Below are 60,948 nucleotides of genomic sequence, written 5' to 3'. Positions count from 1 at the left end.
TGCTATGCCTACTATAGCATCCAGAGCTGACTTTCATTTAAGGAGAGGACTGCATTTGAAAGATGACACTTCAAATGTTTATGTTTAAAAAAAAATTAAAAAAAAAACATTCTGTGGTCTCTCCGCAAAAATGGAGAAATGAGCATGGTTTAATAGTTCATGCGGGGTTAAAGAGGGGTTTAAGAGTTTATGATGTTGCTATAGCGATACAGGTTTCTCAAGGTTTTTTTTTTTACTCGAGTGCCTGAATGACCCATGATTAATTGCAGTAATTACAATAAAGGAAGCCTTAATTTTCCACCACACAGCATGCCAAGGTTTCGATAAAGATTTCACTAAAAGATTTCAAGACAGAGAGAAGTTCAAAAATATAGATTTTAATCACTGCAAACTAGACAGCAACATGAAAACATAATTGGTGCATCCATTGGGAGGCCAATTTTAACAGTGAGTGAGATTTTATTGCACAGACAAGACCATGTTTGAAACATGACATGAAGCCCAATAGCAAAGCATACAACAGCTCTACAGGACCTCCCTCCTTGGCTCAGGAAGATCAGTCAAACCTTGAAGCTCTCGGAGACCCTGAAACAAAGAAAATGTAAATTATGTGTGATTTTCTTTTGAAGTGTCAAAAGGATAGCCAATTTTGTCCATAATTATTTGTTTAAATGGATCATTTTGTTCTGCTTTAGACATTTTGTTTTAGAGTAAAAAGGAAGAAAAATATTATATTTAGCTTAGGCTTGAAAACCTACCTCTAGTACCATGCGAATATTGGCCTTGATTTTGGCAGAATCTTTCGTTAGTACCTCTGAATATCTGAAAATGCATTACATCATTCATTATGTGACATTCATTATAAATATGCAAAGATAGGTGTAAAGATAAGGTGTGCTGAGTTTCTGTGTTCCTGAATTCATGCTGGTTCACACGCTTGTTCATAAAATGTCCTGATCCACATAAATGTCAGCTAAATCCATTTAAGGCATTGGTGAGGATTCAGGCCAGACATAAGGGGGCAATTGCTCTGTCGCTAGTTTGGAGTTTAACACGGTTTTAAACTGGAGTTGGAGTTGGGCGTTGGAGTTTAAAACCGTGTTAAACTCCAAACTAGCGACAGAGCAATTGCCAAGTTCATTCAGACCAGCAGACATGACAGCTTTTTGTTTGGGACTCCAACTTTAAACATCAAAACAATTAGGTGGGCAGTTTTAAGATTCTGTATTGCTTCTTAACAAGAGCAGTTAAACAACTGCAGACCTTTCCCCCCGTTATACCACACCAAAGTGAAACCAAATCTCAGCGTCTGTATTATCAGTTAGATACAGTTTTCTTTTTACAGATATTGCTATTGCAATTTAATTTGCGATATAATTTTGGAAAATCAAGCTTCAGCTCAACATTCCAAATGTCACTATAAGTCACTTTAAGCCACTTCTGAGTGGTGAGCATGCCAAGTGGAAGCAAAGCACTCCTGTTACAGTAGGTGAGATTCACTGTCTGTGAAGGAGGACGACATGAATGGAAATATCATAGATGTGATCAGACACACAATTGGGACAGAGTTGCAAGCTGCACTTAATGGCAGCCTTTGCCATTAGCCAATTGCACTGATTAAAATGGCAAATTTAATTGAAAATGTATTAATTGTGCACTCTATAAAGCCTCTTCCCCAGTGACGCTAAATATACATATTTAACAGGCTTTTTTCCCCATGAAAATCCATAATATGGACAAGGCTCTGGGTGATTTGGTGTGGAAAGATCCAGCCAAATCGCACCAATGGGAAAGACTATCAAGAAACAAAATATGAAAAACTATTTCAAAAGCAAATTTTGTTTGTTAAAAACTACATTTGTATTAATCAGTAATGTGACTTTTTTAGTTTTAAGAAAGTAGGAAAGTACGGCCCTGTGGTGTTTTTTCATGATTCAAATGATGTAGGCCTAGTCATGATTTCATAAGCTGTAATATTGGACCTGCTGCATTTACTGTAGGCTTTTGGGCCTACTCTGTTTGCTGTATGCGTTTCTGGGCCTATTGTGTTTGCAGTGAGCTCTTCATTTACTATCTTGAGCAGAACAGACCGTCAGGACAGTCAGAGAAATGGGGTGTGGGAGAGCACTCTGTTTACCAGGAGAAGACATCTCCTTTTGTTCAATGGTCAAGGGAGAGGTGAGGGTATCAGCTGGTGGGGACATAGCAAGGACAGGCGCCAGGTGGACACTGCCGGTTATGAAGTAAACAAGATAAGAACCCTTCTTATCCCCAAATTGGAAAGAACCAGAAAAACAAGGTTAACACAGTATGCATATATAATTACGGTATGCATGATAGAAAGGTGATTTCCACCAATACACTTGACCTTGCTTGATGCTGATTGGTTAAAGGGTGTTTTTGGGAATGGCGCGAGAGGGGCACTTCTCAGGGCCAAGGGGTATAAAAGATAGGCCGCAGCCATCCACAGGTAGATCACATCGAGGGCGTCAGCTGACGACATCTCTCCCTCTCCCTATTGCCTGAAAGTTGGTCTGAACAAAGTTTGGGCTGTACTATCACTGCAATACGGTGAATAAAGATCAACAGTCTTCAAAGATTCCTGTCTGCATTGTCTCCTTCGAACGCTTTGTTCCAGAGTGCTAATTAGTACATAGTTAAGTGTTAATCATTAATTGGATTTGGAAAGTGGACGATTTCCGACAGCCCTTCATTCGAAAGCAGTGAGAACATTTATCAAATATGTGGACCAGCTGAAATGACAAAAAAGCACTTCTGAACGCAATTCTCATGGTCACTATGTACAAATTGGGGATATCACGATACAACTTTGCGCCTGTTTGAACTGAAGAAACAAATGGAGAGGGCCGATGGTATGCCATGTCACGTGTCAGGAATACTGCAAGCTCAAGGTCAACAACTCCTTTATGCAATTTTGGCCCACGGTACTGTACCTTACTTTGAAAGCCTAGTCAATCAAGATGTATATTGAACAAGACCTACATAATGATTTAATCAGTAATCCACTGATTTCTGCAATGTGTAGCAACCATAGACTGCATAAAATATGTAACAATATGGGGGAGTGGAAATGAGTGAATAGACATTTCATTTATCACAGAATGATACTCTCTCCTTGTAGGCACTGGTGAGTAAGAAAAATAGTATTGAGTTGTCTGCTTCTTGTGTATTAGATACTCACGCTGTGAGCTGACTTGTCTTCTTCTCAATAAAGTTCAGGGCTTCTGCATGTGTGAACTCCACAAAAAATCCGTATCCCACAGCCACAAATATTTTTGAGGCATCGGGCCTACAAACAGTAAATGTAACCTTAGGCATAATCGTGACAAGAGACTACTTCACTATGAGACAATTAGGTGAGACACCTTTACACTTACACATGGGCTTGGACATAGAAATTGCATCCAAGATCTACCTCTGTCTTAAGATCACTACTTCCAGAGTCCTACACAGAAAATGAGCAATGTTGACAAGGACATTTGCAAGCTTTCAAAATGGACTTAATCCTGCTCAGTGTGTCTCTGTGCATGGTAAATTGAAATTGTACCTTTATGGTTTCAATTGTATTTTTTAGCTGCAGATACTGTGCAATCTTTTCATACACGTCATCTCTTTGCTCCAACACTTTCCTGTCAAAACGGAGACTTCAGATTAGTAGACGTGCAGGGAAAAAAACAACGTATGTCAGAAAACTTTTAAGGCGATGTGCATGAGACTCGCACACACTTACTGCAAATCCCTTTTCAACACCTCGTTGAGAAATGTTTCATACTGCAGCACCTTCTCGTCAATGTTTTTCGTCCCAGTTGTCATCCTGTATGTCTAGCGTCCACATAAGGCCTCAGCTATGATTACAAGAAATCTGTGATAAATCTGCGAGATCAACATCTAATGTTACATGACAATATACAAGAGACACTACTTTGTGCTAAGTAAGGTAAGATGAAAACTAGGAACAGCAATCGCTCTTCCATGCATGCATATTGTACGAAATTATTACATGCAAAATGTTTAACCATACACATTACCGTATCAGAGCTTTGAAGCGGCTTTACATAGGTAATGTTAGAATTTACACATTAGCTTCAACTGAAACAACTCTGTCAGTTGCTTATGAAGTGATGTTACAGTAAAACCGTGCCTAAAACACATGCATTTCCTCCCGCTTGGATTTGTGGGAAATAATTTCCAATGTAAAAGTCTCTGCATTCTAGGTTTACAGTCATAGTTTTTCCTAAAATGTACAGGGTGTGCATGACTCTGAAATTCTAAGATGCCACATGAAGCTGTTTGCTTTTGATTTTATTATATATATATTTAAAACGATCCGTTTTAAATTACTCCTAGGTGCGTTATTTGGTTTTAAACTTTTATTTTGAAATTGAGTGGACCTACACATGTGGTATTTTTTACGATACAAACTTTTTTGTGAACATAATAAACACTAAATGTATATACACATCAACAAACCTTTATATATACCACATACATTTTCCAATAAGTAACTCGGATTCTGATCGGAATAAAATGCACAACATCGATGTATGTCAAAGGTCATTGAGGACCACCTCTTCCTGGTTGGCTGCGGCGGTGCTGCATTGCTAACTTCGGCACAGCCTGCAGGGATGGCTAGCGTGGCGCTGGCTTGTAAGATTAATATGTCCTTGGAATCGTTATTTGTTTGACTTTTTGTCTTCATGACTACTACTTTGTTGCTAGCCTCCGCTGAGCCTAAATATCCACATTTGCCATAAATTACACTAAACAAGTATTATCCGTGAGCTTCCTACAACGGTAACTTAGGGAACTAGTGCTCGAACGCTACCTAGCTTGCTGGCTAACAAGCAGGCGAACGCCAGTGAAACTCAAAATGTCTGGACCAGAGTTGCTTTTGGATTCCAGTATCCGTCTTTGGGTAGTTTTACCAATTGTCTTTATTACTTTTTTCGTTGGAGTGATCCGTCATTATGTCACACAACTTTTGCACAGTGACAAGAAAGTGGATCTTGAACAAGTGTCTGACAGGTGAGAGAACAGTTCTTTCTCTGTAAGTTTGTGGTAGAGTTCTGGCATACTTCTATTTTGTTGTTTTATTGTATTAGTTGTAACGTTGTACGGCTTTCTTTGAACCCGTCTGTCTTTACAGTCAAGTGTTAATGAGGAGCCGAATACTGAGAGAGAATGGGAGGTACATACCCAAACAGGTAATGACAAACAAGCAGCATATCGACTTTATTCTTTTAGGCACAGACCTTTTCTTATGTCAGTCCATCGCAAAGATAATTCCCCTCATTTACTGTTGTGCTGGTGAAAATAACGTTATTTGTCTTGCAGTCATTTGCTATGCGAAAGCATTACTTCAATGATACAGAAACTGGGTTTTTCAAGAAAGTCAAGAGAAAGGTTGTTCCTAAAAACCCCATGACGGGTGAGGCGCATGTCCTTTACTATGTCTGTACATAATAGTAGATTACTGATCACTCCCTCCAAACCATGACTGTATCCAAACTCACATATTGTCATTGCATGTATTTGTATTTCAGATCCCAGTATGGTGACAGACATGATGAAAGGAAACTTGACAAATGTTCTTCCGATGATCGTGATTGGTGGATGGATAAACTGGGCCTTTTCCGGCTTCGTCACAAGTATTGAGAAATACATTTTTTTTAATCAATTTTTGTCTCCATTCAGTCTGTTTTCAGACAGTTGTGGGTACAAGTGCAAGTTGGGAAGCTATGATAAAAAATATTCAAGAATTGAAGAGCTAGACTTGTGCAGATGTGCATGATTCAGATTTATCTTTTTCTCTAGATCTATCATTTACTCTGCTCAAAAATGAAATCCCTCTTCCTGCACATAGCATAGTCTCATAACAATTCTTGTTACTTTTTCCCAAGCCAAAGTCCCCTTTCCCTTGACCCTGCGGTTCAAACCAATGCTTCAAAGAGGAATTGAGCTGCTGTCACTTGATGCTTCTTGGTAAGCTCTGAAGGCCTTCTGCTCATATCGTTACTTGTGATTCAGAGTAGATTTTGGCTGTATACCTGAGTCGTGAGTGTTTCAATGGAACATGGATTAAGAATATGAAGCAGCATCATTAATCCTTAACTTTTATGGTTGTTTTGCCATAAATCACACACAGACATTGTGTAGGCCACAGACAATGAATTTCATCTTCATTCCACTCTGAAATGCACATTCTGTTGGTTTGGACAGGGTGAGCTCTGCTTCTTGGTACTTCCTCAATGTTTTTGGGTTGCGCAGCATGTACAGTCTCATCCTTGGACAGGACAATGGTAAGCTGGACTCTTATCCCACACACACCCTCAACATTCCTTCAGAAGTGTTATAGACTTGTATCAGATTATGGGTTAAAAGACGTAATATTCTGCAGTTTGCAAGCATAGCAATACACCAGTTCTAAGATCTTAGGATTTTATCATGCAGCCCATCCACAGAACATTTCATTGCTTTGATTTATATTTGTCAATTAGTTAATAAACCTTTATTAATATTGGTTCATATTGAAGTCAAATGAGATGCCAAACAGATTTTTAAGTTATATATTTGTGTATATTCTAAATGTTAGCTGTGCTAAATTTCACCTGTGTTTTGTGTGTGACTTTTAACAAGCTGCTGATCAGTCAAGGATCATGCAGGACCAGATGACTGGAGCTGCTATGGCAATGCCTCCTGACCCAAATAAGGCCTTCAAGGTACACCCAGTGCTTATACATTGTATTTATACATAGCCTTTGTAGTGAAATCCTGAGGTACCTATAAGCAACAAATAAAATCCCCTATGTAATGTAAATATGTATCCTCACTTGACTTCTGCACTCTAATCCTCTGGTAGTTCTGCACTTGTGTCCTCTTGTGGTGTTTGTAGTATGTGTTGTTATAGTAAGCTCTCATTTGAAATGTAGCTTTAGTGCTAGTTCTCACTTGGAAATCACTTTGGATACAAGCAAGTTGAAAACAATTGATCTTTTCAGAAGTATTCAATGGTATGTTACAGTTAGCTGTATGTGTTGTCATATTTTTAAATAATTGAGGCCACAATGCAGTGTTTCCCACAGATTAGGCGGGGGGGTGCAGGGGGTTGCACCCATATTTTTCATTGCATTGCCTTTTTATCGCTCTCCTTTCATATAATGTCAATTATTTTTTTTACCAATATGTGAAGCTTGTCTTTATTTGAAACACACACATTATGTAATTATTTACATTATATAGGCCTATACTGACATTTTTGATATTCATAACAGCAAATGCAGTTTATATTATTATACTATTCATTATTATACTAACTCCACTTCTTAAATTCAGCTGTCTGGTTGAAGCCTCAAAACATTGTAAACATAGCAGGCTAAGCTTATCATACTCTACTGGTTGGACTGTTCAGTTTCCCCACATGTGTTTAAGTTTCAAGGTAAGCTAATACTTTTTCTCCTTGGGACAGGCCCTTTTAAGTCTTGGAGTTGAAAAACATTGTTGGTCAGTCAACTTGAATGCAAGAGTTTTAATCAAATGTCTTTAGCATACTAATGATGCTAACCGAATATAACAGTAATTTAGCTAGTCGTCTTCTGTGCGTCAATGCGTCCTTCATTGTGAATGTTTTATTTGGATTAAATGTGCATGTGGAGGGCGGCTGTCCATTGAGCGCGCACGAGAGCGGGCCAAGGAGAATGAGTTTACTTCTACTGTTTGGTAATTAAGTTGCACGCATAGACTACAAAAGTTGCGGGAGAACTTAATGCTTCTACCCGAGCAGCGTCAGGTGCATCAGCGCGACCACCGACCACGCTTCCAGGGATGATCTCGTTGGTTTTCATGGAGACAGACAGCCGCGGTGTGCACGGAGGGTAGGGGCTGTGCGCGTGTGTGTGTATGAGAGACAGACGCGCGAGTGACAGAGAGGGGCGAGTGACCGTGAGGGAGCGCAGGGAATGGAAATTCAGCTTTACGAATGCTGCGTGTTTTTCAATAGCGTTTCAAAATAAGAATGAATAAATAAATAAATAAAAGAATAACGAAACGCAATATGTGGCGGCCGGTGCTGAATCTGTGGCGCACCGCCACAAATGTGTCTATGTGTGGGAAACACTGCACAATACTCTCCACTGTTGTCTTGCCTGTAAAACTCAAGAACCATTGGTCTAGAATGTGGCCTTTTTAATGAGTGTAGGAAGCAGTTCCTGAAATATTTAGAAAGTAAACGAGAAGAACTAATTAGGATTGCAACGTCATGTGTCAGTGACAAGGAAAAGGAATAAATTATTAACAGGTTGCAGTCTGTCACCTTCCTCAACACACAAGTCGAGTCGAGTGGGAGAAGCACCATGAGATCAGTGTGTTAATGAAGAGCAAATTAAATGTTATTTAATAGTGAATTGAGTGTTTTTGTCTTTGGTGCTGCTATAGAGTGAATGGGAGGCTCTGGAGATCGTTGAGCACAAGTGGGCCCTGGAGAACGTGGAGGAAGAGCTGATGGCTCAAGACCTTAACTTCCGAGGCCTCTTCAGTCAGGAGCTCAAACGTCCTGTCTTCTGAAGATAGCTTCCCGAGTGTCCTTCGGTACTTGGAATGAGACTGGTCAGTTGGTTGGTCAGTTGCTTTATGTGAACATGTGGCCCAGATGGACGTCTGAACGTTCACTGAAAATGTCTTAAAGTATGGGATGATTATGGAGAGGAAAGAAACAAAACGATGGCGAGGAGGGATATTTAACATCCAACGGTGCAGCAAAAACACACCAGCCGTTTATATTCATACATAACACAACCTAGTTTTTCATAACATTCATTAAAAATAATTCCAAAGGGGTCGGTCGTCCCATGCTCTTTTGAGTATTTTATATTCTATGTTATATTTGTTAAGAGAAATCAGAGAGTTTGTCATGAATCCGTATTGTTCAAAGCTTTTTCCACTTGAATGTCTGGCTTTTGCACCTTTTTAAATTCAGTGCCAAATGATCCACTTCTCTGCTGTAGTTGAATATACCTGAATCGAGTGTCCCCATTCTACTCATTACTACTGAAAGTTGAAAAATTGTCAGATTGTTTTACATATTTAATAAAAAAAATACCTGTGGACATATAAACACATTGTTTCATCCAGTGGTTTCATTATGATAAATATTTATGGTTTAGGTAGGATACCGTCCAAGAAGAAACGGTCTACATTCAAATTCAGGATAAAAATTCTACACATCACATGATCTTTTAAATAGCATTTTTTATTTACAGTTCATTGATTTTGTACAGTATGAAGTATAATGGCTCCCCATTACATGAAAAAAGAACTGTGGAAATGCATTCATATTATGCCCAGTGGAAAAAAAATAATAACAGTGCACATTTGTGCACCTCACCCGTAGAAAAAAAGAAAAATAAGTGTGCACAGTCTGGACAAATGTCCATTTATTACACTGAGTTACTTGTGAAGTTATTGAAAAACTGGTTTATTCTCTTCGTTTTATTCTGTGGTCCAGACCAATAGTTAAATCAACTGCAGTTTAACACATACAATAAATTGCTCTTTTAAAGGACAAAACATTTCCAAAAAAATTAAATCATTTTTAAAATCAGAGCAACTGAAAATGCCTAAACCTGAGTCATTCTCCAATACATCTTGGTAGGTTTTCACTAGCTTTTGAACCTGTCAGTGGTCACTCTAACGTTTGTTATAAAACTATGAATTTATAATCAGCCTTATTTCATACTTATTTGCCCATGAAGTAAAGGCAGTCACACTGCACTAAACATAATAAAGTAGTCCATAAAATGAGTCAAGAGTCCACCAATGAAGAAGTTCTAGTGGAAAGAGTCCTGAATAAATCATCAAAATGCAAAACTTCTGCTGGCGTTCTCTCTCAAATTATTTTACGGCTACCCTCGAGTAGGGACTGTTCCATCCTATCCCAAAGTACAAATGGAAGACAAGCAAGTGAAAAATTCAGCTGAAGCCTCTTTTGATTATACAGCAGTGAACACTGAGTTTGACAGCATAAAAAAATAATTCTGTTGGCTGTTAAGAGAGTATATAAAACAGTATCTATAACACAGCTCCATGTGATGTGCTCACACGTGCAGCAGAATATACTCCTAGTCAGTGTGTCTACATTTAAAATATCCTAATACTTTAAGTGGAAGGTAGTGGAGGCACCACCACAGTCAACGTGAAGGCAAAAGCAACGCGACACCCGCAGACGTCCTCTCTAATTTACAGCAGTTTTCCAGACTGTGCTATACAAAGAACAGTGCAGATTTTGTTGTTTTTGCAATTACTTATCCAAGCCACTGATTGACTGTGTACATCCTGTACGAAAAACAAGTGAAATTTCAAGCAATTAAGTGTGAAGTACCTTTGAGCATTGAACACTTAGCCATATATATGTGAAGGAGATAGCAGTTTTAACACATAGGAGAAAGTGGATGTCAAACCACAGCCTGCTTGCCACCATAGGTATCGGGTGTGCCAAGTTGGTAACCCTCAGAATTGCCACAACAATAAATGATCAGCACGCTACCCATGACCTGGCCAAACAGTCCACTCATATTCATAACAGGGCACTTAAAATTAAATCCAAAATTCCAGAAAAAGGAAAGCATCATGAGTCCCATCACTGGATGGTAAAATAATATACCAAAAGCAACAAATGGACAAAGTGTAAAATCTCCCTCAAGCCTATTAATCATCATTTATTTATATCAAAAGAAGCGTATACAATATAATAATATTTTCAATCTATAAACAAAATAAAAGTAAAGATCACCAGTCCCCTGCATCTGATCCAGATGATCAAAGATAATACAATACAAAAATACTGTACAGATGCAATTTTTAAAAATCAACAGATCAAGAGCTCTATCCAGAAAGCACTTAGCTGAAATATTCTCGTTGCTCAAAGGAATATAGAAATTGCACAAGTGTTTGGGGCAAAACAGAAAAGAGTAAAATTTAAATGCTTTGTCGTTGCATCTATTGCAAAAGATAAATACAAACTCTTCCTTAGAAATATGAATCTGTGTCCTGCAACAGAGGTTTACTTTCTAAAAGAACAAGTGGAAGATCTGTTTTAAAAGCATTCTGATACCACTGGGAAAGCACCAGGAAACATACTTATGAAAGAAAAACAAACAAACACAAAGTCCCACCAGTGTCCCTCATAATTAATCTTAAAATGATCAATAAATAATCTATCACAAGATTCAAAGCTAACTGTTCAACCACATCTGTCTTTACATAAAATACGCCTCAGCAACAAGTATGTGGTCTTTCAGCTTGCCTTGCAGGATCACTTATTGCAACTCGTCAGCCACATCTGTTCATGCAGTCCCTGATATGATGGAGGGAAGGGGAAACGGAATGCGGTTCTGAGATAACTGATACTTGTTTGACAGACAAAAAAAAACAAAAAAAAGAGAGAATCCTTTCCTGTTCAGCCACTGATCACTGTTCTAAGATGTCACCTTTTCAGATCGTGTGAGCTGTAGCGTACTCTACAAAGCCAACTGCTGGTGTAAGTGGTGAGGGGTGGCAGGAACTGAGTCAGACACAGTGGAATAAAATTGGCTGCCCTCTTAATGCTTCTCCTGCCTAGTCATTTGCAGTAGCTACATTCACCATTTGAATGAATGGGAAAAGAAAAAATCAACAACAAAAAAAAAAATCAACAACATGTGGCAACAACCCACACATTCTGAGCGTAAGGGATGTTTGCAACAGATAATAAAGCAGAAAAACACAGACATATTCGCCCTCCGCTTCTGAATCTGCCTACACCCGTCTGCCCGCTTCCCTACAAAACCACCACGCACCATTCTCTCATCTGCTATGGTCGCCCCCGGTCGCTTCCCCATTCTTAGTCATCCCCTCCCTCCCTCCCTCCCTCCCTCCCTCCCTTCCACCCTTCCACCCTTCCACCTCCTCTCCTTGGCCTGAGATTTTAGCCTCTTCCTCTGCTTTCATGTTCGCAAAGAGGTAGAAGGTTCAAGTTTTTGTTTTTGTTGTTTTTTTTTCTGAAAAACGAAAAATCCAGACACACCCAAAAGAGGATGGTAGGAAAACAAAATGATCAAACGAAATAAGACCGGGAAAAAAAGAAAAAAGAAGTCAAGAGAGACAGCTTCAGTCAGTATCCATGTTGACACAGGAAGTAGCAGCAGCCAGGCCGTCGTGGTCGGAGGAAGTGAAGTCGTTGGCGGGCTTCACCGAGGCAGCGCAACCATCTGCGGGGGCAGGCAGGGTGGGTTTACGGATCTTGTCTTGGCGCTGGTAGAACAGAACGTAGGCAGCATTGGTCTGCAGAGACAAAGAGAGCGAGATGTTTTTTTTCCTTCTTTACTTCGTTGATCAAATTGGAATGGTCAGTGAATGAACTCTGAATCACTTACACACAAAGTTCAGAAAAGTTTACCCAAAGCACACACAGAGTAGGCTTGCTTGTGCAATGACTGAGTCATTGTTAGGAAGAAACTGTAGAGCATTACAATTAGTTTTCCGCACGTACCACTATTTGATCCTCCCTTGCATAGGTCACCTTGCTGTCATCAAAGTAATACCACTGCCCATTGTCTTTGTTCCGGGCATAACTGGTATCTGAGAGGAGAAAAAGAGATGCTGACTTTGGCTCTAGATCATAAAGAATTTCACATGAGTACTTTAATAATTCATAAAGGTTATCCAGTCATGTGACAGAGGTCACGTTTGCGTTGTGAAAAGCTACATGTGGAGTTGCATGGAACTGAACAGTGTTGAACAGAGTTAAAAACGGTTTTATCTGATATGTATGTGTATAAGCAAAAACATAGAGAGGAAGGGCTGGTGCTCACAGTGTCCATCCCTCAGGCCTCCGTAGTGGTTCGACACGGCCATGAGGTCGTAGCGGCTGGGAGGCTCCCCATTGGCCCCGGGCTTTCGCAAGAGGTAGCCGGAGAAGTCCAGTTCTCTGTGACCAAAGAGAGAGTCGAGAGAGAAAGAGCCATAAAATGAACAAACAGCGAAGAGGGGGGGATCTCATGTCACTGCCACAGCAGGACCCCTCGGCAGATGACCATCAGCCTGTCATCAGCCCCACAGGCTCTGTCACATCTCCAGCTGGGCATTCATCACCAAGCCAGAGGAGGCAGGCGGCAGAGTCTCTCACAGCCATTTGACATTTGACCATTGCATAAGCCATGTTTTGATACTGTAACTGATCTCAACAATTATATCATTTTATGAATCATAAATTAAACACTTTTACGTTTCCATAAACTGGTGCTTGTAAGCCTCATTTATCACCCTTAATAGGCCATATATTATTAACTAGATGTACTACACACACACACATTCGATTTACTACATTTCTGTTTTCATAATAATAACTGCACAGCATGCAATGGGAGGATGGGCTCTCTCACCGCAGGGGAAACTCCACTATTGTGTCCAGCTTCTCACGGGAGTACTTTGTGTAGGAAAAGCGCTTGAGGTGGATGATCAGGACCTCTGGTAGAGACCACAGGTCAAGCTTCTTGGTGGCCAGCTGGTGCTTCTTACACACTGGACAGTACCTGCACACACACACACACACCACAGAGACGGAACACACTGATGTTATGGACGGTGTCATGGTGAATGTTCTGTCCAGATTACACCAAAGGCCCTCAGAAATCAGTTGATGCCTATACACCTTTGATAACATAATAAAACTCAATGGTACATTTTATGAAATTACTTGTTTTTCCCCCAGTTTTACTTCACAACTCTAGTTCTAAAACATTTTTTTCCCTTAAATCTTTTTCTATTTAGTGTCTACTACTGAATTACATTTCAGTAATTGTGTTGTAGCTGAGTATTAATTTAACATCAGCCATGATGGGTTTCATTGATTTCAAAAGCCACAATTATGTATCCAACGGTACAAATCTGCTTCAGACCGCTATAATTATTTCTGCTAAATGACTCCATTATAATTCATCCATGAAACTACAGTAATGGCTGTGGATGATGATGATGAATGTGTTAGCGAGGAGTCTGTGTGTTTTCAACAGGCCATCTCAATGCCCATGTCTGCATTTTAATAACATGAGCAGTTAATAATTAGAATGCTTGAGGTCTTTTGTGTGTGTGTTTTTAACGTGCGGTGATGAATCACCCTAAGGTTAGAGAAAGAGAGAGGGGGATGGCGGAGGCGAAGGAGGGGTAATTCATTACCAGGGATTCTCCTCCTCCAGGGTCTCCACGGTGGTGAAGAGTTCGATGCATTCCTGCAGCTGCACAGTAGTTTGCTGATGGGGGACTTCCATGCTGGCGTGTTTCACGTATTTCTGTTGGTCACACAAACAGACAAAATGACTTCAACTCTACAAATATATGCATTGCTGTGTTTGTAAGTGCGAGCCGAGTTGGAATTCTTCATACCTATATAGCCACCCACATTCAGGCAAAATCAACCATCACGCGCACATACTGTATATTATGCTGAAAAACTGTCCAGGTCATTTAGAAGATAGAAGATAGAAGATAGAAGAAGAGTCCTCCACAGACTATTCAGGCCCCCCACAGTGGCTCAGCTCTTCTGAGCTTAAACCTGCTGCATTCGCCGAAGTCACCATTGTACTCTCAGAGTTAATCTCCACCTACTTGAGAGGCCAACTCCCTCACTGTAGTGACTGAGCCATACTTGAGACATCACTAAGACAAAAATACAAACATGGGAAAGATGGTGTGTGTGTGTGTGTGTGTGTGTGTGTGTGTGTGTGTGTGTGTGTGTGTGTGTGTGTGCGTGTGTGTGTGTGTCACCCCACACATGCCTACCTCAGCCTCGTTGTCGTCATAGTACTTCTTCTTCATGTCAGGGTCCCAGTCGATGGCCACGTAAGGCTGAGCTGCAGATGGCATCAGAGGAAACCAACTTCAGATTACAAGACCACACTCATAAACACACCATATGTATGGGGACTTCTGAATTCTGACACCATCTTATCTGTGTGGATGTTGCGTATGACTAAGTTTGTGTGTGAGCATTAGATTCACAACTGTTGCAATACTGGCCATGCACTCGGCTAAGAAAGGTTGCGTCGAAGAGACTGTGTCAACAGATGTGTTTGGGAGATTGCAAGAGTACGTGTTTGGAGACGGAAACCACCTATGCAAGTGTGTGTGTGTGTGTGTGTGTGTGTGTGTGTGTGTGTGTGTGTGTGTGTGTGTGTGTGGTAAAGGAGGTCACTCACAGCTGAAGGAGAAGGCGCTGCCCCCCTCGCCCATCCCTCTCTCCGTGGTGCCGTTGGAGTTGACCGCCTGGATGGTGAAGAGCGGTCTCCGCCTCTTCCTGCCCTGCCCATTCCTCCCGCTCCCCGCCGGCCGTTTCCCCGACGACGCACCGGCTGTAGCCGTCGAATCCCCGCCCTTCCCGTCGTCTTCCTCCCCCTGTTCCTCGTCCTCCTCGTCCTGGTCCTCCGCCTTCCCAGAGGCCTCGGCGGTGGCCACGTCCGACTGGGTGGCTGTGTCGGCGCTGCTGCTGCCGGCCGACTGGCCCTCCTCCGAGCTGCTGCCCCTCTCCGGGTCGCTGGCCGCGTCCTCCGAGCTGGGCTCTGATTGGCCGTTGTTCTGTCCGTCAGCCTGGCCCGCTGATGGCGTCATCTTAGTGGTGGATTCGTCCTCCTCGCCAGCTTGCTTGGATGGTCCCGCCTTTTCACAGTCATCATCTCCTTTGTCTGGTTGAGTTTTTAGAGTAAGAGACAGACAAATAAACAGAATAGAACAAACAGGTTAAATGAGAAATCTGGCCAATCACATGGAAGCTCATAGACATGCCCTCAGAGTGTAGCACTGTAGCTGCCTGGCTGCTTTAGCTGTTGGAGATAGCAACTCAAGCTAGTTCAAACCGATTGTTTAAAGGGTTTTTTTCAGTACATGTGTCCTCGAAAAATAGAGATCTCCTTTTAGTATGTATAAACAACATAACACTGTCTTTCTGCACAGAGGCTATTTTGACAAAGAAACACTCACCGATGCCCAGTCCATTGGTCTGGGTCTTGTACAACTCTTCCTCCTCCTCATCCTCCTCTTCGCCACCTTCATCATCAGCCTCCTCTTCCTCAACCTCATCCGAGGGATCCGGGGTGTGAACGTAGCGCCTACAACCGCACAAGCAATCACACCCAAAAACATTAAAGGATATTTAGCATAACTGACAACCTGAACTTGAAAAGGAAGATACAGTACAGATACAGATGTTAAACACACTAAGAGTTAAGTTAAAATTTCAAGTTTAAGCTAAGTGTTCACTGTGGCACAGAGGGGCACAGTAGTGTGAGAGCACTGCCAACTAACCAGGTGTACAACTACATCATATTTCGGGAAATGAACCTGACGCCCTTAAGGTCACAGATACAGTTACGCATCAGCTTTATTTCCGACCTGGCACAAGAACCATATCAAAGTTGCCACAGCCGTCTCAGTGTCACTACTGTAGCTAAAAGAGGAGCAGCCTTCGTAGCACATCACTCCATGGCCCATTCTCAACCGCTCTCCTCCAGGCTCGTTCCCACTGATCTATAACTAGCACTGGATAGACTATCCCATTGTTGCCGCCCCATCATTCTTCATCTACATCAGTGGGGACGAGGCCCGAGGAAGGAAGGGAGAATATATTAAAAGACAAATGAGAGGCACTCTGTAGATGCCTCTCATTCAGCGTTTATACGTCCTCCATCGCTCCTCGGGCCTCGATCCTCACTGATGTACATAAAGAATGTTGGGGCGGCAACAATGGGATAGTCTATCCCTTCTTCTATCTTTCTTTATGTAGATCAGCGAGGATCAAGGCCCGAGGAGCGAAGGAGGACATATAAACACTGAATGAGAGGCACCCCATGAGTCTCCATGACTCCATGGTCTGTGTGTGCGGGACTCACGCCAGGCGCTGCAGGAACAGGTAGTAGAGGGCGTCGCGGGTGCACTGCTCGCGGGGCACGGCCATCAGGAGCGGGTGGCCGAACAGCGACGTGCCGTAGCTGCTGCCCGAGCCGTAGTCCCGGTAGTGGGGGCGCTCCCGCAGGTACACGGCCAGCACCACCTCCTCCCCGTCATCCTCCACCGCCCCGCTGCTCAGCTCATACCTGACGGAGAGGAGACAACCAGGTGAGCATTCTACGCACCTTTATCAATACTTTGCATTCAGCATACATTACCCTCAGATCAGAAACACTACACAACAGTACAGCACATTGTAGTACATTACAATAATGTACAGTGCATCACTTGAGAACACCTCTAGCAAAAACTAGCATTAAGAGCCAATTTCCTCATTATGACAGCAGGTGGCGCTGTTCATACACAGCACAGGTACTCAAGACTGCAGAATGACAGAGTGGCCAGAGCTGTATAGTGCACACTGCACAACAGGCATGTGACAGTCACTGCTGATTATCACACGTCTATCCATGGGTTTCATCAGGTCCCTTTCCACAGGTGCTTTAATCAAGCACCATGCAGTCTGCATTGATAATCAAGGTGCTTGATTTTATACACCTGTAGAAAGGGACCTGATGAAACCCATGAATACTGAAATCCTGGCCAGGATCCATGTAATGGACTTGATTGTAACAGACCATTTAGACTTCAGATAGAGGATTTGATCTGAATTCCTTTGCTCAGTCACATTAAACATGCCTTAAAATGACATATCTGTTGCCCTGATTTTTGCCAAAGCAATCTTTGAACGTTCTGCTCTTTTGCAATGATGGAATTGATTTCTGTTTGTACATCTTTGTGCTGTAGCACTGCCAGCATTTGCTTTAATTTGCAATGAGTGGGAGCTACGGTTAATATTAACGGTGGTTGGTTAACAGGAAGCTTACACAAATATATCATCTCGGTCCAGAATGCAGCTCAGAGACTCGTCAGAGTGGTAAATTTTATAGAAGCGGTGGTTGAACACGTCTGCCACAACCATCTGAGGGCGGAAAAGGAACCAAATGAACACAAGGTAATCACACACACAGACACATTACACGCACACATTTTCACAACATACACTTTCTACAATGAAAGTACATTCACATCTCTACAAATGTTTCATATTTCACAAATTAGGATTAATAGTTAATATTTAATTAATTATCTGCATCAGCATTCACTTAGAAAAAAAGAGGGTCTCAAAGGTATGATTTACCTGATTGGCTGGCACATCTGTTGCCTGGGCTAGGGCGATGCACAAGTCAATCACCTTACCAGCTTTAGGCACAACCACTCGATGCTAGACAGATCAAAATAAAGAATATTAAAAAATGTATATATATATACATTACATATATATATATATATGAGGAAAGGGGGAACATAACTAGGCTACAATCAATGTTTCCCAGGGCTGGGTAGTGTGTACCTGAACCGGCTTGGCACCTGGGTCAAGCGAGACGAAGAACACCTCCATCACTCTCTCCTTGCTGACCGGCAAGGGGACGCTCAGGTAGCAGAAGGGGTCAAAGGTCACCGAGACCTTGTGGCATTCTGGACAAACCAGCGTTGACTTGAACAGCCCATGGAAGGTGTCAACAATCACAGAGTCGTTTCGTCGCCTATGGTTACGCCACGCTTCCTCTGCTACTTCCTACAGAAAGAAAATGCCTCGTCACAGATTCTGATTCTAGGCCCACAAACCATACCCTTAAAATGTCACCGGTCCACCTTTTTCCGATTTTATGGATTCACTTAAAGCGTAAATCGGTATTGCAGCGCTGCACAAATCTACACAACGCTGGAAGAAGTAGAAACAAGCTCACTGATTTGACGCTACCGGAACACGAAGCCAGGCAATTCCTTCTGATACATGTCTTGTTATAACCTCTCAGTACACCAGGGGTCCCCAAACAGTCTTGCCCAAGGGCCAAATTATGTCAAGCATACCAAACCAAGGGCCAAAGCATCCAGGATTTAACACGCATACACCCACAAACATTTAATAATTTTCTAAATAATCACTCTGACCAAAAACATTTTCATTTACTGCACTTCTGAAAGCAAATTGGCAACATTCTGACAACTACTTCATGTGGCACGAGCAAGCAAATTAGTTTAATTAGGCTATATTGCTTTCAATTGGAATAGCCTGAACATGAAGCTGGTAGTTTGCTGTGGTGTGCAACGCAATGAGGTGTTTATAGAAGAAATTTAGTTGGATCTCTCGTTTCTATTTTCTTTCTGTCACTTGCGCTGCTATTTTGAAATAGTAAAAACGCATATTTAACGAATTCAATGTAGACAAGAGAGTATTCAATACCTCACAACAGTTGCTCGCTCGGATGCAGTGAGAATTCCCTGTAATACACTGGCATTCTTGTCTACATGGCTGACACACGCATGTTGGCACAGGCACATGCCACTCACTTGGCTCTTGTGGGCCAGATGTGGCCCACGGGCTGTTATTTAAGGAACTCTGCTACCAACACTATGGTTTGTCTGCAGAGACCCTCACCACACTACCACAAGAGTGTAATTATTTTTAGCATTGCAAGTGGTACAAAATAGTGCTTGTTTTTTTACATGCTTTCTTGCCCCCTTTAATTTCACTAAAAGTCCACGCTCTAGCTCCATACTCTAGCTCTATACTCTTACCACTTAATGTCATTTTGCTCTCAATCAAGAGTTTGAACTTGTTACAGTAAATAGACCCTATGTTGTTTTTACTCTGGACATATGCTTTAAAACAGATGTAGCTGACTTGCAAAGAGGTCAAGTGGTTTGTTAACTTGTCACACTCAACACAAACTCTCCATTTTAAATATCTTTGAAATATCCACGACACGGCAAAAGAAAAACCTTCAAAACTATGTCAGTCTCTACAAAACTAGAAAATCTGGGTTTATGGCACTAATTAGGCCAAAGTAATTACTATGCACCTGCGCGCCAACTTCCTACACGAGTTGAACACATTTGACTCAATAAATCCTGTGAGCACCTGGCATAAGACCCAGACCTGACCATCAGTCACGCCTGCTCCACCACAGCCTCTCTAATTAGCATCTGCACAAACCCCAGGCTGTCTGTCACCAGCCCACTGTGGGCGTACCCCACTCTGGTACTCATAACTCATGTCCATCTGAGCCTTAGACACGTGGACCATGACAACAGGGTGTGCGTGCCACAGATTTGACAGAAGGTGCAGCACGGGATCCTGGGCCTTATATAGCACAACTCAACACTTGCATCAGATTTTGGGCCAGTCACCTGCCATCACCCCCTTCACCACCCAAGCAGCCTGTCTCCACCTTGTCATTCATCTTGACTGCACGGACTCTCCCCTGGGGCCAACTGTTATTACGGAAAGTCAATACATAACAACGCCAGAGGGCTTTTCTGGCTACAACAGCAACAATGGATAGAAATGTGTGCTCTAGCCTGAGGCATGACGGACCATGAAAATAAGCCTGGAAAACTAGATCTCAGCCCTCCATCCAAACATTCCTTTCCATGTGTCCTTTCTTTCCTTCTCCTTTGCGTTCAAGGGAATCAGAGGCCATAAAGGGACCTTGGTATCCTAATCGCGATTTTATAGTCATATTACTCTCCTCGCATAAAGTAAGAGGGTTAAATAAGGATTTGTTTTATATTTTGAGCCGTCAGCCGTCGTTACCTGGTCAGGTCGGCCTTCGGCGTCCCTCAGCTCGATGTACTCCTTGTTCTTGACGCGGTTGAGGTCCTCGTGGAGGCCATCTAGCAGGAAGGATAGCAACTCCTGAGAGTCGTGCTGCTGGTAGCCCAGGAACTGCGAGGCAAAGTGGCCCACCTTCGTCTGCACACACGCGTACACACACACACACACACACACGGTTTAGGCAGTGTCCTCAGAATTATTACTGAGTCACATTTACATAATACAGTTTATGGACTATTTATTAGCGTTGCACTGGTTTGCATACAATATGAGATTAAGCTAGATGGCTGTCCTTAGCCAGTGCACCTGCTTTAATGAGCTGTGGGAAATAACCTTTTAATGTGCTGCTGGGAAAGACCTCATTAAGATAACATGTTTCAGATCAGAAGCTGAGTTGGCTCAGCTGACAGACACACAGACAGGTTGACAGACACACACAGTCAGACACTCATAGGCCAAGACAGCATAAGGCAAAGTCATAAACATGCTCTGATTTATTTGCTTGCTCATCTGTTTCGAAAGGTGTGGTTTACAAGCTTACGGATCCAGTAAAACAGAAATAATCTCTGTCACATCACCAATGGGCGCTGCCATTGGTCACCAAAGCTTGGGATGTCTCATAAGAAGACAAAAGGCAAACCCTCAAACTACAAGGCAGACATTTCAATTTGAGTGTGAGTATGACTAGCAATTTAAAACATGCAGATTGGATTTATTCACCCAATATGCAGGAATGGGACTATTCCACTTTGAGAGATTATACCTTCTGCACAAGATATGTTGATCAGCCAAACAGTGCAATCTGCTGCACAAGATATGTTGATCAGGCAAACAGTGCAATCAAGTTAAACATCTCTTATCATCTGTTTCCTGTAAGCAAACATATCCTTGTTTGTGACTGCCCCAGGGCCTAGGGCTAGACTGTCTCACTGCATTGTGTGAACCAATACATTTAAACTGAGATAGAACTGATTTGTTGCGAATTGTGCTCGTCCATAATCCCTGACATAATTCAAGCTTGGCCTTTTAGACAGCACATCACAGCGATAACTTCTCAAATGAGAATGTTATGATGTTTTATTAGCCTTCGGATGATGCAGTACTACTCATAGTCATCATCCCAGGCAAACGCAAATGAAACCGGACAAGCACACTGGAGCCTTTACTTGGCTTTCAGGCTATGACTGCAGGCAGGTGCTGTCATGTATGGTAGCTTCAATGCTAAAAATAGCATCCTCCTTATTTATCATTAGAGCACACACTGAATGAAGGGACTGGTGAACGGATGCCAATGTGGTTTTCACGACATTTGACCTTTGACACTCTTACCTTGAAGACACGCGGAACCACAGAGTAGTGCCTGCCAGTCCACATCTGTTTGATGACGTCAGCGTAGGCCTCGGCGATCTCTCCCTTCATGCCCAGGGGGTTGGTGAAGTTGAGCTCCTCGAGGTATGCGTTGCGGAGGAAGTACTCGGTCAATTGCGGTGTGTTACTAAGACACTAGGAAAGTAAACAGCAATATTCAGTAAGAACCAAATCATGAATTTGCATATCCAAAACTCTGCAAAGTAGTCCGCCTGGGCTTACACCAACTCTAATATTAGCAAACACACTTCCTGAAGGCATTATACAGGAATTAGTACAACCGGAAAACATACTATACTACAAGTTAATGGTTCACTGCACTTTAAAGCATAGAGGCAATATTCCCATGAGAGACACAGTCCAGTTCTAACCTGCAGTGCAGAGTTCATGAAGCAGGTGTTCCCCAGGTTGGTCAGGCCGCACACCCCGGGTTGCCCCCTGTACGAGTCCTGCTCCTCCGCTGAGTTCCTCCTGCAGAGTTAGGACCCAACATCACCCCCAGAACCTCTTTCATCAGAGTTAGGACCCAACATCACCCCCAGAACCTCTTTCATCAGAGTTAGGACCCAACATCACCACCAGAACCTCTTTCATCAGAGTTAGGACCCAACATCACCCCCAGAACCTCTTTCATCAGAGTTAGGACCCAACATCACCCCCAGAACCTCTTTCATCAGCTCAGAATCTCCCTTACGTCTACAATCCCACTCTCTATAAATAACGAACGATTCCGGTTCTGGATTCTGGATCTTTGACACACAATGGTGTCAAATGACAGACCCAGACTTTGCTACTGCCCGCAGACAAAAAACACCCGCTTCAAAACAGAAAGCACAACAACAGAGAGAGGGCAGCCTGCCCTGAGGCTTCTGTTGTTCACTGGGGAACTCACATTATCTGAGGCCTGGAGCTCGGCCAGGTCCCGTCCGCATTTCTCATCTCCATGATCACCGTCTGCAACACAGGCAGAGCAAGTCTCAGCACAGCATAGCACAGCACAGCGCAGCACACAACCCAGCTCAGAGCAGGAGGCCTCCGGTGAGGAAACGACCCTGGACAGACATGTCTGGACTGGACTTATTGAATGCAACTGTAGTTGTGTGGAGCACTTGAACAGGAGTACGTGCTGGAAAGTTATGTGTGTGCTAGGGGCAGGGTGGGGTCAGCAGTCAGTCAGACTACAGATGGCAGTGATGCATCCGAGACTGTGATTTAAGTGGTTGTGAGAGTGCATATAACTCTGTACACACAGACATCTACACATAGATTGATGGTTTATGAATATGTTATCTGAGTGAGAGCATGTGATACTGGCCTGTGTGTGTGTGTGTGTGTGTAGGCGCAACTATTCACCATCCCAGAGCTGAGGCAGGAGTCAAGGACGGACACGTAAATGTTTCGCAGGCGCTCACAGCTGGTGTCGGAGCTCTTCATCCAGAGCCGTGTCTCAGCGCTCTCGCCAACGTCAAACTGCTTCCTCATCATCTTCTCAATGGTCTCTGTGGGGCCCCAAAATCAAATTTAGCTGCATTATTACATTCACATTTAACCTCCGACTTCATTATTATAGCCTGTTCATTTTAAGGGTATGACACTGCATTTAAATCAGGTCAGATGAACCTTTTTACATAACCGACGGTCGGACGGACACACACACACACACACACACACACACACACACACACACGTTGTGTTACAACATGTATCAACTAATTTTTCCAAAAGGCAACACAGTTTTCTTTATCTTCGGTGCAGAACGAATTAGAAGAGTTGGTACTTCTGTGCATCAAATGGAGTAGTCAGCATGAGTACAAGACTGCTTCCTTTATCTTCCTAAGAGTATTTTCTCGACTGTTCTGCTGCAGACATCCCTTATGATAGATACACATATGTTCATGCTATAATAACACGCAAATGGCAATAGCAGAGGAACAAAGTGGGCACCACTCACGTATGGTGTCTACTCTGCTGAACTTCGCAGTCGCAACATTGTCCATGTTGCTGTGTAGGCAGAGGAAGACCTCCACAGGGTAGACCTCAACTTTCACAGTGCTGGGTAGGTCCACAACCTGTAAAGTACCAGCCAGATTCTTCACAATATACTCATTTAAAAAAACAGCAGCAGCAAGAAAAAACAACAACAACAACAAATTCTTCTATAAACTCCCCACATCTGCACACAGCCACACGGTGACATAACCGACACTACTTGTCTCACCGAGTTTATCTGTATCAGTCAGCACAGTTAAGCTAGTTACCTTCCGCTCTAATGCAGGCTGATCATCCACCAGGCCATACCAGGCCAACAACTTGCGCCAAGCCTCTGCTGGGATCAACACAAAGTCCTCGTTCTCCACCAGGCGCTCCTTTAGGTGGTATGAATCCAAATCTGGGGGGATTAAAATAGCTTGATCAATCCACCGAGGTGCTACTTCCATCACGGTGAACACCATTTTCTCTGCACCTCTCTCTGTTGTGATGTCTCGAATGCGGTCTGAAATGGCAGCTATGAAAAAAAGCTGTCATCGACGGGGATTTAAACAACCCAGTTATAGAGACAAATAAATGTTTTTTTGGGGGGGAAATCATGCTGTCTACTACTACTGTTAATACTATCTAATATACCATTTTATCATGAATTCCATACAGTAAAGACATTGTTACTTCCCAGAATATCAACATTCAAGATTACTTTCCATACAATAGGAGTCTGAACAAACAGAAGCTTACCCTCAAAGAGCTCTGTGTTATCAATCTGTCCAGGAAAGGACGAAGAGTTCTGATCCCCAGTTTTTACATACTCTTTCCACTGCTCAAACCATCTCCTCTCCACTAAATACCTACATGGAAACAAACACAGTTAAACCATTGCATTCAGCTACATCTCTCTCACACACACTATCAACAACAGCAGCAGCAGCAGCAAAGGAGGTAAGGGGGTTATAGTCCTGCTATGTGTGATGCGTTTATTTTTTCGAGGCCTTGAACTCAAGATGTGACAATGCCAATGGTACCATCTCGGTCTTAGCAGTTGTGATGTCAAACAAAAGCAGAAATAATGTTTTGAAACGCTAATTATGAAAATGGTAGTGTATATTACGAGAAAATTGGGAAAGAGTGTGTTCAACTTCAAATGCATTTTTTGCTGTTGACAATTTATTTCTGGTAGGCGAACCGGTTACAGCGCTTAAGCGAAAGGAAAACTAGACAGGAATTTCTGTAGGTCATCGTGGAAAAAAACGAAAGTAACAAGAGTAGCTGGCCAACTGGAAAGTGAAACTTAAGAGATGAATATAAATCAAGTTAAAATAATGTATTATTTACAGGTACAAAGCCAATATGCTAGGTTAACTTTAATCATTATGATACTGTAGTTGATTCTTTATGTCTCTGTCGATGTAAATGTGTACAGCACACCTGCTATTCTTTCTGGCGCAGCCAATGGCCAATTCTATTTACATTAGCTACCATTAGCTAGATAACGTTAGCATTTTAACAGTTGCAATTGTATGTCAAATTAGTACAGAATGTGTTTTAAAACGTCCGCCCAAACAATGTCACAGGTGAGAAGGGCTAATGGCTATTGCTGTCATCTCTTAGAGAACACCAGACACATTTCACCTTACGACGTAATGTATTGCTCAAATAGCTATTTAGCCAACAGCTAGCTAAATAGCTAGCTAGCCAGCACAAAAAGTCACCAAACGTCACCAGCTTATTTCAGAAACCCATCATATTAGCGACCAGCTAACGACACGTTGGATCACTGAGTGTCCGCGCAGTAGCTAGGAAGAAGGTATCAGGGCTTCTTCAACTTATACGCGTCTTACAAAAACCTTGAAAGGCCAATTAAGAGTAAGTTACACCAACATTAATTGGCAGCTGTCCGAGAAGGTAAAACAGATTTTTCACTTGTTATTAAGCGCCAGTGTTCGCTCTATGTGGGTGTCAGTCAAGAGGGCGGTAAGAGCCTACCAACTATCCCCAGCTCGGAGTTCATGATTCTGTACAATGGTCTCGATCTCTCGCCGTTGGGTCTCTAGTCCAGGAGGTTCTGTTGCCGAAGCAGAAGTGATAGCAGCCATGATAATTCATAAATATCAGTAAAGCTCTGAATACATCCACCGCATACAAACCCCGGAATAGTAAGTATTTGCAGGAAGTAGGAAGTGGTTTAACGGTGACGACTTCCTTGCCAGCGAAAGGGCGTGTTTGATTTCCATATATGGGTGTGGGCAACAAGGGTGTACCATGGGTGTAGGTCCAGCTATGGTCCAGCTACCTTTACATTTAAGGGCACTGTTTTCTCAGTTATTATACCTGTTGGCCACCAAACAGAGGGTGAAAATGTTCTGTTGACTTGCTGCATTTCACACATCAGCTTGTTATTCTCTTCAAGTCATTAACCTTATCTGTCTCAAGTCTGAAAGAACATTGTGCACAGTGGTGTCAGAGGCCTAAGCTATATTTAAGTTTTGTCTACTTAAAGCACTCTGTTTAATTTCATTACTCATTTTTGACTGTTACAGGCTGTCACATTGGCATCATACACAGATGCATTGCTCTCCATGGCCACAAGGTGTCAACATGTCATTATTGAACAGAGAAGCAAAATGCATTGCAGGCACATTGAATGACTATATTTCACTGAGGCCTTGGTCTATATATATATATATATATATAGCCTATTTAAATGGCTATATTGCTCTTATTGTTAAGAAGCACTTTTATGCTTTATATTCACCCAATGTAGCTTTACCACAGTATTTTATACAAAAATGAAGGTTGCCTATCACTTGTGTGTTGAAAGATCAACAACTGAGAAATTCAGAAAATTCTGTTTCAGATAATGTGTAGCCTTGAGACCTGGACAGACTCTACAGTAGGCTACAGATATTTTATGAATGCTAACTGTGGTAATACACATGCACCATGTCAAGACTTACCTTGAACCACAAAGGTCCTTACTCTCTTTCATCTAGTCATCATGACAAAACAGGGTACTGTGTAGATAAAAACATGTGGTGTACCAATAGGCATGTCTTTTGTAGTGGCACCTTAGGGATTTAAATATTTAAACTCGGATGAAACACATAAATAAATGTATCAATAATTTCTCACGATTTCCATAAATATTCAAAGTCACATGATAATCTAATGTCATGGTATGTAGGCCTATGTGACTTCATAAATAGCACATGAATCTTATTTTGCAAGTTGTCAGAGTAGTAATGCTCTAAAATGTGAACAGCTATCACTGGATGAGTCTTCCCAGGTTTATCCAATTCTAAAACAGTTTATCTGATGCAGACATAACCATATCATACTGCTAATTATCTTATAGAGGAGACAAAAGATCTGTTTCATTAAAACATTTATTCTATCATGCATGGTACCAGACATAGCAATGCCTCTATGCCCAAATCTTAGACTCATCCAAGAGAGGGTTTATTTTCAAAGTACAACAATCCTATGAATGTGAAAATTATATCAGGAGAATGTTCTCAGTTCACATTAAAACACCTGAGTTCCTTACAGTACAAAAAGAAAATAGCAGTTACCACCTCAACCTCAATTGAATAATCTGATGTACAAATTCAAGTATATAAAATGAAATTCTTTTTCCATATGACCATATTGAGTAAAAACATGTCCTGATATGACAAATCTTCTTAAACATATGCTATTGGTGATTTGTAAGCTGTAGGCCCACTTGAAATCTAACTTTGATGGCATATGATTTACATGAGAAGATCGAACTGCCATAGGACTTGACTGGTTCATGTTGACCCAAAAGAGTTTCTGTTTTAAAGTAACTATATAGTAACCATTAAGTTAAACTAAATGTATTCCAGTATAACTATGCATTCTTAGCATTATGATATTTTTATATTCTGCTGTATCAGTCACCCTGACTATTCTGACACTCAGACTTTGTATGTCGAACACAACTTTGTCGAAGTTCATTGTCAACAGGCTCATTGAGAGGAATTGTCAGATGATGTTCCCTTGCCTCCATAATAACCAGCCATTGTACAGCACATAGCACTCATAAGCTTGAGCCATGTACCATGTCCTATAAGTGAAATTACTGCAGGTAAAACATTACACGGATTTAGGAACCAAAAATTTAAATAATTCGTTGTTGACCATTTCCACATCACCATACTTTAATGCTAATTAAATGTTTGCATGCATGCATTTTCTTTCATCCTTGCAAAAAATTATATACCAGCACTCATAAGCAATTTTTTTCATTTCACCCATAATCTATATTTACAACCTTGAAATCCGACATGTACAGTATATTTTAATTTATTATTACAGGTGATTTAAGGACTTCATTACGTTGTGCACATGCTAGATGATTTTTGTTTTTTTTAAAACGGTGAGGTCATGGAAATACAAAAATATTGTGCTTATGAATTAAAGGATAAAGTACTGTCATTATTAATAACCTTAATCAATTCAGAAAACATAATCATTGTGCTGTCATGGGTAACGCTCCCTTGATAGAATTCATATAATCATAATGGTGAATGGATGCCGAGTATACAATGATATGTATGAGAGAAACATGATGCTATATCTTGCAGGGAAATAGCTCACTCATGACTAACATCTCAGGATCATTTCAAAATTATAAATTTGAAGACACTACAAAAATAAAAAATAAAAAGATCCATGCAATGCTTCTTTTCTCATATAACCTAACTGTGCTTTTCATTTGAACATTGAACACTGGATTCAGTGACATGGCAGTCGCCTCCACTTCAGAGAAAATGGCTGAAGTCACACACACAGAAATACAAAATAAACAAAAGATCACAAAGCACATGCTGCTATTTCAGTGGACGCGAGAGACATGTAAGTCCTAAACAGATGCTGCTGTGTCCAGTCTCCAGTTGCAGTGTATAAACAATCCCTCCGTCTGTCATGGGGTATTCCTCCGCACTTTGGCATCCCAACATCCTTATACAGTAATAGTCGTCATAATGAGGCTTGAGTCCTTTGATGGTGTCTTTACAAACATGTGCTCTGAGGCGTTTCAAGTTTCACCAAAAAAAAAAAAGGGTTTTGTGCTACTCCATCTGTTTCCTCCAAATCTAGCACACAATAGTTATTTTAATGAGCCACACTTCAGGCAGCACTGACTGTCATCGGAAGATCTGGGTACTCTATCTATGCTATTAATACTGTATACAGCAGCAATCTTCTCCTCCTCAAAGTCCATTTGTCGCGAAGCCTCTGATAGTACATAATCCATCTTGGGCTACCTGTCAGAACAGGACAGAAGATATGTACCGAATCAATGTACGGTTCAATTCATTCATTTAAATTTTATTGTGCAATATAGCCTCCACCAAAACAGGTGCCATGCAGCAGACAGTCTATTTTAATACAGTTATACGTGCAAGCTATACACAGTGTAGTGTGAAAAATATTCATCACTTCAAAAAAGAGGCACACATACTGGCTTCAAATATGAAATACGGGGGGAAAAAAACATGGTGAGAATTGTCTTGACAAGAAAGATTAAGTAACTAATCCATTTACACTAGGTATACAATGCCTCAGAAAATGAGAATATAATGGTGCTGTGTATCCCATTTTTTTCGCCAGACACAACTTAACCCCAAGCTGTTTTTTATGATATGTACAACCATTCAGAGTCAATGAACCATTCACACATTGTTATATATTAGGGCCTGGTACCCGTTTACCCATATTTCCTGTCAAGATGCAAATATTGGATCACAAGAAAAAAAGCCTTGGTTGAAGGATTTCCCATATGGCCGTCTCTATAACCCAAAGCACAAACTGAAAACCTGAGATAAAAGCCATTGTCCTTGTTACGCGTAAGAGTGAAGGCACAGGTGCATCATCATTTCCTCGAAGGAAACAATGGGCTTTATTTTGATGTCTCCCAAAACTGTTATTAACATCAAATAGACAAACGTATGTTTTTTTTCTTTAAGAAGAATATCTCATGCAGCATTCCCTTTTCCAATATCCTGTCTAAAACGATGATAAGGTCTATCATCTCAATAATAGATGAGGAGTCGACAGGTAAAGTGTTCCAAAGGTACTGCAAGAGCTAATGGGATAGTAGCCAGAATTTTAATATCCCTTCACCCCCCCCCCCCCCCCTCCCGCCCCCCTGCCCCCCTGCCCCCAAACAGTCACATATATGAGCAGTGGCATCCTCTGATTAATAGCAATAAAAGCTACCATTTTATTTGGCTGGAGACTGTGAACAGTGAAGCGTTTAAGGTGTAAGCAGAACGATGGGTGCCAAAATGGAACGATGAATGACAAAATGCATGCCACACGATTGCACTAGAAAAGGGACTTGGCTGGCAGCTGTCTGAGTTCACACAAAGTACAAACGACAAGCCAGTGATCGAGGGAGGACTAGAAGGCTGGAGCTGCTTCAGGTAGTCTGGAGACTCATTTGGGCATGTCTCCTTGTATATACCGAAAGACTGTTGACAAAAGGACTCTTTGGCATGGAAACAAAAATAACCACTATGTTAGAATGTTTAAAACAGAACCACTCACTGGAAAATGTCAGACAGCTTGTCTTGAGGGATTCTGTAATTTCAAATTATGCTCAAATTGGAGAGGGAAATCGTTTTTTTTTTATCAACACAGTCATTTAAATCTGAAGACTGCGCTAAATTAATTGCTGAATCAGTCCCTCTCAACGTTACCCTCAGGTGTAACACTTTTCCCATTTATAATTCACTTTTAATAATAACAAAGCTTGTACTTCTGATAGTCCAAAATTCACATCAATAATTATCTTTATGAGGAAATTTCATGCAAGCATAGCAATATTTTTGCTACAAGGCGCTCAATAATAGTGTAGTAATGAGATGAGCTGCCTGAAATTTCATTCGTTAAGGAGAGTGAGAGTGTACTATAGAGATAGGGGGAAAGTGGAATATAAACCCAAAAGGGCTTTGCGGAGATTTAGAGGGAGAGAAGAAAGACAGAGAGCAAGAGAGAGAGAGAGAGCGCGAAAGAAGGAGATAAACATAGAGGCTTAGAGGGGAAAGTGACATGTAAGTGAAAGAGTGAGAGGGAGAGAGAGAGACAAAGATAAGGTGGTGGTGGTGGTGGTGGTGGTGGTGATGATGATGATGATGATGATGATGATGATGATGATGATGATGATGATGATGATGATGATGAACAACAGAAAAGGCAGAATTGTAACAATATATATTCTCCTAAAGGTTAAGGTGTATTTAATAGAGATAGCTTTTATTGACAGATATATCCCATCATCATATATATTTGATATATCTTATTTTAAATCCAATTTTGCCCACTTTATTGAATATATGATATTGTATTGCCCAATGGTATCCACATTTCTGTACCACCAGGTCTTGTGAAGTGAAATAGAAAAGTCTAATTTCCTTTTTTTTTGTCAGCGTGTATATTTGCCCTGCATGCAGAATCACAAGAAATCCCACAGGAAGATTGAACTTTGAAAAGATTGAAAAGATATGAGAGATGTGATCAACATGATGTCTGAAACGAGGCTGAGGCCATTTGAGTGATACTGATAGCATGTCGTGGTGACGTCTTTAAAGGAACAGAAAACTGCTCTTTTTTGGGGGGCTGGGATAATAATAGAATAAAGCCAGACATCCCCCCCCTCCTCCGGAAAAAAGTGACCTACTGTGTCCTGTCGGGCTCAATTTTGGTCTCCCCGTTCTGCTTCTCGTTGATGGACTTCTGGGAGAGGCGGGTGGACATGGTGGCCGCCTGCACCACCGACTTGAAGCTGCGCTTCCGTTTCTGGACGTTCTGCTCCGGGTGGAAGATGATGACGTACACCTTGGGCACGTAGAGCATCCCCAGCGACACCGAGGCACTCAGGCTCATGGACACCGTCAGAGTGGTCGTCTGGATGTACATCTGGGGAGAACAGGAGTTCATATTTATCCACGCGGCATACGTGCATTTAATCAGAAGCTACTTACAAGTGTACAGATCGACTTTTTCCATCTCAGAATCAAATGCTTGATCTTTGTACTACAGAAGAGTTCAAAAGGGTTTAATCACATGCTAAGCCCCTGGAGACTGTGCTTGTGGGTAGTGAAAAGGGAGATTACAGTGCAGTGGTATGGATACTGAAAGGTCATTTCTCCATATACCATGATGAAGAAGAGAAACTGGCCTGGTTTTGCACTTTGTCTTGGTTTCTGATTTGACTCCTTCTTTTGGATTTGAATCAGTTTTGCTTTGCTTTGCCCTCCTGCAGTATTAACCCCCTCCGAGTGGGGAAGCCATTGGGCTCTTCAGGAGAGCTAGCAGGCACCGAGGTTCAACAAATCCACACACCCACATCTAAGCCCACACCAAGAGCTAAACAGCTAGTGTGGGATGCTGGAAATCCGCACACAATGCTACAGTGCAGCATGGGGCTTGGAGAAAGGAATGGGGGCTGGGGGTAGAGGGGGGGAGAGAGGGGGGGTGATCAAATACACATTTTCACAAATACTTGCCAAGGGTTACGTCACATCCCCCAGCATGACAAATGCAGCATACATATATAGCACGCCAGTGGATATTTGTGGCCGGTTGACGGAGAGTAAATACATCTGGATGCATCTGTGGGAGGCCACCTGGATGGTGAATGCCACAGCACTGCAGCTATACTAATGCCCTAATTCCTAATTCCTCACTGTGGGAAGCACTCAGGTTTATTAAGATGGCTAAAGACATTGTTTCTAAGCTCCCACACAGTCCCCCCCTCCCCACCCATCAACCTGCACCCACAATTAAGCTCCCGGAACAGTGCTGTTGGGTTGAACAGCTCCTGTCTCCATGTCATAGTGTGTGTTGTGGAGATAAAGGGAAAAATGAAACGATTTTTTTGTTCTCTGTTTCCCTCGCTCTCTCTCTCCATTTTCATGTGCCTCATTCACCCTTTCGCGTCATCTCATTGCCATATCAAAGGACGCCTCAATAGAGGAAGAAAAAAATGTTTCGCAATGCAACTTCAACTTGTTATCGGGAGCTTGGCAGGTTGTTCCCTACTTCAATGCCTGCATTTACAATGGAGAGCATTTTACATAAATTTCTACTTAAGTGCTTAACTATTTATGAAAACAGCCATTTACTGGAATTTCTGCATTGCTGTGAATAGTGGTTGACTCATTGGAAAATCCTTGGAAAGAATTGTGGTGTGGAACACAATTTTGTGCTACAAAATGTCCACAAGCATTTCTGATGAAGGGTTTGTGCAGTTGAATAAGTGTAATAATGAAAGTTAACCATCATTCTCTGATAGAATGAAAGTACAGTCGCCTCCTGCTGACAGTAGGTTCCTTTGCTTTGTGGTGAGATGCTTCACTAAATTACAGCAAGTCCAATCATCAGGACACGAAACATGAAATTTCTTACATAATTCATCAGCTTGTGTGGGTGTGCTTGCGGTTAGCTCATCTTTCAAGACATGCAACACTCATCTGTGCATGTCTTAGCGAGAGACTTGGTCATCCACTTGCAGATGGGGTAACCCAGAGGAGGGGACCCCAGGGAATCCTCTTACGGGGAGGGGAGCGAACCACTTAATGCATGAAACCCAAGCAGCTGCGGAGGGAGTTTGATGGTGGAGAGAGAGAGAGAGGGAGAGAAAGCGGGACAGCCACTTGGTGGTGGCTGGTGTCTGCCTGTGGATTTTTGACTGCCCTGCTTGGATTAGCGATTGCTGCACACTTCAATAGGGTCAGAGGCCCAGGCTAACTAGCCATGTAATCCTCCCTATATGTAGCCGGTCTGTGAGTGGTTGGAGGCTGTTCACACATGCAGCAGCATTTTCTTTGTGCATTCCAGTGCCATTCCTCAGCGCTGGCACACAGGACGGCTCACGGAGGAGAGTGTGGCATTTGGGAAGACGTATGAAGGTAATAAGGGCCGAAATGGTGGCCGTTCAACTCTACCTCAATCTAACTACAACAACTTCCTCAACAAAAAGTAAGCTGTAGGCCACATATCAAAATGCCTGAAGTTTCGGGCACGATTTTTGGTGAGGGTTTTGGAGGATTATGGAGGGTTATGGAGTATGCGCTCATTTTTGACATGCATCAACATCATCAAGGTGGCATGTAATTCTCTGGTGAGAGTGAAAGTATCATCATACATCTTCCCAAAACACTTTAAGATGGCAATGCTATGGTATTCTGGTCTGATCAAAAAAAAAAAAAAAAAAATCAACTGATCTGATCAAAAATCTGAACAAAATGTGTAAAGAAGACACTAGAAAATGGACGCCTTCTGTGTGCTTAACAGGTACCTTCTCAGTGGATTGTGCTGTGCCAAAGAAGATGGGGACGAACGCCAGCCAGACTATGCAGGTGGTGTACATGGTGAAGCCGATGGGCTTGGCCTCGTTGAAGGTCTCAGGCACGCCGCGGCTCTTGACGGCGTAGACGGTGCAGGTCACCATCAGGATGATGCTGTAGCTCAGGCAGCAGATGAGCGACAGGTCGGACATGTCGCACTTGAGGATGCCACGAGCCAGCTCGGGGTTGGGCGGCCGCTGCTCCTCGTAGTCGACGATGGTGTGTGGAGGCACCACGCCGAACCACACAAACACACCTATCAACTGGAAACATACATATCCAAGTCAGCACGTCCTTACCAAAAAAAAACCCAGTTCATTTTATTAAGTAAACTTCAAAGAGAAATCTGGCGACATAGATCTCTGTTTCTTGAGGTCACGAGTACTGTTGGTACGATAAAAAACTAAAACACTTAGTATTTTCTTAGCTCAAGTTGATGCCCATTTTGTTTTGTGCTGACAATACTCGTCAACCTCGAGAAACGGAGATCTATGAGAAAACTCATTCTAAAGGATTTCTCCTTTAAGTGCAGTTGCAGTATAATTGCCAAGTTTACTAGTATAAATGTACTGTACTTGTGAAATTATAGGTGTACTGTTAGTTTACTAATGGTAAATGGACTGCAACTGCAAATATACGTTTCTTTTACATGGACACATGGTACTTTCAAAGCACACAATCAGGTTTCCATTTAGGTATTATTTTTTTATAATTGGAGCATACTTTTAACTGTCCTTTAACTTAAGTAGTTTTAAAGTTCACTAATATAAACACTACCCATGGACTACATATACAAAAAAACACAACACATAATCTGAATAAAGAACATGACTGTGTTCTTAGTAAATCAAAATGTTCAACCAAATATTGTATTGGCTGCCAAAACATAATGACTTAAGTAGTCAACCAAAATACAGTCTTTACAGAACGGTATATCAAAGTCTGTCATGCAGCCTTTCAAAGATCAGGCCCTAGCTACAAGTACAAGTACATATACTTGGATTTTTCTTTCAGTTTAAGCCAAGTATACAGTACCTCAGTATACCTTAAGTACCAAGTATAGGTTGGATATATATAGGTACGCGTACGTACTACTTATCAATATATACACTGTAGTTTCTGTTTAAAATAACTAAACTAACAGTACACTTCCATAAACGTCTTTGTTTTGTAAGGGAATGCATACTACATTATGCAGCAGAATGCACTAAAAGTATAATAGGGTATAAAACAGCAAGAAACAGACTAACAACTGACAACAATAAAAAAAAAACTACTACAAATTGAGCCAAAAACTTTGCGAAAGTACATGGTAGGAAGTCTATGATAGTTAAGTATATGGTGTATAATTCAGATGAGTCGCTAATGTGAACATGTGTTACAGTCCCAGACACTCCATGTCTTACACTGTTTTTCAGTTTTGAAACAACGTAATCCTGTATTATGGATAACTATCCATCAGACAGAGAACAGGATTTCAACCTACTCAAAACTTCCATTAAAAAAACACAGCCAGTCTACAAGCTCCCAGTCAAAAAACATTTCACAACAGGGAAAAGAGGATAGGCAAACAGATGCAGAGTAGACGACATCTGTGAAAAGTTGCAAGTGAGTTAACTGAGCATTCAACACCTAAAATAAATTAACACTTCCCTGCCCAAAAGAGTATCGTATTTGTTAACAGATGGGGAAAATATAGAAAAGAAAAAGTGTGTGAAAAGTTTCTTGTTGAGCTTTGGGGGGTGTAGGAAGGTAAAAGGCAAAGCAGACGCAAGCTACGGAGGAGACAGATGTTCCTGTCACCGTACCCGGCGGAGTCGCACTCGCTCGCTCGCCTAGGGTCCCTGTGACACATCTGTGATCGCGTGCTGGAGGGGTGTGAGGAACTGTTCCGCTGTCAATCCCGCCGCCGCTAATCTCCACTCGGCTAGCGAGCAGCGCTCCCCCATTTTCCACAGGCTCATCGGCCGCATTATGCTCCGGCTTAAGCTCAAACTACAAAAAAGGGGGTCTTTAACAATCACCATTTTTCCACGGAGCGCACACATTCAATCATCAGTGGGAAGGCTCATATGCCAAGTGAAATCATCTCCTATAGTTGTAGAGTCTGGGGTCTGGGGGGGGGGGGGGGGGGTTATGAGGTTTATGCCTTCAAAGCCAATGAGCTTACCTGATCTGACTGCACCTGTCCTCGTGTGATGAAGCACACGAGGGCTGAACCCTCTAATACTGAGGCAGCAGCAGATTCTGACAGAATACTTAGCTTGAAGATGTCCACAGACTTAATGAACACACGGCGCACAACGCACAGATGCATGCATGTCTCATGAGGGAAGGTGGTGCATATTCACCTGAGGAAGGTCTATGACCGAAACGTTGCAAATAAATATGCATGCGTAATGGACAGTGTGCAGGATTTTCTTTCATAAGCATACTCAGAGTCTCACATAAGTCATCATTTAAGTTTTGGGGGGGGGAACATATGATACTTGAGAGCACACACAAACACAAAAAAAAACGCAAATCTGATACATAATACCTGTCACGCACAAATACACATGTGCTCCAAATCCCTCTAATATTCAAAGTGGGACTTGACCCACAAACAAGGACATCAGCAGTTGTCCACGGCGTCATCACAGCCATGACATCAATCAGAGCTGTTACATGCACTGTGTGTGAGTGTGTGCACCGAAATGTGTGTATGGGTGTGAGTGTGAGCGTGAAGTGTGCATGTGTGTATGACTGTGTGTATATATGTGTGGATGACAGCGTGTTATGATTACATAACAACCTTTCACAATATTTGCTCGTGTCACTTGATGTTGTTTCGCTCTGAAATCCAAAGGGGTGTTAAAACATGGAGTGTTAAAATCTATGATATTTATATGTATGCCTGGCTTTCAATGTGTGTACTTCATATAGGTGTATGACATGAATATACTGTAAGAGTGCTTGTGTGCATGTGTTCTATGTTAGTACATGACAGTGTTAATTTGTCTGTCATCATACAGTATGTTGGCGAGGGTGTGTGTGTGTGTGTGTGTGTGTGTGTGTGTGTGTGTGTGTGTGTGTGTGTGTGTGTGTGTGTGTGTATGTGTGATTGTGCGTGTGTATGTATTACCACACACACACCTGCACAGAGATGAGTATGAAGGTGATGACCAGCTGCGAGGTGGGGCTGATGAACCTGGGCGGCGTGACGGACTTCTTGCCCTGCTCGAAGATGCGGTAGATGCGGTTGGTCTTGGTGAGCATGGCCGAGTAGGTGATGCACATGCCCAGGCCCAGCAGGAGGCGCCGGAGCGCGCACACGCCCACGTCCGGCTCGGCGATCATCAGGAAGGTGATGAGGTAGATGAGGAAGATGCCCGTCAGCAGCACGTAGCTGAGCTCGCGGCCCGCCGCCCGCACGATGGGCGTGTCGTTGAAGCGGATGAAGGTGACCACCACGAAGGAGGTGGCCACGATGCCCAGGATGGCGACGAAGACGGGGATGATGGCCCACGGCGAGTGCCACTCCAGCTTGATGATGGGCGTAGGGCGGCAGTCGGTGCGGTTGGCGGTGGGGCGCCGGTCGAACGGGCACGCCTTGCAGGTGAACTCGTCCAGCTGGTAGAGGTAGCCGTCGCACAGCTCGCAGTGCCAGCAGCACGGGACGCCCTTCACCATCTTCTTGTGCTCGCCCGGGTTGCAGGGGAAGCTGCAGACGGAGTCGGGCACCGTGCGGACGCCCCCCGACCACTGCATCTCCTCCAGCTGGACAGAGAGCAGGAGAGAGGGAGGGAGAGAGAGAGAGGGAGAGAGAGAGAGAGGGAGGGAGACAGAAAGAGAGGGGGAGACGGACAGGGATATAGAAAGACAGAGGGAGAGCGATAGAGAGAAAGACAAATAGTAGAGAGTGAGAGAGAAGTTTGAGGGATGGTTCTTAAAAAAATGCCCTTCACCATTTTATGGAGTCTAGACTTGTGCGCACAAAACTATGCAAGATGTGTAAACGTGCAGTCATTTACATTGAGTCTCAGGTGATTGGTCCACTGGCCGATGGTTTTATACCCAGGGTAGCTGATGTTGGTCATCTGGTACTGAAAGATGTCATAACGTCCTGGTGCGTCTCCGTTCTCATTAAACAGGACTCCAGTGCCTGCACTACCTGCGCAAACACAAGACACAAATCCAAAATCACACACCACATCAGCTAAAAAAGAGAACCTGCATTCCCCTCCACATCCCATCTGCCAGAACGCAGCAGGGATCCACTCTGTTGACACAAAGCTCTCCGCCTCTGGGCCCAACCCTGTTTGGTTTGAGGTTACACATAGCAAAAGTAAATTAGCTCAAATGCAGCAGCAACTTGTTACGATTTGCCAGACCTGATATCTCACTCACAAAGTCTTGGAGTGATTGTAATCATCCTGGGCATACTGGCTGTCATACTCCAGTCAGAGTACATGTGAGACTATGGGAGTGCCACTCCTGTGCTTCCCAATCCTAACCCTCCCATCCCATCCCATCCTATCCAGCTCCAGCTCCGGCCCGGTCCCGGCCCACACCCACTGAGCCCTGCGTGCACATTAACCTCTCAGCACCACCAGCTGTTAGCTATGGATGCTCCCGTCATCTCCAGTCATGCATACCCTTACAAGTTTAATATTATATCCACTGCTGACGTCTATTTTTAAACTTCAATCAAGTCCTCTCCTGCCCCAACCAACCCCCATCAAAAAAAAAAGGGAGACATATGTTGAATAGGAGCTTCGCGCTGAAAAGCCCCGCACCCGGGAACATCAGCAGAATCCAGCGTCTGAATGGGGATGAAGGTGTGGAGATGTGGTGCTGAACACAATGCTCTCGGTGGGGTTGCATTTTTCTCCGGAGGCGCATCTTCCCGATTCTGTGCGGGCGTCATTGCAACCCTGCCAGGAGATTGTCCTCTCTAATCACTGATAAGCAACCTCAGCATTCGTGCAGCAGCAGCCGCCGCAATGAGACGGGAGAGGTGTTCCCTCTCCAAAAGATGACGGCTGCCTCATCTGGCATGCCAGCATGAAAATGAGGTCTTAACTGTTTTTTTTTCTCCTCCGTCTCTGCCACCGCCTTCCCATCCACCCCTCCACTTCTCCTCTCTCCCCCCCTCTCTCTCTCTCTCCCTCCCTCTCTCTCTCTCTCTCGCACTTGTTCTCTCTCTCCTGTAACGCACATTGCTTGTTCAACTGATCCCCCTAAGGCATTCCCATCTGAGTGGGTTTTTTTCTCCCGTCTCCCCCCATTATTTTGGAAGAGACGCAAACGAGTGCACACACACACACACACACACACACACACACACACACACACACACACACACACACACACACACACACACAGACGCACACACACAGATGCATACGTACACAACACACACACACACACACGCACTAAACACCATACTGGCACAGAGGGGGAAGTCTTAATAGGAATCCATTTCATCGAAAGCCTCTTACCCACCAAAGGAGAAATATATTATTTTTCAAATGAGCTAAAACCCAAGGATCTTAAGGGGGGAAAGGGGGTGGGTTCCTATAGTTCAAGAGCGAGAGCGAGAAAGGGGGAGAAACAGAGGGAGAGAGAGAGAGAAAAAGAAAGAGAAAGAGGGGGAGACAGAAAGAGCATGCAAGGGAGATGGGGAGATAAAGAGATTTGGGGAGTAAGAGTGGGACTACAGACGTGTCCTCACAGCAGAGCTCCTACTTGTCAGTAAAGAGGGGTTCTCACCCTCCGACCAGTGCCACAGCTCTGCTGATACTGAGACAGCCAGGGCCATTAGTGGAGAGAGAAAAAAACTTCTGCAGACTGCAGAAACATCCATCTTGCTTAAAAAACAACCCGAGCAGCACACCAAAGGGTGCCTTTTTCAAGAGTATTGCTTAAGTACACATATATTTCAAAGGAATTACTTACCAATCGTGTATTTATCACTGACACTAAATACGTGAAAATGATGTTGTTGCTGCTGCTGCTGTTGTTCATAGCTTCTGTGTTTATGTTCTTATTTTTGTGTGTGCTGCGAATTTGAATCTACAGATGAATCATGGATTACTCTCAACTTCAATCAAAAAATCTAAATCAAATCCTGTAACCAGAAAGAAATTCTACAGCTATAACAGAAACCATGTCATCTTATTCTCACAGATCATACGACACGTATCAAGGGAAACAAAAAAACAAACATATTGTGTTAATCTACAGTGCTTGAAAAAAAAAAAAGGATGTTAGCAACGGCATCATTCTGTGCCAGGATTTGGCACACTGATAATTGTCGGTTCCCTGAACGTGTTAGATAACATAGATTAGCTGCTATTTTGGGTCCTCACCATTGAAGTTCACCGAGCGTATGTATTTCAGCAACAAGCGTCCTTCCACTGGGTCCATCTTGTCACAGACCCCTGTGGAGCCTGGGCAGAGGTCCAGGTGCATGTTGTGCAGAGCGTGGGCCATGGCGTAGACCGCGTCAATCACAAACTGCACTTTCCCTTCCTGCTCGTAAGGGGAGTCACGGTCTATCCTCTCATTACCTACAGTGGGAAGCACACAGAGAGAATTGCAGATGGGAGAGGGGAGAGAAAACGACAGAGAGCAGAGAAGGGAATAGATTAATGGAGAAACAGTTTGAGAGTGTTTGTGTGCATGTGTGAGAGTGTGAGAGAGAGACCGAGACACAGAGAAAAATAGGTTGTTAGAGCAATCCTCAAAATACATGAAACATTAGGTGCTGCATCCAATACATCCATTCCTTACCTGTACATTTTTTCTTTTCGCTATCGATCTTTATGCCTGGCCGTGTCAGTTTACATCTGAAATCGTCTTCCCAGAACTCTGCAAACCAGATGTTCCTGCGATTGTTCTCCAGAGATCTGGTGGTAAAGTACTGGTCAAAACCTGCAGTAAAGGAACAAGCATAAGAACTTAGGACTCTAGACTACTGTTACGTCTCATCCCTATGTCTCTGAAGGTCAGTTTCCCATACATACTGTAGATAAAAGCATAGTCCTGGACTAAAAGAGAATTTCAATCGAGATCTGAGAAAAAATGCTAGAATTTGACGTTTGTAGCTTGTAGGCTTAATACTTGTGCGGAAAACGAGCCCTTGGAGAGCAAAACTGAGCTGGTTGGAAAGCCGGTTGTATATTTTGATTCCAGAATATTAAAAGAAATTAACAGGATAAAGCCACAGAATTAAATGTATTAGACTACTTTATTGACTTCAGTTATTCTACCACCATTTCTTTTTCAAACACTATTTCCAACTTGTTAGCTCAGCAGTGGTAACATCAGTATATCAGCCGCAGTTAGTCACTTCTCTATTCCTCCTTACCGTCAATGGAGGCTCTTTTGGGGAGGATGGTGACAGCTCCTTCTGCCATGTCCTCCTGGTCCAGGATTGGTGAGATTTTTGCACCCCAGCTGTCAGAGCCCACAAACAGGAAGTGACCCGTGAGATTTGCCCTCTTTGCTGCGTCCAGGACCCGTCTGTGTGAGAGAGGAACCGGAGGTGAGTTAGGGTGTGACCCCCATCTCCCAAACAACCACACTGCTCTGCAGACTACAGGAATAGACTATTTCACTAGTGCTCTGTGTAGCAGATAAACTCTTTATAGTTATTCACAATATTGTGAAATAATAATGATTGCACAGATTAACCTTGCGGTGGATAAACTCATTGCTTTCATTAGCTGTGCAATAGTAGGCAGTATGGAGAGGTAAGGCCATCCACAATATGCAATATTACACAACAATCCGCGTTACCACTCAGAGTTACAACTCCACCGACATGCACAAACGTATTCCACACATTTCATTTCAAACAAAGAATATAAAGTCCATCCTATTAAAATCTAATCTCAACAAAATAAAGATTCATGTGATTCACACTGTATATGGGAAAACACATGAAAGATGATGATAGCCAACAGGCATCTAATTAGGACGAATCCTCATTCATCAGACGCAATTAATACCAGGGTGGGATTGACACTTCATATTACACTATCCAGCAGCCCTTCATCCTTTCCGGCAACTGATATGTTTTAATGAGGAAGATCGCAGAGGCTGGACGGAGTGTGAACACATTAGAGAGATGTGTCATTACTGTATCTCTAGGGTTGGAATCGCTGCCCATTACACAAGGACGCCGTGACTGTGTGTACAAAGCAGTGGCATGGGCTGATCCATTTTCCTAGAGTGACTGAATGAATAATACACCAACTGATGATCAGTTGATGAATTGATCTCTGTATGTGTTTTTAATTGCTTAATTCATCAGCATTATGAAAGGCCCTATTGTATCTGTGGTGGACTTAATCTACAAGCTTCCCATAATACCCCTGATCATACTTAGGAGACAGATTGCACTAATTACCAACATTTGGCACTGTGGAAATGTTGACAGCTGAGCGGGGGAAAAAAACACCGACACAAAAACAGCTTTTTCTCCCTGCTGTTAAGACGCGGTAATCAGGCGGAAGTGGAAGACCGCCGCAGCGGTAAAGAGGCTAGGTGATCAGCTACGGAGAACATTAGGTGACACGGCTGCCTCTCCCACTGAGACTGCTGGACAGCTGATGCCAAGCTGGATGCCTTTGTGGTTTCGGTGTGTGTGTGTGTGTGTGTGTGTGTGTGTGTGTGTGTGTGTGTGTGTGTGTGTGTGTGTGTGTGTGTGTGTGTGTGTGTGTGTGAGTTCCTCAGGTTGACCAGGGAGGGAGGGAGAGACACACTGCCGATTTAATTCCTCCACAGATGGGAGCAGCTGTGGACTTTATTAGTCATTTGGTCAACCTGGATGGCAGATTTCCCCAAAGTATTCCCATGCAGTGCTTATAGTAGGATAGTTGTTCTTTCAGCTCAAAATTTTACATAACTGCCAGAGCCAAATGTGAACTGACCACTTCTGACACATTGTTCAAAGAAAGATAAATCTACATTCATGAAGCTAAAGCATCGGTTTTCAAATAAGCACACACAACTGTTAACCCATTTGTAGCACAATTTCTGTAGATTGTTATAGACTGATGAGAAATGTGTAAGAACAACTAAAAGTTGTAAAAGCTCATTATTGTATTATATTATTGCAATATAGGCTACACTGTACAAAACAACCAGCACAGTCAACATTACTCATTCAACTCATCCTGCAGCTTTGACTGAATTATTTGGATGTATGGAGTGAAGTTTATAACACATCAAAGCAATAAGATGATTTGATGTTATGTTGACTGTATTCATCTTGTGACAATACTATTAATTCAGATACAACCCTCAGATGAGCAGTGAAATATCACTTAATATTCCTTGCATGCTTTGAAATCTCAAACTGTTCCCTTTCCCTTGCACGTCTGTACCCTCAGGGTTTATCCAAAATAGATAAAGACATTACACAAAGAGGTCTTCGATAAAATTTCAGGATAACCTCATGAAATTGGCCTCAGCTCTAGACCAAGTAAGAGAAAAAAAGAGAGAGCTTTTTCCTCTAGGCATGAACAGAAAAAAACGCCCACACAAATGGAAGCCGGGGGGCCTGCATGCAACCGCAGCAGACTGCAGAGACTCGCCGCCTCTGACCGCGTCTCAACTACCAGGAGGTATCCCAAGATTAAAAGGGTGAGACACTGATGCGCAATAAGGAGCCCCTCCCAGCAGGTGAAACGGCTACCTGCGCATCTAATGAGACTGCTGTGTGTGAGGCAATTACACGACATGCAAGTCATTACCAGCTGTGCAGGAGACCAGCTGAGACTCTGATAACTTACTTGATGTCGTCCTCGCTGGCGAATATAATGACTCCACGTGCATTGGAGGTCTCCATTAGCCTCTTTATGGCCTTGTCATATTCTCCCGGTTTCGGATCTCTCGGGATCTTTATCGACTGGGCGATGCACAGACCCCCTTGAGGTGAAGATAGAAATTGAAATTCTGTGAAACTGACCCTCGGGATTTTACAGTGTGTGAAAAAGGTCAGTGTTCTAGGCTACATTGCTATTTATCACACCGATACAGACATTCACAATAGATCACATACTATGTCTAATCGTGTTTGATTATTTTATCTTCTTTGTCGCCTGTGCATGCACAGTAATTCAGAGATCATTATCATTCTGTTATTTGCACAAGATTAGGCTATTTGCATACACTGTTTCCTTTAAGGCTATTTAACAATACAGTCAGGTCTTTATGAGAAGTCACGTCTGGGGAACGCGTGGAAATATTGTTTTGTGTGTCATTTAAATAATACCTTCTTCATTACGCATCGCCATTTTACTTACCTGCCTCACGCGAAATCTGGATGAATGCATCAACTCCGCTCTCCCCGTAGTTGCCCTCCGACGCCACTGTTGACACATAATTCCACCCCATGGCCTTGACGATATCCACCATGGCCTGGGCTTGGTATGAGTCCGGCGGCACCACGCGGGAGAAGAAGTCATAACGGTTGTGGTCACTCAGCTCCGGGGAGGTGGATGCATAGCTGATCTGAGGGATCTGGCCAATTTAGAAACAGAAATAATGTGATTTACGCAGCAACATCGCCCTTATAAATTGGACGCATATACCTCATTCTTCATACCTTATCTTCAATTTACCAGGCTATGGTGCTGTTTAGCATGCAAACTTGGCCTACTACAATGTTAATACGGTCAACTGTTGTGTGCAATATATTCACTCATGTACTACCACAACAATGATGCCCATTGAGGATTTACAGTGATACATGGAGTTGAAACCAAAATTTAATTTCTCTCTCTCAGACAGAGCACACTTACACACTGGCACACCACTATCTCTTCCTCTGGTGGTATTTAATTTACAGTAACTGGATTGTGGCATGAGGTCCACATTCACGTGGAGTCATTAACTTATCCACTGGAGGCACACTAATCTGCTCTGCTTCGGTTGTGTATTCTTGGAAAATGAATCAGTCAGAGTTATGATATGATTGGCAACATGATGGTCTCAAATGAAATTAGAAGGCCGCCGCCACCACATCTGCATTCTCAGGACTTCGATCATATTCATGTCTCTTTGCCGTTCTCAAGGCTTCCACGGATGACTGTTGACATGTTGACATGGCTAGATACTGCAGTGTGGGTATCTGAAGCAGGTTGGGGCTGGCCAGGACGCAGAGAGTGGAAGGGAGAGAGGAGACCAAAGGTAGACGAGGGGGTGTGAGAGAAGGGAAGGAGCGGAGGGGCCCAGAGACCATTTGACAGATTATCTGTGAGGATTAGAGAGGTTTTAGTTAAATTAAGTTAAGCACAGAGGCAAGAGAGACAGAGATCAAGAGACAGGAGCAGCAGTTTCTCACATTTAAGTCAAAATTATGCGAATCTCTAACCACTCTGTCACGTTCCCGAGACCTTGGCGTCCTCGCGAAGCGTGGAATCCCAAACACAGGGACGCTAAATCGATGTCACACGGGGGGAGGTTCATTAACACCGCTGTTACTATTATGGGATGGAAATGACCATTTGTGCAGGACAAGCTTCGTGACCATGGGTGCGCTCGCGTTTGGGATTAATTAGTTTCTGCATGCCGTCGCCTCAGGCCTCAACCTGACACATGGGAATAATACCTTGCCCTAATTCCAGAGCACTGCCTGAGAAAGACTCAATATCAGAATGTGTCACTTTCATTCAGAGGGGGAACTCTGATCCAAATCCAATCTTTTAATCACCATAATGGCCCCTGTCTACATCAACGTAGACAATTTGTGCCCATTGAAATAGGCATTACTGTCTGCATGTCCGTCTACCCATACACCTGCCTATGTCTTTCCATAGGCCAATTGATTTGTTGATCCGTCTGTCTATTTGTTGTCACTATTCCTGTTTTTCTGAGTATCCCTCTCTACCCAGCTGTCTCTGTTTGCCTTTTGCGCCCTCCTTGTTGTTCTGGAGTTCTGTTTCTTCATGTATGTTTGATTGTGGTTTTGTCCGCACATCTTGGACCTGTGGATCTTTTGTTTTTTTATTGATATACCTGTCCGTGGTGTTTCTGTGCCTTGTGGTCCTAGATATGTTATACAGCTTGTCTGTGAGCATCTGTTTGCCTGCTGTGGGGGGAGGAGAACATGTTCACATGTTTCCTTCAGTGTCTTGTCTTGCCATCAATTTTTAATGCGGTATATTTATTATTTCCTTGTGTTTGTTTTTGTCATCTCTCTGTCTCTTTTCTTATTCCGCCATAAATAGTATTAGGCATTCGCTGTGAGATTGCAGTAGAGGTGAGAGAAAGTTCAGTTGAAGTTTGGGCATCTCTCAATCTTTGGTGTGCGATGTGCTCCACCCCAGATTCAGTGCACGTAGAAAAAGAACCTAGTCGCTTTAGCCTGAAGCTACAATTATGGTAATTAATGAGTTTCAAGAACTATTTACAACCTCCCGTACTGCTTCTGCTGGTCCCCTGGCTCAGTCAAGAAGGTGGAATTTACATGGAAAAGTCATACAAGACTGATTTGGCTTCCCCCCTTCAGCTCTACTGGACATATTATGACTAACAAAACATATTTGCCTTGAGCCTTGATTTCACCATTTTGCATTCGCCAAATGTTTTGATAAAGTAGGCCACCTACATTTCTGATTTGTTATCCACTGTCAAACCTCCTATTCTAACACAGCTTACCTTCAAATATTTCAGAGAGTTTACTGTGTATTAAATGCACTTGTGGTTCAACAACACACTTGCAAAACATCGGAATGTTCCAGCACATAATGGCTTTGGAAAGTGTCAAGGAGGAACAGGGTTCGGATGAATCTCACCCAAGGCAGAGCTTAACCTACTCTTTTCTTGTCAAACTGACTTCAGGAGGCAGACAGGGAGAGGTTTCGTTACAGCCTGCTTACTATTTTAGCTTGGCATCTGAGAAAGCCTGTCTCCCTTCACAGACGGTCTGATGCAGATTTAGAAGATTTGGGGTACTCTTTTACCACTGCATTTTTAATGGTGAGAGCTTTGGAATACTTCATGGGCCACAAAGATATATAAATAAATATATTTCCAATTAATATTCCCATACAAGAGGAACTTGCATGCATTTTTAAAGATGCCCATTACATTTTAACGGTCAGGCCAAACAAATTTACATCACTTCGCATTCAGATCAAAAAGTCTATGTGTAAGTCGGCAAATCGCCTTTCATTCTGGCTTTTCAAGTCACCAGGTCAACTGTTGTTGGTGCGTCACCAGATCTGAACGGATTCACGCCACATCAGGGCCGGACTTAGTTCCAAACACAGTCTTTCAGTGATCTGTGGCATCATGCTCTAGTGAAACAACATGGAAACATGCAGGCCCAGACCATGTCAAGTCACTGGACTGTGTCGTAGTTCATATTTCAAAATAATAGGCAGTAACTACATAAATTGACCTATATCTCTCATTAATGGCCATTAGACTTTGGGGTAATCTAAATTTACTAATGATCCATCGCGCCTCACAATTAGTAAGAGGACCTGAACCCTTGCGCTTTATCAAACATTGTCACACGCAGTTAGAGAAGCCAATCTTCAGGCAGCGAGACTTTTTTCCCCAGTCGTCCCTCTCATCGCACTAAATATAGCCTGTAGTCTGAGATGCTGCCATCGGCTTATTGTTCCCCAAGGCTTGCCTAATTCTCTTGCTAACAGCTGGCTGATGTGTTATCTGCCTCCCTGGCTCGTGCTAAATGGCTTATTGTGGGGGGAAAGTGTTATTAAGCTGCACGGTGTATGACAACCAGTCGGCTTGCACGGGATCCTTTTCTGTTAATGCATCTTTGTAGGTCTCGGCCCCGAGTTTCTGAAGTTTTGTTTCCACTTTGTTTGGGTATTGTAAGCCATTACTGGCGTTCAATAATTTAGTGCCAGGGGCGTTTTAGAGAGTAATAATTCAACTTGGCTGCCTTCCCCCATCGTGACAAAAGCCTGACAGCCATGCATCTCTGTGACTGAGAAAGATGCTCCATTCTCATGCCCAGCAGGTCAGTTTGGATGCTGAACAGCATCCACTGTGTGAAACAACAGCAGGCAAATGACCAAACGCAAGACCACTTTTTCTCCTCAGTGCTTGTCGTAATCATTAGGAATCATACTGTTTTTCAGAGGACAATTTTATGTTTGGAATGAGCACTGTGTTTTATTCATATCAATAGAAGGTACAACCTGAATATATAAAACATATTTAAACATGCAACATGCTTTTTTCTGTATAGGAATTAGAAGATACAAGACCCTGGTTTTGCCATTAACCCAGCCAGAGGTCTGTATTTGTGAAGCAGAATATTTACAGCACTTCCTTGAACTCAGGCGGCAATGTCTGCTCATTAAAAAAACATGCAGTTTGTTCCAAGCACAGTCCATCTTCAGTCCTCTAGAAACGACCGAAGTGCAGCCTTATGAAATTACACAACCAGCCAGCAAATATCAGTCCTCGTCGGCCACACTGAAACTTGATTTGACAGGTAGTGCAATATTGTTGCTTTTGTTCGCCTATGCATCACTCCCACGACGCCCGTGTGATCTAAATGAGGGGCCAGTAGCAAAAAGAGGGTACATGTCTGCATGTTGAGTAAGGTAAGGTGAGGTTTCGCACTGTTATTGCACACACCAACAGGGCATGTAGGGTTTCTGCTCTGCTCGTTGGTAGTAGTTGTGTCTTTACCAACTTTTGAGGAAATAAGACAAACTGACAGCGTTCAGCGACTCTGCGCCTCCTCTTTTGTCAGAGATACTGAAGAATTATTGGCTCAGAATATGCAAAGCCAGAGTTATTTAGGAGATTTGCCTCAGGCGCCAACCTCACTGTTCAAATTTGAGCTTCATCCCCCAAATATTTTGAAGATAACTCCAGGTGTGCTGCTCAGAAAGTATCGAGACGTATAAGAGAATATTCCAGAAAAGTTTGACGCTTGAGCACAGCTCAGAGCACTACTAGTCTCATAACTGTATAGAACACAACTTACATGTATGTATTTCATGTATGTATTAAAGGAACACTCCACCGTTTTTCATATTAAACTACGCTATTCCCTTAACTAAGACGAGTTGAAACATAGCTCTCACATTTCAATGCGTGCACTCACTGGCTCTGGCGCGTGGCGCTATAGCACTTAGCTAGCCCAGTTCATTCATTAGGATCCAAATAGAGAGGAATTTAGAAACGGCCAAACATCCCCATGTTTTCCCTGTTAAGATACAGTGACACGAGTAGTCACACGACCAGGTATGGTGAGACAAAACTAAAACATGGTGCATTTCTAAGCGGGTAAGAAGGATAGCTATGTTGTGTGGCAGAATAACACTTGGGAGCACTTAGACTCGGCGCAGTAATATCCTCACTCTTGCACTTTTAGTTTCACTTTGGAGTGAGGATATTACTGCACCGAGTCTAAGTGCTCCCAAGTGTTATTCCGCCACACAATATAGTTATCCCTGCTTAGAAATGCACCACGTTTTATTCTGTCTCACCATACTTGGTCGTGTGACTACCCATGTAACTGTATTTTAAAAGGGAAAACATGGAGGTGTTTTGTCGCCTCTAACTTCATCTCTGTTTGGATCCTAATGAATGAACTGAGCTGGCTAGTGCTATTAAAGTAGCCCCGCGCGCCAGAGCCAGTGAGTGCACGCATTGAAATGTGAGAGGTATGTATCAACTCGTCTTAGTTAAGGGAATGACGTAGTTTAATAGACCTCTGAAGTTCGCCTACAAAAAGGATCCAAAGCTGCCATCTTTGCCCATATAAGGAGATCACAGTATCCACTAGACGGCAGTGGCCAAAACTATGTAGTGAAAAACGTCTGCATTTCCAATGTCATCATCCCCGCCAGAGTTTAACAGGTGCGATAATTGAAAATCCCCATGTTATTTTCCCATAGAAAAAATCTCAAGATACCGGATCTCCTTATTTGGGCAAAGATCGTGGCTTTTTTTGTAGGCGAACTTCAGAGGTCTATATGAAAAAGTGGTGAAGTGTTCCTTTAAAGAAGAGTTACTATGTTGAACAAAGCTCACCCTCAACTTTGTGTGACTCTCTGTCACCTTACACTATAAAACCACTACACAATTTTCAACAAAGTGTGACTGTGAATGAAATGAATGTAAGATAATATGTCCATCGTTATACACAATGTTCAGCAAACAGAATTTGAAAAGGTGCCTTGGGTAAAGGGATATGAGATCAGGATGACGCTCTTCCCAGCTTTTCCCTCAAAAGATAAAAGTTCTCCATTGTGTTTTACTTTTTTTATGTGAAGACACATTGTCATAAAAAGGGTCCTTTAGGATTTTTGGGAGACAATTGCTGTTATACAGGGACTCCTAAGAAATCCAACTGCAAACTACAAAGATCCTGTATACTCTGAGAAGATCTTGTTACGGTTGTTCTATTGGGAGAAACACCAAAGAATGTAGTCATGGAGGAGGCAGGGAGGGAATTCATGAAGTCAATGAACATTCAGAGATGTGAGGTGCAAAAAGGTATCTGTTCCAGATATGTGACAGCATAAAAGATTTTTTTCCCGACACCACAGTGACGATAATGATTCTGAAACACCTGAACTATCACCAGGCCTAAGCTAGAGCGAAGATTCGTTCATTAATTCTTGTCTCTCAGGGTCTCTGTTGTACTCTCTCGGGCCTAAGTTACTTTTGAAAAACAAAGCAGGAAATTGGGGTGGGAATTCCATTAAAAAACAAATACAGAAAAATATATCTGACTAATGTGTGAATATGCGCAGTGAGGTGATTTATCTGTCTTGAAACTGACCCAGGCCTTTTTGAAGGCAAAACAAAATGAACTAAATGAGGTGATCAGAAAACGTTTCTTTTGTTTTTTTGCCTCACTGAACAACTATGAGGTTGGAATTGTATCTCTGCGTGCTTCAATGCTTTTTTATCACACAAATGCAAAAATGGTTGGGTTTTTTTTAATGAAGATACAGGGCCAGTGTTCTGTCCTGTTCCTCTTTTATCCATTGTCTGCTTCCCACTGTATTTGCTGAATTTAATTAGTGCCTTGTCTTCTGACAGCTGTCCTCGCACGAGACGTCCTTTTGTTTCAAATCTATTCTCATGTAGCGCTACTTCAATGGACAAGTTCATCCTTTAAAATAAAGCCATCTGACACGTTTCCATGAATAAATCTCATCACTCTTTTCATTCGTTGCCATGATTTCCTTTCATCTATAAATGGAAAGGGTGCATCGACTGGCATTTCCAGACAATGTTTCCTTGTCTTCTTCAAAACGAAAATGATGCATTTCGGTTGTGTGTTTTTCAACTTGAGGAGGAGGTGCACTTGAAATGGCATCGTTTTTTCCTAGAACGGCAGTTTACCCACACCGTCAGTCAGCCAGAAAGCACAGGTAGCCATTTTACTCCATAAAAAGTATATGGGCTTGGGTCATCTAAGAATAGAGAATCTAAAGACTGAGGCTAACGGTCAAGCTAGAGAACTAAGAGGACTATGAAGCTGATACATGCACGGCTGGGTGACAGCAGCTCGTCTGAAGCATGTTAAGCTGTGCCTTCTTGTCCAGCCCTTATGGGGCCACTGAGAAAGCATGATAAATCCATCAGCCAGTCAGGTCTCATAAAATCAATTTTGCTTTTCCCCGGCAACAAAAGAGTGAAACACGAACAAGCATCCCTAACAATACTGTCCCCCTTTTTGCCATTTAATTTCTTATATAAGACCCATGTAGGATGGGATTTTGTTTTTGTGGAAGCCCAGGAAAAAAAGAGGGAAATACTCAATAAGCTTTCAGTAGGGTGTAAATCTCCCCATTAGTCATGGAGATTCCACATTTTTCCTCAGCTCTGGTGCAGTGTCCAATGTGTGCCAGGAGTCGCTCCCCAGAAGAAGCAAAAAAAAAAAGATTGAGACAGAGTGTGTCTCATATCTCCACTCACATTCTGATGGCTCATGTAGTCTGCGGGGGGTTGGGGGGGGGGGGGGGTTATATTGAGCTGTATTACTGAGTGAATGTGAGAGACAGAGAGGTTGCTTCGACAAGCATTGACCTTAAAAGATGCCTGATTAAATAAATACACTCATCATTCTTCGTCGCAGACAGGGAGGAGGAGAAACAACAAAATAAATATGTCTTTTTCTTTTTCATTTGCATTTTCAAGCCCTTCTGATCTCCACGAAGTTTGTCATGTCTTGGATCACACCCTGCCCCTTCTGCCAACAAAAACCCAAATCAAAACCCAAGGCCCTGGCATTGGACTTGTTCTGCTTTCCCGCGGCCTCGTACGCTTGATAGGCTGCTTTATTCTCCATCCCAATTCAGCTTAATCCAACGACGGCATCGGGCATCGTTCAAAAAGAACGTGTTGGATGGTTTGCATCACAAATTTGTTGATACTGTTTTGGTGGGCTCATACATATTTATCGTTTATTTTTTTTTCAAATTTTCATTTGAAATGTGAAGTCGCTGTCAGTATGCGCGATCAGTATGCAGAGCGTGGGCTCTTGAGCCTTTATCACACCTGGTGAAGGGGGTTGTTGTTCACCCCGGAGGCTTCTGTAGTGGCAATATTTCACAGAACACCTACCATGGCCTCCCATAGCCACCTCAACACACATGCGGGGGGAAAAAAGCTGACCTTACTTTGTCACTATGGTGGTTGTAATCGCGTATAGTGGTACAAAATATTTCACAGGCAAGGCCATCAAGGGAGATGTCTCTCAACCAGTATCCTCATCCATTTACTCTCACTCGATATCTGCAGTTTCCCCCCATCCCCTGAGTTATAAAAAAAAACCCAACAACAACAAAAAATAACAACACCAGAACCAATTGGATGGACCCTGGGGAGAACCAAAGAAGCATCAGGCCTAAAACGCGATTAGTTCCAGCTTCTAAATCCTCATTGTCAATTAACTGCAGCTTCAGACCCCAAGGAATTCTTACAGGCAGCCCGAACGGTCAGAGCGGCCAACTGTCCATTTCAAAGAGGAGGCCGAGAGGACGCGAGCGGCCACTGGGGAGGGTGGGGGAGACTGAACCCGGAGGCATCGGTCAGTCTGACCCGGCATGTCGAACATGAGGCACCATGACCCCCCTCTTCCAAAAAAAGGACACGTTTAATTAGTGAGGATTTCACATCATATTTGAGAGACTTTGGAACCCATCTCAGTAGCCTCGGAGAGAGAATCTCATTTAGGATTCGCTGTGACAGCATAAAAGATTAGGTGGATTGAATTTTTTGCTCCTCCAAATGCTTCCTCTCTCCTCGCTGACTCATTCTGAAGGCATAGCAGGTCCAACGTCTCTAAAAATGTATATCTGCTAAATGTATATCCGTCACAGTGGAGGCATTGTACTCAGATGTCTCAATATTAGCATGCATAGGACCTCAAATCTCTACCCAGGCTTGTCCACAATAACCAGCCACTGCACGTCAGACACTATAACGCACCATATAGTCTGGCAAAATGCAATTACTGTGAAGACATACTCTGCTCAAACATTCCTCATAATTGCTGGGTGTTTGAGCAAACATCTAATGTCATTGAGATAGCAGGAATAATTTGTCATGGTGGATTATCTAATTCTGTTAAAACATTTGGGAGTATGCTCTGCTCTGCTCTGCCCTAAATTCATTTCATATTGGGATTGAACTGTGAATGATTTGCAGTTGTTGTTGTTGCTGTTGTTGTTGTTGTTGTTGTTTTGCTAGTTCACTAGCCCATGGTGTGGACAGGTGTGTGAAATCGTGGCTGCTGATTTCAGTGCTAAGGGGAGGAAGGAGAGCCCACATACTGAAGTATCCATAGCGACGCTTACCTCAAAGAGGCGTAGCACGTTGGCCACCATGATGGAGACGGAGCTGGCGGAGGCCCCGATCACGCCCACCACGCGCTCCGGCTTACGTATGATGGGCGGCTCGCCGTTGGAGCAGCGTATGTCCGAAGTGTCCTTCTGGATGAGCGCCTGGACGAAGGTCAGCGACTGCTCCAGCGCGTAGGTGTCGCGCGAGCACGTGTCCAGGATGCGCGCGCCCAGCGTGATGTTGGGCAGCAGCTCCGGGTCGCTGTTGATCTGGTCCAGGGCGTAGAGCATGGCCTCCATGCGGTGGATGCCCTTCTCCTTCTTGATCTCGCCGCACGGCAGGCCCGCGGGCCCCTTGGAGTGCACCGGGAAGAGGCCGCCCAGCGTGATGTCGCCCTCGATCTTGATGGAGCGCGGGTGCGTGGGCTGGTGCGCCCGCACCGTGACCCCGGGGCAGGCCAGCGCCACCCAGAGGAGCCACAGCGCGGGCCGCCAGCACCATGGCATCAGGCCGGAGCCTCTCAACCGGAACCCCGACGCCCAGACCGTGCCATGGCGGAGGAGCGGGTACGTGGGTGGACTCGGTGTCATTCTGCTACTACGACTGAAGGGACCCAAATTGCTCACCCTCTGCCTGAAGCACCTGCAAGAGACAAAAGAAAGTAGGAGGCCTAATTACCATGCATTCATGTTTATCGCGAGACAACACTCTTTTCAGCAGACAGCAGACGGTTTTAAAAGCAAGGCAGTGCAGGGAGGATATATATACACTACTGTGTGTTCTCATGGTTTTGGTTCTAGGAGCTGTTGGGAACCACTGGCACTCTGCTCTGCTGTACTGATTCATTGAACAGACTCCAGAACTTTCCAAATCCCTTGACTTGCACTCGTGTTTGAGATGCCCAAGGAAAGAAAAACATCATGGAACCAAAACTCTTGGTGGAAGCATTTTTACCATACTTCTGAAGGTTTTGCTTTTTAAAGCCATCAGCCATGACAGCCTTCAACCCCTCAAATAAAATGATGTGATGTACAGAGTAATTTTCTTGTTTAGCAAACGCATAGAGGCATAGAGAAGGTGTGTACTGGAGTCTGTCGTGAACTGATTAAAGGGAGCAGTGCAATGTGACAGCTGATTTGATGTTCCTTGGAGGAAAATGAATGTATTTCTTTGCTAAATCAACATTATTATTAATCTGACAAACACGGCTTGGCTTTTTTTAATGTGTCGTGGGACATTTGTATCAGGGGAAAAGGTAATTATATCTCCAGACGGAAAGGTATGCACAGCGCAGCGTCTCTCCTCTTCTTCTCAGATCCTCGGCGACGGGGAAACCGGCGATGTCGACGGTGGCTCTGACTTAATAGAGTGCATCGCCAGGCGCCGCGTTGCTCAGCCACAGTGACTAAGAGCACAGAGACAGATGTAATTTCCAGAGACAGAACCGGGCAGAACGGAACAGCCCATCTGTGGACTTAATGTCTTTGCGTTCCGCCCGGGGTCCGTGAGGGGCGAGGCCCGGCAAGGCCATTTGCAGAGGATGTAGTCTGTTCCCGCTGCCCGCAGCCCTATAGTTCCAACAGAGACAAGTTTCCCAGTCTACATTTCTGTGAATGTGAGATGTATGGTTTGGCACTGATTGCAGAGATAACCACTGGGGAGATGAGATTTGAGATAGTACAGAAGGGTTTTTTTGTGTTGTGGATGTGTTTTGTTTGGGAGAGTGTGCTGTGAGGAGTTGGAGCCAGGCTTTGTTGAAAACAGGACACACACTCTCGCTCCCTGCCTCTGTGTTAGCCATGGCAGCTCGAATCATTTATATATGAATCCCTTCCAAGCAAGATGCTGTTCGAGTTTCACTTGATTTTTTTTGTGTTTCTTTTTTTTTCATTTTTGTGAATAGATTACCCCACTTCAGGGTGGATTTTTGTACAAAATGTCACAGATGTTCTCCCAAAAGGACACTGCAGTAGCTTTTTGTTGGCTGGCAAGTTTCAACTACTGAGGCCATTTTGCTGTGGTAGACTAGGTACATGGTTAAAGCCATACAAGAAACCTTGATGTCCCCCACTCCCTAGCTAACCGACTTCATACGATAATCTCTATCCATCTGTCTGTCATCTGTCATCATCCACATCAACACCCGTCACATCCATGGCAGGCAGCACATAAGTGTGCAGCTCATTACTACTCATGAAAAAAGACTCAGAACGTGTCTCTCGTTTTACTTTAAACGGGGATGAAAGGGGCTGGTTCTCTTCCAGCACCAAAGCCTTGCTACTCAGAGGCTGGCTGCAGCCCGCAGCCTGTCTAAAATTAAAAGTCATATTCAATGTGGTAGACTAATTCTTTTAGGAGAGAGACTTCACGATCTCCCCGCCTAATGTGATTTGGAAGGGGCTTCACAGTCGTAGCAGTAGCGCATCCCTGGATGCTAAACAGAGCCGACATCCACTTCCCAACGCGCACCCTGGTAAATATAATTTTTATGGTGATAAAACATCACTTAGGACCAGCGACATAATGGAGGGTTTTAATAATACATGGATAGCCTTTCCCTGTTGTTGTAATCACAGTCTGTAAGTGAATGCATGTGGAATATTGCCATGCTTACTAATGGTTCTAAGGGCAATCTTATTTGTTTATGGTCTCAGGATAAATCCAACTCAAATTAGATATTATCAAATATATAGTAGAACACTCATTAGTGCAATCCAGTGCATAGGTACACAAAGAAATCAGTAATTGATGGAAGAGAACGCATACAGATTTGTTCCAATAAACAAATCACTGGAAACTGGAAGGTCTAAGACAGACTCATTTCTATAATGAATGCATAGGCTTACTATTAATAGATTTAAATCCCATAGCACAATACAAGATCATCATGGTTCACTAGGAACATATGAATATGACATACTGTATCTATGTATACGCCACTACAGATAATATATGACATAATCTGGTGATGGCATCCGCAGTAATGAGAAAATAGCTATGTGCCATTTTATGCACATTCTTCTGGTTAAATATGTTATACATATCGAAACCCACTCATATGCTGGTGTAGTGTGATTTGCACCTAGTATTTCCATATCTGCACTATATTGTTTGTGGAATCCACTCAAAACATATGTGCATATATTGTAGTCTGCATGCATACTGTGCTTATGTGTGTATATGCATAATGTGTGTGGTGCCTTAGATAAAAATTAATGGGATCCAACTCTTTCAGTAAGTTTTGAAAACGTTAATATTCCAAGTCTCCTATACAAAACATCAGCAACAAGTGACAGTTGTACAATCCACAATCCGTAACAACTACGCTGATCCAGTGGCACAACAAAAGAGCACCAGTGAATGGGCTTTGAGTTGTATTTGTAGTAGCTCATCATTACCCAATCAGGTAAGGCCTTCTGCCTGCCCCCTAAACCCAAATCCAAACGATTGTGCAATCACTAAGAGAACAAGACATAGTAGCCAACCTGATTATACGATCAGGGTTACACTCGAATGCTTGGTCTGGTTTTTCATTTGTTTATGGAAGCGTTAAGCTTTTTCCTACCTGGATAATCTCTGTTCACCAGAACCACCTTTGTATGTCATAATTGAACAGCAAATGTAAAGAATCTGTTTTTTCCCCTACTGATTTCAGAATCCATGGGCCATCTGATGCCTCTAGCTGCAGATAATTCTCCAGGGAGTGCATGCGGAGCCTAATGTCCAACGTCTTGCTCTCAACACTAAATTACTAAGATACTGTTCTTTGTGTGACTGAAAACACATGTGTCTAGTGCCAATGTTTTCACATTTCATTCAGATGATAGTGTCACAGCAAAACATTAAGGTCAAATGCAGTGTTATAATCAGAAGGTGACAAGAGTGTTAGCTTTAACACCAGATGACACTTATCAACAGTGTGGTGTTGAAAAATGGCGTTGTTAATCAAATAAAGAGCATGTCATAATATAGTTTGACCTCAGCCATATGAAGCATTTTCCTGATCGGGTCAAAAACTGTTCATGTCTGGGAGGTAGTGATTCCATGGTGAAGCGGAGCTCAAAATGATCATATTTCCCATTCACGTGAGTGTGTTCAGACGTACTCATCTGCGCAGCAGCACAATCAGATTACATCTGAGAGGAGAAACCCATTTCCAGGAAGAAGGAAACCCCTGGCGACTGTAATGATAGCCGCAGACGTTGTCACTATAGTGGGTATTTTCTTGACCAGGGGAGCATCAATAAATCAATAACTTATGTCATCTGCACTGGCTCTCTAGGATTTCAATATGAGCTAGTAAGAGATACTGTACCATTACATCACCCACTGTAACATTACATGATGGGCATCAAAGTCCAAAAAAAATGAAATGATGACAGAGATCACATCCACTAAATCAGGTCAATTACACTGATTAAATTAAACTGACCCAGGGCTTTTTGTTCCCAAAAGTGAATGGGGCATGGACTCAGGTATTTTTAATATAAGGTCAGAGTTCATCCTGGCGAACTTCCTTGTTGCCCGCCTGTGCAGTGACAGCATATTAGGAGATTGGAGAGCAGTGGGAGTTCCACAGGCACCAGAGGTTAACTTGCCATTGACTCCAGGTCTAACGAGACCCACCAATCTCCCAGTACACTTGACTCTCGCTTAGCAGCTCTCTTTCTTTCTCTCTCTCTCTCTCTCTCTCTCTCTCTCTCTCTCTCTCTCTCTCTCTCTCTCTCAGTTTAAGGACCTATCCTTACTACTGCATATTACAGTTGAACAGACTCAGAATGCCTTCTGCCAGGTTTTTATATTAGTAATACACTCTTTGCCCTGGTAGCTCATAGAATGAGATTTTGATTTTCCCCTGTGATGATTTCATTGACATTCATTATGAAGCTCGACTAAAAGCCAGCATGAGAGCATGCTGTTCAGGCTTTGAGAGGTTGCGTGGGTGAACTGTTGAAGGGAAAGATATGGTGAAAAGATGTCTGCAAGGCTCTTGTGGAGAACTACAACGTCAGAGAAACATATTGTGTCTGAAAAAATAATCATTGACAAACCAGATCTATCTAGGCTATATAATCTGCTTGATAACAAGTAACGCAAAGTACATCCTTTTAACAATTCTTTAACATGAAACATCACCCACACTGAAAAAAAAGCATCTAAGGGACTCGACTCTGCACAGTGTACACTGTAGCACTGCAAATGAACTGAGAAAATAAAAAATATTCAGAAATGCTTGTGAACCTCAATCAGAATCAGATCTCTCCAGAGCCTGCATTTGCTCCACAGCATGTTTATCAAATCTTTAATAGCCTATTTTACCAAAGGGATGATGAAAACAGCAGGCTTGCTTGACACCCAGGGAGTGTACACAACACACTCCTACTTCATGCAGTATTGTCTCCAAGAAGGTGCTGCACATGAGTCATTAGCTAAGGCAATGAGGAAAATATTACTTTCGTATTAAGGGTTAGTGTGCTTTCTTTAGACATTTTTTTAAAAAACATTGAACAACTTCAATACACCATACGCAGTTAGACATAGAGCAGACTACAGTGACTTCTACAATCGAACAGTGACGGCTCTCAGTATAACATTTGGTGCACGCGTGCATGAGTTTATGGTCTGTGTCTCTGTCCGTGGTGCTGAAAACAAGAATGCGATCGGTAATGTTGCTGGTCATTTGCTTACCTGACATTTCCATCCTGACGTGAAACGCGCGTGATGGGGTAGACCGAGGTGTTCAGAAGTGCCAATCAGGAACTTCAGAGACTCACTTTGTACATATGTAAATACTCCATATAGAACTTTCTGCCCGTCTCTAACATGTGAAACATTGTCTGTTGCCAGCCACGTCAAATTCCATTTCTATGGTTGCTCTCCGGAAAGAAAACCGTCCGGCATTATTTCTTCTCATGGACACTTTTCAGAATTCTGAATTCAATTCAGAAACGTAACATTTCTTGAAATTCTTCCTTTCGAGGCTTGCACATTTCCTCACAATTATGACGCTTCAAATTACTATCAAATCTCTTAAAAGCGTGGTTTCCCCCGCCTCTCCCTCTTTCGCCCTCTCTCTCCCTCTCTCTCTCTCACTCACTCACTCACTCACTCTCTCTCTCTCTCACTCTCACCCCTTCTCTCTCCCTCCCTCTCTCTGTCTGTATGAGTGTGTGAGTCTCTCCCTCTCTCTCTCTCTCTCTCTCTCTCTCTTCATTTAAGGAGGATTAGCGTGTGTATGTGTATGTGTGTGTGTGTGCATGCATGTGGGAAAGAGAGATAGAGCGCATGCATACGCACCACATCCATGTACGAATGTGTGAAACTGATTAAGGGGAACTGTTTTTCCAGCTCACTTTGAAATTCAGAAAATCGCTTCTATTCACCGTCGGCGCCGAGTCCACGACTGTTTGCTGTGTCTCCAAGGAAAATGAATAGCTTGAGGCAAAGTAATATATTGTACATGTTGCAGCTCTGGTACAGGAGCGCTAACAGGTAATTTCTGTGGTTGCCATTCTGGCCCAGTTGATGACACCGATAATGAAGAGATGAGATTTACACAGTCTGCATTTTGTGTTTAGGCACCTGTCATGCCCATTCCAAGCCGAGGTTAGACAGTCTATGACAGTGCGTATACAACTGGTCAAATGCGCTGTGAAAGACCATTCCTTTAGGATGCAATCCATCTTTGTTTACCGCACCCGTAGTTTGAGGCTGTGTGTCTCTCCGACAGACAATTGAGCTTGAAACAGGCAG

The 60,948-nt window shown here is 43.0% G+C and overlaps 4 protein-coding genes across 5 annotated transcripts; 1 reads left to right on the top strand and 3 right to left on the bottom strand.

Moving 5' to 3' along the window:
* Positions 1-364: 364 nt before the first annotated feature.
* Positions 365-4,181, bottom strand: uxt (ubiquitously-expressed, prefoldin-like chaperone). 2 transcript variants are annotated; one of them, XM_062541410.1, is made up of 7 exons: positions 4,050-4,181; positions 3,752-3,894; positions 3,569-3,650; positions 3,399-3,466; positions 3,203-3,310; positions 759-822; positions 365-585 (listed from the first exon to the last, which is right to left on the bottom strand). In XM_062541410.1, the coding sequence occupies exons 2-7, from the start codon at positions 3,832-3,834 to the stop codon at positions 526-528; spliced, it is 465 nt and encodes a 154-aa protein (XP_062397394.1). In that variant the 5' UTR covers positions 3,835-3,894; positions 4,050-4,181; the 3' UTR covers positions 365-525. The 2 variants fall into 2 exon arrangements, with proteins under 2 accessions (XP_062397394.1, XP_062397393.1); XM_062541409.1 differs by having other exon boundaries at positions 3,752-3,866; positions 4,050-4,178.
* A 424-nt stretch (positions 4,182-4,605) lies between these two features.
* On the top strand, positions 4,606-9,130 carry zgc:86609 (ER membrane protein complex subunit 3-like). The gene is made up of 8 exons (XM_062541408.1): positions 4,606-5,046; positions 5,168-5,225; positions 5,356-5,449; positions 5,565-5,669; positions 5,922-6,003; positions 6,241-6,320; positions 6,658-6,740; positions 8,452-9,130. The coding sequence occupies exons 1-8, from the start codon at positions 4,892-4,894 to the stop codon at positions 8,578-8,580; spliced, it is 786 nt and encodes a 261-aa protein (XP_062397392.1). The 5' UTR covers positions 4,606-4,891; the 3' UTR covers positions 8,581-9,130.
* Positions 9,131-11,942: 2,812 nt separating this feature from the next.
* usp11 (ubiquitin specific peptidase 11) lies at positions 11,943-26,175 on the bottom strand. Its single transcript, XM_062541406.1, has 21 exons — positions 26,015-26,175; positions 24,770-24,879; positions 24,298-24,428; positions 23,991-24,108; positions 23,393-23,538; positions 22,932-22,993; positions 22,411-22,510; positions 22,001-22,174; positions 20,651-20,809; positions 18,404-18,628; positions 18,191-18,274; positions 17,877-17,971; positions 16,932-17,135; positions 16,024-16,151; positions 15,246-15,728; positions 14,830-14,900; positions 14,227-14,339; positions 13,434-13,583; positions 12,864-12,979; positions 12,542-12,630; positions 11,943-12,333 (listed from the first exon to the last, which is right to left on the bottom strand). Exons 1-21 carry the CDS (start codon positions 26,122-26,124, stop codon positions 12,160-12,162), a joined length of 3,042 nt encoding a protein of 1,013 aa, XP_062397390.1. The 5' UTR covers positions 26,125-26,175; the 3' UTR covers positions 11,943-12,159.
* A 3,007-nt stretch (positions 26,176-29,182) lies between these two features.
* Positions 29,183-44,814, bottom strand: grm6a (glutamate receptor, metabotropic 6a). The gene is made up of 10 exons (XM_062541407.1): positions 44,703-44,814; positions 44,190-44,325; positions 41,759-41,913; positions 41,182-41,322; positions 40,758-40,958; positions 38,418-38,557; positions 37,540-38,163; positions 34,356-34,667; positions 31,734-31,972; positions 29,183-29,316 (listed from the first exon to the last, which is right to left on the bottom strand). The coding sequence occupies exons 1-10, from the start codon at positions 44,812-44,814 to the stop codon at positions 29,313-29,315; spliced, it is 2,064 nt and encodes a 687-aa protein (XP_062397391.1). The 3' UTR covers positions 29,183-29,312.
* Positions 44,815-60,948: the final 16,134 nt, after the last annotated feature.

Source organism: Sardina pilchardus, chromosome 7, assembly GCF_963854185.1.
Source record: "Sardina pilchardus chromosome 7, fSarPil1.1, whole genome shotgun sequence".
NCBI classification, from domain to species: domain Eukaryota; kingdom Metazoa; phylum Chordata; class Actinopteri; order Clupeiformes; family Clupeidae; genus Sardina; species Sardina pilchardus.
This window is presented reverse-complemented; position numbering and strand designations above follow the sequence as displayed.

Bases quoted from the DNA above. Each gene is read 5' to 3' on its own strand.
- zgc:86609 (XM_062541408.1), top strand. From the start codon at position 4,892: ATGTCTGGACCAGAGTTGCTTTTGGATTCCAGTATCCGTCTTTGGGTA. The intron at 5,226-5,355 runs GTAATGACAAAC...TTTGTCTTGCAG, and splicing joins GGAGGTACATACCCAAACAG to TCATTTGCTATGCGAAAGCA. The intron at 6,321-6,657 runs GTAAGCTGGACT...ACTTTTAACAAG, and splicing joins CATCCTTGGACAGGACAATG to CTGCTGATCAGTCAAGGATC.
- grm6a (XM_062541407.1), bottom strand. From the start codon at position 44,814: ATGGTGGATATCGTCAAGGCCATGGGGTGGAATTATGTGTCAACAGTG. The intron at 44,326-44,702 runs GTAAGTAAAATG...CTTCACCTCAAG, and splicing joins CCAGATTTCGCGTGAGGCAG to GGGGTCTGTGCATCGCCCAG. The intron at 41,323-41,758 runs GTAAGGAGGAAT...CCTTTACTGCAG, and splicing joins CAAAAGAGCCTCCATTGACG to GTTTTGACCAGTACTTTACC.
- uxt (XM_062541410.1), bottom strand. From the start codon at position 3,834: ATGACAACTGGGACGAAAAACATTGACGAGAAGGTGCTGCAGTATGAA. The intron at 3,651-3,751 runs GTAAGTGTGTGC...CCGTTTTGACAG, and splicing joins GTGTTGAAAAGGGATTTGCA to GAAAGTGTTGGAGCAAAGAG. The intron at 586-758 runs GTAGGTTTTCAA...TCTTTGTTTCAG, and splicing joins ATATTCGCATGGTACTAGAG to GGTCTCCGAGAGCTTCAAGG.
- usp11 (XM_062541406.1), bottom strand. From the start codon at position 26,124: ATGGCTGCTATCACTTCTGCTTCGGCAACAGAACCTCCTGGACTAGAG. The intron at 22,994-23,392 runs GTGAATAGTTGC...CCTGTGTTGCAG, and splicing joins CCTGCCTCAGCTCTGGGATG to ACGGTGATCATGGAGATGAG. The intron at 16,152-16,931 runs GTGAGTCCCGCA...GTGCGGTTGTAG, and splicing joins CTGTTCCTGCAGCGCCTGGC to GCGCTACGTTCACACCCCGG.